Source organism: Solanum stenotomum, chromosome 8 (genome assembly GCF_019186545.1).
Source record: "Solanum stenotomum isolate F172 chromosome 8, ASM1918654v1, whole genome shotgun sequence".
Lineage (NCBI taxonomy): Eukaryota > Viridiplantae > Streptophyta > Magnoliopsida > Solanales > Solanaceae > Solanum > Solanum stenotomum.
In genome coordinates this window covers 55,153,072-55,214,019 of record NC_064289.1, presented here as the reverse complement: position 1 = coordinate 55,214,019, position 60,948 = coordinate 55,153,072, and the positions used below count along the sequence as shown (strand labels likewise).

Here is a 60,948-nt window from a genome sequence, read left to right as displayed (position 1 = left end):
AATATCATATTTACTAGGGAAAATACATAAAAACCCATGAACTTGGCACGAAAACTTACTTTAGTACTTAAACTACACGTGTGTTTAAATACCCCCTCCCCCAAATATCTTTGAAGTGATTAAAACACCCCCTAAGGGATGATGTGGCAGAGAGAGTGAGTGCACTCTCCTGAAAGTGCGTGAAAACAGAGAAAAAAAAGTTGAATTTTTAAAGCCCTACACATGACCTTTTTTTATTTGCCTATATATAACAAATTATTTAAATAGTTTTTTATATGTATTAAATCTTTAAAATATGTAAATTTTCTTAATAAGAGGTAAATGAAATTAGTGGGTCCCCTTTTAATTTCTTTAATTTTTTTTTCTTTTCATTTTGTTGTCTTTCTCAATACACATCTTTCTCCATTGAAACATCTCCTCCTCCATCTTCATTCTCACCTCTATCCACTATTTTCATTTCACTAGTCTTTTACTAATTCGTAAAATTTAATATCAATGTCATTTTATTGACGTCGATTTCACTCTATATTATTGGTGTCGATTTGGCAAATGTAAACTTTCTTAAATTTTGAGTGACCCATTTTGATTTCTAGATCCATTCAAACATTTCTCATAAAATTTATATTTTTTTGGACTAACTTTCTTGTGCAATCTTCATTTCTTATTTGAGTTGTGAAGAAAATATTGGCTTTCAAAAAAATTCATTCTCCAAGTGGGTAAATTCGTTGGGAGGGTTCAAAGAAGATAATATGAATATTAGTGAATTTTCTACTTGAAAGTGGCTTAAAAAATTGTTGAATAGTGAAGAAGAAGAAAAGAAAGTATGGAAGGTTGGAATAATGATGAACAACAAGGAAGAAGAAAGAGAGGGGTGGGGTATGCATTTATAAATTAATCAATTGATATAATTAATTTTCAAAAGTGTTTAAGAAAAAATAGTGAATAAGTAAAAAATAAATAAAAATTAATGACATGGTGCCTACATGATTATGATGTGGCGCTTACGTGACTATGATGTGGTGGGTGAGAGTGGTGTTATAGTCTCAGGGTGGAAAAAAAAATCACTTCAAAGATACTAATGGGGTATTTAAACGCCCGTATAGTTTAAGTATTAAAGTAAGTTATTCGACCAAATTCAGTTTTTTTTTTAAATGTATTTTCCCTATTTACTAACTAAAATCAAATAAATATCATATTTATTACTTCGTCCACTTTTGAAAAGTCAATTTGATTAATTTTCAAAGTTAAATTAAATTATTAATTTGATATTATATACAAAATAATTGGGAAAATGCATAAGTACCCCCCAGCTTATGCCCGAAATCCCAGAGACACACCTAACCTTTACTAGGGTCCTATTACCCCCGAACTTAATTTATCTATAATATTCTACCCCTTTTCGTCCTACGTAGCACTATCCTCGAAAAAAATGTCAACATGCGTTAGGCCCACCAGATAGTGCTACGTAGGCCAAAAAGGGGTAGAATATTATAGATAAATTAAGTTCAGGGGGTAATAGGACCTTAGTAAAGGTTAGGTGTGTCTCTGAGATTTCGGGTATAGGCTAGGGGTACTTATGCATTTTCCCAAAATATTGAGATATTCAAAAATTATACGAAAAGGGGCATACATACGGCTTTGACTAAACGACTAACTAAGGCTAACATAATTACAGAATCGGAAGCAGACGTAATCGAAAGAAAGCTTGGGCCGAATGGAAGGGGCTTGCAACGATGGAAGGCTTATGGGATAGGGGCATGCTCATATAAAAAATTTCCTAACAAAATCAATTGGGGTGATAGACAAATTACTATAAATTGTAATTTTTTTACGAAAACTGTGACAATTAAAAGTGGACGGAATTGGTATATATTAGGTCATTTTTCTAATATCCTTCGCCCACACACCCACATAGGCCACTGAAGAAGATGAGGAGAATTTCTCTGCGAAATGGCAATGGCAATGGTATTCCCTTTATCTCTTTCTTTGCTGATTCAGTTATTACTGTAAGAACTTGTTCTTCATGCCATTACAGTAATAAATCTATTACAGTAAAGGATAAAATTGGTGGAAATAGTAGCAATTTAGATGATGCTGTTACTCTCTTCCATCAAATGGTTACAATGAAGCCTCTTCCTTCAGTTGTCGATTTCTCTAAATTGTTTAAGATTATGATAAAGATGAAACATTACTCTGCTGCCCTTTCTCTTTTTCGACAAATGCTGAAATTGGGCATCCCAATTAGTGATTTCATCTTAAATATCATGATTAATAGTTATTGCCTGATGTATCGGGTTGATTGTGCATTTTCGGTGTTACCCATTTACTTGAAGAAAGGCATTCCATTTGATGTTGTCACCTTTAACACCTTATTAAGGGGACTCTTTAGTGAAAATAAGGTCAAAGATGCTGTTGAATTGTTCAAAAAATTGGTGAGAGACAAGATTTGTGAACCTGATGTAGTCATGTATGCAACTGTAATGAATGGGCTCAGCAAAAGGGGTCATACTCAGAAGACTTTAAGTTTGCTCCGGTTAATGGAACAAGGTAATCGTGAGCCCACTATATGTATCTACAACATTGTTATAGATGCTCTTTGCAAAGATGGAAACTTAGATGCTGCTATCAACATTCTGAACGAGATGAAGCAGAAAGACATTCATCCAGACATATTAACGTATAGTTCATTCATTAATGGTTTGTGTAAGCTCGGTCAGTGGGAAAAGGTTAAAACTTGGTTCTCTGAGATGGTGAACCTTAATATTTATCCAGATGTGCGCATCTTCAATATACTAATAGATGGACTATGCAAAGAAGGGAAAGTTGAAGATGCCGAGGAAGTAATGAAACACATGGTCAGAAAAGCTGTAGAGCCTAATATATTCACATACAATGCGATAATGGATGGATATTGTTTGCGTGGTCAAGTCAATAGAGCGAGGAGAATTTTTGATATCATGATTGATAAGGGCATGGAGCCTAACATTATTAGCTATAACATACTAATAAATGGATACTGTATGAAAAAGGAAGTGAATGATGCTATGCAATTGTTTTGTGAAATTTCTCAAAAGGGATCAAAACCTGATGTCGTTACCTACAGTACTATCTTGCAAGGTCTTTTTAAAGTTGGAAGAATAGGCCATGCAAAAAAATTCTTTGCTGAGATGCTATCTGCAGGGTTCATACCTGATTTTTACACTCATGGCATTGTGCTCAATGGTTATTTTAAGTATGGTCTTGTTGAAGAAGCTTTGTCGCTCTTTAATAAGTTGGAAGGAAAGAGAGAAAATACTGATATTGAACTTTACAATATTGTCATCAATGGATTGTGCAATAATGGTAAACTCGATGAAGCTCGTGCTATTTTCGAGAAGCTTCCTTTAATTGGATTGCCTCCAAATGGGAGAACATACAATAAGATGATACATGGATTTTGTCTTGAAGGGTTGTTAGATGAAGCTAATGATATGCTAAGAAAAATGGAGGAGAATGGTTATCTGCCAAATGTATTCACCTACAATGTCCTTGTGCGGGGATTTCTCAGGTGTAGCAAAATTACTGAAATGACAACTTTTATGAAGGAAATGACGGGTAGGGGTTTCTCATTTGATGCAACTACAACTGAGTTATTGGTAAACCTTCTAAGGGAGAGTCCGTCCGTCCTTGACATGATACTAGAGCTTCACTCAAAAATTATGAAGTGAATATTTCTTTCGCCTGATTTATTCGGCTACACTGTCATTGTGATACAATTTCCTTTTAGCACTGCAGAAGAAATGCTTTCTAATGCAGTTGTGGAAGCAGAAAAGCCAATTAGAACCTATGTTGCTCGGACTCTTCAAAAATACCCACGGGTGCGTGTCGGATTCGCCAAAAGTAGTGTATTTTTGGTGAATCCAAAACGGGTGCGGCATCAAAAGTGAAGAGTCCGCGCAACTAAGATTAGAACATTGCTTGGGCTTTGCAAAGGTAAACCACTTCCTATATTTTTATTGGGTCAAACAATGGGTTATAACCCAACTCACCCAACATAACCCAGCCTCTCCCCTTTTTTTAAACAAATCACAGTTTTGGCAATTAACGTAATACATTGATTAATATTTGCTGTAGAAAGCAAGACAGCTTCTCATTACCTTATTTCACTATTTTTATTTTTATAATTGATATTTCAGGAAAGTATTCAAATATTAAATTGCATAAGTATTGATTGTAATACTTGTTTTTGGTAACTTCATTAAGTCGAAAGTATCATTCCACTATGGGGAGATTAGAAATCTGTCTATTCTAGAGGCTTGCAGAGAGTCTTCACCCCTGAACCAAGAGAAGTTTCCCCTTAGTAAAGGTAAATCAATAATTCCCAGATTAAGAATGAATTCCTTGAAGTTGTTCATTGCGCTGGATCTTCTACTACCGTTGTTTTTTTCACTCTTGTGTCTGCAAACATTAAAGTCATCTCCAACTACCCACCAATCATTCCATAAATCCCTTACTGCTGCAAGTTCATAGCACAATAGCTCTCTTTCTGGATTGTTGTGACTTGTGAGGTCCGTAGACAACACCTGTGAAACCCCATCTGTATTCCTCTTGTACTCTCCATCAAACATGAAATGGTGCAACTGCCCGTATGAATTTCTCTGACCGTCCATTGTCTTTTTTGCCAAAGTATTAGAATGCCGCCACTTCTGCCATTGGATTTCAACTCAACCCATTCAACCCATCTGTTGCCCCATAGTTGATAAATCCAGCTTGGTGACCATTTCTCAACCTTATTTTCTTGTAGTAGACTTAAGTTTGGATAGAATTTCAATCCAAATAGAAAATCATAAGTATTTTTCAGATTTGGGTTGGATTACCTAATTTATCCTGGGATTATTATTCACCCCATGGAGGGATAACTTGCCAAAATTTCTAAATTTACTCTTTCCAAAAATAGTTTCTTTCTAATTCTAGTTCTTTCTAAGGCGGGATGTTATAGTGATACATCTAGTGACCTTAACACTTAAGAAATTTTTAAATTCCTCAGCAAAATTCTACTCACAACGAAGGATGGTTCGAGTCTTAGCTCAAAAAAATTCTGGGGTGTTACAATCCTGGATAAGTTATCCCACCCTTTGCAACCAAACAACAGATTAATGACCACTTAAAAATTATCCCTGAATTAAATCCTCTTATCCATCACACCAAACAACTCTTTAGTTCCTAATTTACCCTTACCATTAATCATAGTCATTTCCTTATCACATTTTTCAAGACATTGTATTTATTATATTCAAAGGGTGACATAATAAAATAGTCTTGAAGGGTTTTTGGATGAAGCTAAAGATATTCTAAGGAAGATGGAAGACAATGGTTGTTTTCCCAACAATGTCACTTACAATGTTGTTGTGCGAGGATTTCTCAGGTGCAATGAAATTAGTGTAATGGCATCTTTCATGAAGGAAATAGCTGGAAGGGGCTTCTCATTTGATGCAACTACAACTGGGTTTTTGATAAACGTTATAAGGGAGAATCCTTCCATCCTTAAATGCAACATTCATTGCTCTAATCCCTAAAAAGGCTGGAGCTTCAGAATTAAAAGATTATAGGCCAATCAGTCTAATAGGAGGGGTCTACAAAATCATAGCTAAGTTACTGGCAGAAAGACTTAAGAGGGTGGTGAGCAAATTGGTCAATAAAAATCAGATGGCTTTCATAAAAGGGAGACAGATCATGGATGCTGCATTGATAGCAAGCGAGTGCATAGATTCAAGGATGAAAGGTGGAGTTGCGGGTGCATTATGCAAGTTAGACATCCAGAAAGCATATGACCATGTAAATTGGGCATTCTTACTGAATGTTTTGAGACAAATGGGCTTTGGCAGTAAGTGGCTAAAATGGATAGAAGTGTGCATTAAAACAGTCAGGTTCTCAATACTAGTAAATGGTGAACCTGTTGGCTTCTTTGCATCAGAAAGGGGGCTGCGACAAGGTGATCCACTGTCACCTTTTCTCTTTATTCTAGCAATGAAAGGTTTTGCCAGTATGATGAGAATAGCTACACAGAACAGGTGGATTAAGGGCTTCCAAATAGGAGACAGAATAGGGAGTGGAAAGGAGATCAGCCATTTGCTATATGCAGATGATACTATCATCCTTTGTGAGCCAGAAGCCGAACAGCTGAACTACATCAGATTGATTCTGATCTTATTTGAAGCAGTATCAGGGCTAAGGGTCAATTGGGGGAAAAGCAGCTTGATTGCAGTCAAGGAGGTGCCTCAGATTCAAGGATTGGCAAGCATTCTAGGCTGTAAAGTAGAGAAATTGCCGACAACCTACTTGGGAATGCCACTAGGGAGCAAACATAAAGTGTTGGGGATATGGGATGGAATTCTGGAAAAAGCAGAAAAAAAATTATCAAGATGGAAGGCTCAATATCTATCCTTGGGGGGTAGAGTGATCTTGATAAACTCTGTTTTAGATTCACTGCCTACTTATATTATGGCATTATTTCCAATTCCTCCAATAGTTATCAAAAAGCTGGACAGACTGAGAAGAAACTTCCTCTAGAAAAAAGGCAAAGAGGGAGAGGGCAAGGGTTACTATTTAGTAAAATGGAATATTGTGATGCTAAGCAAAGAAAGAGGGGGACTGGGTATTAAAAATTTGAGAATCCAAAACAAGAGCCTTTTGATGAAGTGGTTGTGGAGATATACTAGTGAGGAAGGAACCCTATGGAAGGAGGTGATAGTGGCAAAGTATGGGGAATTGAACCCATGGTGTACAGAGATAGTGTCAGAACCCTATGGATGGGGAGTATGGAGGTCAATCAGAGCTTTATGGAACTCTATGGAAGAAAATGTGTTTCTCAAAATTGGAAATGGCAACAAGATCAAGTTTTGGAGAGATGGATGGATTGATCAAATTCCTCTAAGTGAGTCATTCCCAGATCTTTTCTCAATCTGCAACAATCCTGAAGCCAGAGTATGTGAATGCTGGACAACTCAAGGCTGGGACCTATCCTTCAGAAGGCTATTGAATGACTGGGAAGTAGATAGAGTGGCTTCTTTCCTGGGAAAATTGGGGGGAACCAATCTAGTAACAAATGCACCAGATAGAGTTATTTGGAAGCACAACAAGGATGGCAAATTCACAGTAAACAGTGCTTACAAGAAAGGCATACAAGTTGGGGTTAGAGGCTACCATCATCACTGGAAGAGTATTTGGAGAGGATTGATCCCACCAAAGTGAAATGCTTCACTTGGTTAGTCATCAAAAGAGCCTGCTTAACTCAAGAAGTGCTTCAGAAGAAAGGAAAGCACCTAGTCCCTAGGTGTTTCCTATGCAATTTGACTGGGGAAACAAACAATCACCTATTTTTACATTGCAAATTCACTGCGCAGATCTGGGAGCTGTTTCTCAACATCACATGTTGTAGCTGGTCTATGCCAGAACACACCTCTGATCTTTTTAAATGTTGGATCAGAAGAGGGGGTAGCAAGACTCAAAAGAAGTGGTGGAAGCTAATACCATCATGCATATGGTGGTCAGTGTGGAAGGAAAGAAATGGGAGATGTTTTGAAGATAGATCTAATTCCATTCACAAAGTAAAATGGAATTGTTTGGTATCTTTACTTTTTTGGTGTAAACAACTCTGCATAGAAGATGTAGATCAAATTATAGAATTAATAGGGAGCTTGTAATTTCGCTTAGGGCTGTAAATTTTGAAGGTGGCCAGCATGTCCTTAATGCTGAAGAATACAACTTTACCAATGTTCAAAAAAAAAAAAAAAGAATCCTTCCGTCCTTGACATCATACCAGAGCTTCACTTAAAAATTGGAGATAAAAGTTTTAATTCTCCATTTTCTATTGTCTAGTTTTGCAAGGTGATTTACTAGATGCCGACACAAATAGTCGGTCTTATGTAATTTATTTCAACCAAATGCTCTTTGTACTTTCTTTTTTCTCCTACTCTCTCTCATTAACTCTCTTGAACCAGATTACGTCAGGAAAGTCATAGAACTGGGAAGATTATCCAAGCAACAGAAGTTGGGAACTTTATGACAGAAGAGGTAAATTTGATGGCTCTTCTCATATAAAAGAAAAGTGCAGTATTGAAATGTGTTTCCTGCCAAAAGCTATTCTAGTAGTTAGATCTGTAGTTAAATTGCAAGACATTCCTTTACGATGATGTCAAATTTGTTTGTGTGGGTTGTAGAACAAGCTCATCATGGTCGCATGAGAAACTGAAGTACAAAAGTGATGCAATTGGTGACAGGTGTTAGGTTTTGCTTCATTTCTCAGACCTCTAGCCCTTTTTAGTGAAGATAAGCTTAAATACTTTGCAACATAGTCTATCAGCTTCCTGGCTCATTCCTCCCTTTCACAGTCACTACACCTTCTTTCCAAAGGTCATGTTCTATCCTTGTTGAGACTCATACACTTCTACTGTTGCAAAGCTGAAAATCCTGGGAAATTGCTCCTGAATGGCCTGTTCCATATCCATTCGTCTTACCCGAATAACAATTTTCTACCACTTCCTAGTTTAATTTGAATGTGCTTTAGGAGTTTGCTCCATAAGTTTCTGACAAATTATATATGGTCTTTACCTGTTTGTTTGTGCTACATTGTACTGTAAACAGACACTACTGCCTTTTCTTCATCGCATATCTTTGGTTTTGAGTTGGTCTGAATCCTCATAACTTGACAACATGATTTATAAATATTATAGAATGACAAGATTATTTTTCCTTTTACTGCTTGGATGAGGGATGCCTCATATTTGGTTTTGCTGCTTCTACAAGTTTGAGTTTCATGCGCCTAGGTTCAGTTGGTTTGATATTGAACATGTTCTCCTCAAGAGGCGGGGCCAGGATTTGAAATTTATGGGTTTTGAATTTGTCACCGAACCCACTAGTTTGTCTTAGTTATTGGCTTTGCACTTAAATATTCATACATATTCAATGAAATTCCTAGCACAAGTACAGGGTGACTGGGTTTGTCCGAACCCATACCTAATACTCTCCCTCCGCCTCTATTCTCCAAAAAATTAATTGACCTATTTGTTATGTTGCAAGCTCATGTATTTGTTTATTGGTATTGGAGCAGTTAATGTAATAGTATCTTGCTGTGGTTGCATTGGAGCGGCAACAAGGAATGGTTGTTGTATTTGCATGAGTGGTTTACCTTCATGATTAGTTATGTATTTGTGGAAAACCTAAAATATTTTTTGAAGAAATTTATTTCAATGAGTTTTGACTTTTGCCCCGGAAGATTTGTCCATGGAGCAAGCGGGCGGGAGCCAAAAGTTCCAACACCACGTAGGTGTAAGTTCCTGCATGTCAGGGGGTGATAGATTGGATTACATTTCCTGTATCACTTGCCTTTTCAACTTCTCCTCTCTTGCCCTTGTTGGTATTTTACAAATATTTCTTCATTTTTGATCTTGTAGAGTGTTGTTGGTATTTTACAACCATAAAAATGAATCTATCATATATTCACCTTTTCTTTTATCTTTTTATTAACTTCCAATTTGGGATGTTGAACAGAACCAAAGGAAGATGTCAAAATTTCTAGTCAATTTATGTTGGTAAATTAAATGTGAAGATTCATTCTAATAACTTACAAGGTGGAGGGAAGGGATTTTTTTTGAAGATGTAGGGATTTGTTTGTATTATTCTCTACTGTGATAGATTGTTTCTTTCTCTTAAATTATGGATATTAACTTTTAAGTATATATTCTCTATATATATAAGCGGCTTGACAAGCACCTTTCGGGTGGCTTGCCAGCTTGCCGACCAATGGACATTTTGGTCATTTCACGTAAAAATTTGCAATACGTGTCAAACCCTTACAATAGCTGCTGTTCGTGTAACTCTAAACAGAGTTTTAAGATGAGAACAGAAAATTCCAATTCCTATCTATTTCACCGTTATCTTCATCATGGCCTCTGTTTCTTCTATCATTCAGCTTCTTCTTGGTGAGTGTTGTTGTCACTTTTCAGCTTCTTCTTGGTGAGTGTTGAATTTGTTGTCACTTTTGTGTTAATTTGAAGTTGTTACTGTCATGATGTTTGGAATTAGTTCTTTTTTTTTTATAAGATAAGTGGTATTAATAACAGCATCAGGAAGATGCTAGATTTACAAGATATGGCATTTGAGCTTACAAAAAAATCTCTGGCTAACTATACAAACTATCTAAGCTAGAGCTAATGAGTTAGTAAAATCCTGAAGTTGTTCTGCATTAGCAGCAGGATACAAGTTGGTCCAACTAAACAAATTTTCAGTGCACCTAGTCTTCAAAATGCCTAAAAGCAGTTGACTCTCCATCAAAACATCTCTTGTTCCTCTCTAACCAAATACACCAAAAAATACAAGCAGGTATCATAATCCAGATCTTCTTGATAGCTTTGTCAACTTTCCATAGACTCCAACTCTCATATGCATCCTTAACAGTGAGGGTGTGGTCCAATTGATGCCAGAGAGACAAAAAAACATGCTCCATAATTCTGACGCCACCTCACAATGAAGAAGAAGGTGTCTGGGGGTTTCAGCCTTTTTTTCGCACATATAGCATCTGTTTGGGAATTGGATTTTTCTTTTCTTTATGTTGTCTTGGGTGAGACATGCCTCATATAGAGCTATCCAGGTAAAAAAAACTACCTTAGGTGGTAGCTTGGTCCTCCAGATGAGTTTCCAGGGCCAGTTAGCTATCACGGGGTTTCTAGAGCACAACTGTTGATACCCTTCCTTGACTGTATAAACTCCTTTCTGGTGTCCTCATTTGAGCTTATCAGCTGCCTGGAGATTTATGTGACAATGTTGTAGTCTAGCAAAAAGGTCTACTAGATCATTCACTTCCCAATCGTGCATATTCCTTCTAAATCTCAGATCCCAATTGATCCCTTCTCTATTAGCAGCAATAACAGAATTGGGATCTTGAGCAATTCTAAACAAATCTGGGAAATCCTCCCGAAGAGTGGTATTTCCATGCCATTTGTCTGTCCAAAATTTTAGGAGTAAAACCATTGCCCAATTCAAAGTAAGCGTTCTGATCAAATGTATCCTACAACATCCTAATACTCTTCCACAGTCCCACTCCGTAAGGAATTGTAGTAATATTTGAGCACCATTGATTCAGCCTTCCATGCTTAGCTATGATGACCTCTTTCCAGAGCCCTGCGTCTTCCAACTTGTATCTCCAAAGCCACTTCATCATCATACTTCTGTTGTGGGCTGCAAGGTTCTTAATGCCAAGACCTCCTTGGTATTTTGGTTGTGTGACCTTCTCCCATTCGATGAGATGAAATTTGTGTTTCTCCCTGTTGCCTTTCCAGAGGAAGTCCCTTCGTATCTTGTCAATCTGTTCTATAACCTCACTTGGCATTGGGAGCAAGGCCATGTAATAAGTAGGTAAGCTGTCTAGAACACTATTGATAAGTGTTACTCTACCACCAAAGGAGAGATATTGCATTTGCCATGTTGCCAACCTCTTCTCAAACTTTTCAATAACCCCTATCCAAATTTCAGTGGATTTATGCTGAGCACCCAAAGGAAGACCCAAATAAGTGGAAGGAAATGAGCCAATGTTGCAGCCCATGATATCAGCCAGCTCCTCCAGATTTAAAACTTCATTAACTGGGTAGATAGTGCTCTTTTGCATATTCATGTGTAAACCTGAAATAGCTTCAAAAATAAACAAAGTTAGATTAAGCTGTATCACTTGTGATCTTTCAGCACCACAGGAAATCAATGTATCATCTGCATAGAGCAGATGCGATACATTAGCTTGAGATGTCGGATCTCTTCCTATCTTAAATGGCTCAATCCAATGCAAAGAACTTGCTTTCTGAATCATTTTGCTGAGGCCTTCCATTGCCAAGATGAATAAGAATGGTGAAATAGGATCACCCTGTCTAATCCCTCTTTGGGGAGGGAAGAAACCCACAGGTGATCTATTCACCAAGATAGAATACTTGACTGTTGTGATACTGAATTTCATCCATCTTACCCATCTTCACCAAACCTCATTTGCCTCAGGATCGTAAGTAAGTATGACCAGCTTACTTTGTCAAAAGCTTTCTCAATGTCTAGCTTCACTAGCAACCCTGGTTCTCAACTCTTTATTTTCCAATCTAGAGCTTCATTAGCAATGAGGGCTGCATCTGATATTTGCCAATTTGTTCTTAAGACAAAGCTAATCTCTTTTCAAATCTTTGGATTATATTCTTTACCAATTTGTTTCTTGCTCAAAGAGCTTTAATTTATTTGAGGTTCTACTTATGTTATTCCTCGAATTTTACAGAGGCCTCGTTCCTTTTTTTAATCAACGCTTGTGTTTTTTTTTTAGCATTAAAGTATCAATTTTATGTGTTAGTGAATTTAGATCTAATTATTTTCATTTTTGCTCTATGATTGAAGGCTTTGGTTCCTTTTTAAGAGTATGTGTTAGGGAGTAAATACAAGTTGTGTGAAGATTCAATGGGGAAGAGCACGAGCAGACAAAAATTGGAATCACTAAGTTGTTCTTCTCCTTAGGTTTTCCAAGATAAATCCTAAATAACACATCGAAGTGTAGTTGTTGTAGATTTCATTGAGCGCAGAACATGTTTGATAACAAGTAGACATAACAAATACAAAAGTTCTATATATTGTGCTCACTTGTATAGTAATTGTATTGTAACAGAAGTTTAGAATAACATATTCTCTTCTAAGTTGTTAATCCTTGTGTCATTGTTACAAATTAAGGAAGCGTGATTACTCAACCGAAAGAGCTGCTAAAATCAAGCTTAGGAGACATGATCTGCATACTCAATTGTCACTTGAGAAAAAGGAGATGCAAGATCGTTTTCCTGACATCTTTACATTGGCTCAACACCAACAGAAGACTGTCGCTGAAATGTGGACACAACAAGGCTGGGATCTGATCCTCAGAAGAAATCTGAATGACTGGGAAATTCCCAGAATACTTGAATTGTTTAAGGTTCTGGAGAATTTTCAAGGTATACAAACAGGCGAGGATTATTTATGGTGGCAAGGGCACAATAAAGGTAGTTACAAAGTGAAAGAAGGATACAAACAGATAAGTCCTGGTGGCATTCAAGACTTCAAATGGCCTTGGAAGCAAATCTGGAGGACCAAAGTGCCACACAAAGTGGCATGCTTTACATGGCTACTAGCCAATAAAGCAGTTTTGACATTGGATAATGTGGCCAAGAGAGGAATCTCTCTATGTAACAGATGTTCCTTATGTGGTAAGGCTAATGAGACAGTGAGACATCTCTTCCTACATTGCAACTTCACTGAGCAGCTGTGGCAACTTCACTGAGCAGCTGTGGCAGATTTTCCTTAATCTCAGAGGCATATCTTGGTGTATGCCTAGCAAGATTGATGAGACTCTATTCAGTTGGGAGATGGCTGGAGTTGGGGCTACAAACAGAGAAAGATGGAGGATGATCCCTGCTAGTATTTGGTGGACTATATGGAGGGAGAGAAACGAGAGATGTTTTGAGAATAGGAACAACAACTTGCAGGAAGTAAAGCTTAAGTGTGTTTTGTTGTTCTGCTTTTGGTGTACAAATGTCTACTCCAATGAAACTGAGTCAATCATAGATGGTTTAGGATCCATTTAGGTCTGGTTTAGTTTTTGGATAGATTATACTTCCTTTTTGCTTTTGTAAATATGGTTTTTCAGGACTACCTAAGTACTAAATGAAATACAAATGTTACCAGTTTCAAAAAAAAAAGAGGAGATGCTTTATCACGACGACGAGTGAAAAATGTCAAATTGGTAGGCTGCTGTCTCTTGACTGAGCATGCCAAAGAAGCATTATGTTCTGGAGTTGGTGTTGGACTGCCTACACAGAAAGCTCTAACGAAAAAAAAGTCTTCCGTTACCAAAAAAGGTCAGATACAAAAAAAAACTACTTAAAATGTATTGTATTTGTCATTTTACTTATATATGCATTGGTAATGTTAATTAGCTTTCCATCCTGCAGTAGATGATACATCCCACATCAACAACCCACCGACGACCTCCGATAAAGGAAATAATATACATGGACACTTCTCTGTATTCGAAATTGGTTCGTGTCATTACAATTTTATTTCAATTTTGCTTTGCCAAAAACTGCTTCATATATTAATTGGAGTGATTGCTTATTAGGTTCAACATCAACGGTCGCCACTGAACCGCATGATCCAACATCACCTAATTGGACTGATTACCTATTAGGTTCAACATCAATGGCTGCCACTGACTCGCATGATCCAACAGCATCACCTAACGTCAAAGAAGGTGTGTTTGACTCAAATACGTTATTGCAACTGTTATATGCAGGTTATACATTATTATTGGGTTGTTGAGGTGTACCTGCCCAGTAATGTGAACAACCAATCTTTACTAGTTAGAATGTACCTTCTCTATGATTTTACTTGCATGTGCAATTTTCATGCTTAATGAGATTTCTTTTCTGCAGTGGTCGATATATTTAGCACTAACAACCCAATCGCAACCTCTGGTAAAAGAAAGACTATACCTGGATACTACTCTGTATTCGAAATTGGTTAGTTATTATTAAAATTTGATTTTGATTTCACTTTCCCAAAAATATTTCATATTAATTGGACTGACTGCTTATTAGGTTCAATATCAGCTACCGCCACTGACTCACATAATCCAACAACATCACTTGTCGTCAAAAAAGGTTTGTCTAACTCTATTACTTCAACAATTCTTGCAAATGTTCTGTCGACAGAAATGTCATACATTATTGCAACATAGGAGTAGTTGATATCCTTAATCTACCAATGAATTTATGGATAGTACCAATTCACACGGTTGTTGTCCTGGAAACATGGTATTCAATATGGAAGTTATAAGTCAGTCTTCTAGGATATATTGTTGTCAGAAGTCTAGACTATTCCTTTACTTTTGGGGAGTCTTTTAGTCATGATTGAGATTTATATACCAGTACAAAATATAGACATATTCTTCAAGTTTTTACTGATGTTCTAATTTTTGTATAATATTAGCCTGAAATAATCTAAAACGGAGCTATATGCTAAGTCAGGATTCATATGAACGATCCCAGCTTGAGTTTTGGATTGAAACATAGTTGTTCTTATTATATGCATTTCGAGCTTTATGGTGTCACCTAATGAAATTTATTTATCGCTTGATTGGCTTCATCTTCAATCAGCTGACAGCAAATGTTAACCAAGGAAAATTGGTTTCAAAAACTCAATTCATGTCATATAAAGATAGACGAGCAAAGATTTGAGGTTGGAGTTACTTCAGCGCTGTTTCACTTGACCCTCCTAGGCAGCACATTGGCTCAAAAGCGGGCATCAAGCATCATTCCTTCTCACTTCCATTTCTCGAAATGCAGGTAACGTAGAGAATAAGAGAAATACGACTAAACTTATACCATTGTAACACTCTGTCCACCTCTACCTCACTTGAGGTCACCTATAACAAAGATCTACCCAATAGAAACCATCATATATACACATTGTAGTACACCTTGTGCCTTCCAAACCAAACTAATTTTTGCTTCATATTTTGATTTCAGGTACTTTTATACTCTAGAAAACAGTCGGAGAACATGCTATAATTGTGATGAAGACGGTTGCGCGGCATTTCAACTAAACGTAATTAGAGAAGAAAATGCTCTCAACCCCATCTACAAAATCAACCTAAGAATAACATATTGTATCTCCTTTTACAAATTTACGATAACTAGGTAAACTACCCGTGCTTCGCACGGGATTGAACTATTTCATTAAGCTTACATATGATCTTTCGATAATATTCATATTTTCGATACATACACAAAATTGTCAAGAACATTTTAGGTTAAGGCAAAGCGTTCCTCCGAAATCTTAAATGCTATATTTTTTAATTTTTTGTTATAAAAAATTATGAGTCATAGAGAGATTTTAAGTATAAAAAAGAAGTTTAAGAAAATCTCCATAGAAATAGTTTATCAGAAGTAGTGAAATTTGCTAAATTCCAAAAAGTTATAACGAACAACATCAGACGTTAAGGAAGAAACAAAAAAGCCTCGGACAACAACAGTCCCAAGTAAAGTGGAACATCACGTCCATGCAAGAACATAATTAACTAAACTCAAATGGAAGACCTTTAGCTCCTTTCTTATGAACCTCTATCAATCAGTTTTTATTATAGTATGATGTATCATATATATGTTAAAAATGACCCTAAAATTGTTAGTATCATAAAAGTTTTTCCTCATTGTCTCGGAATAGTCATTACTATTGCTTAGGTTTCATATCACCGGCCCCAACTTATTTGGTTTGAATGGAACTGTTCACAACTGGATATTCTAAGCCAAAATTTTGACACATAACATATTAAAATCTCACAGCATAATTTTGTGAGCACTTGAACTTACAAATATCCACAAATAATAATAAAGACAACCTTACTTTCCTCGCAATCAAGAAGAAAAAGGCATATTGCTTAACATATTTTTCAAAAAGATAGTGTATTGAGTTGTATCCAAGTTTACAATTCACAAATTTAATTGAAATAATCCAAAAGAAAGAGTTCTTACTTCTTTATTAAAAAAAAGGGAAAATGCACAAGTACCCCCCAGCTTATGCCCAAAGTCCCTGAGACACACCTAACCTTTACTAAGATCCTATTACCCCCTGAACTTATTTTATATATAATTTTCTACCACTTTTCGGCCTACGTGGCACTATATTGTGGGCCCAATGCGTGTTGACAATTTTTTCAAGGATAGTGCCACGTAGACCGAAAATGGGTAGAAAATTATATAAAAACAAGTTCGGGGGGGGGGGGGGGGNGGGGGGGGGTAATAAGACCTTAGTAAAAGTTAGGTGTGTCTCAGGGATTTTGGGCATAGGCTGGGGGGTACTTATGCATTTTCCCAAAAAAAAAAACAAAAAAGTTTATCAAAACAAAGAGTCATCACTACAGTAAAAATGATCTTTAATTGTCGCTAAATATGTATTTTCAGAGGCAATTGGTACTCTCTATAAATGTCCCTAAAGTTTATAGCAACATTGAATCTAATAACAATTAATTAATGTCGGTAAAGCCTCTAGCACTTTTCGTTAATGTTCATATTTATTGCCGATAAAAAATATTTTTGTTATAGTGTATTCTGGACATTTATTTGTTTCAAGAAAACTTGATCTCTTATTATGCCCAAAAAGAAGAGACGAAAAAATATGACAAATTACTTAATTTGTGACAAAAGAAGTGGACTAATTGTGCCTATACTAATATTCTAAGAAGAGTGCAATGACATAAACATTGTTTGTATCTAAGAAAAAACAATCAAAATAATATATTAACTGTGGCAAGCAAGAGAGCAATATGTTTTGTAACTTCATCATTGGTTCCGTATTAGTTATCACATATTTATTGTTGTGTGCTATCAAATATAGCACAACCCACAAGAAATTTTCCGAAAAAGTATATGAAAAAACCTATAGAGAGAGACAAAAGAGAAGATAAATTTTCAATCATCCTCACTGAAATTTTTAACTGGGTTCAGAAAAAGTCACCAAAATAGCAAATAGAAATTGCAATAGATACATAAATCACTATGACTTACAGTAAAAGATTTAGCTTCATGAAATATGAGGAAGAAAACTTTGAATGAAACACACTCCATAAGAAGTTTAATTAATGTAGGGAAAATGCATAAGTATCCCCCAGCCTATGCCCAAAATCCCCGAGACACACCTAACCTTTACTAAGGTCCTATTACCCCTCAAACTTATTTTTTAATTAATTTTTTACCACTTTTCGGCCTACGTGGCTGAGTCCGTGACTTCACCTATGTTTGGCGCGTGGGTGCAGTTTTTAGACAGCACTGACCAATAAAAATTGGCCACGTGTTAAAATAAACTTGAAAAAAATAAATATTAAATCAATTGTCTTCTTCTTTATCATCGTTCTTCATCTTTGCAAAAGAAAACCTCCATTATCATTCAACTCCTTGCTTCGAAAAGGTAAAGTAAATTTTTAATAAATTCTTTAAATTTACACCTTTTTATGTCGATTATTAGTTCTGATTTTAAATTTCTTTCACAATTTTTATGTATAAATGTTAGGGTTATGACAAAATCCGAGTTGAATAAGTTGTGTATGGATGAGAATGATTCAATGATCAATGCGGAAGTGCGATGCAAGCATGGAATCTTATTGCAAATGCAGACGTCTTGGTCAGATCGCAATCCCGGAAGACAATTTTGGTCTTGTCCTCACTATGAGGCCACAAACTGTAACTTTTTTAGATGGAGAGACAAGGAGAGAGTCGATGAAAGATCTCTGAAATCGAACACTAAGTACCAAAATCCAACATAAAAAATCAATTATGAGTCTGAAAATCGAATTTCTGAAATCAATTTTTTGAAGATAATGTTCTTTCCCTTGTTCCTTTTTCTTTGTTTTTGGTAAAGTTAACTTGAAAATGTAAAGTGATAACTTTTTGAAATTTTGGGAAGTGTAAAAGCTATTTTTGAACTGATAGCTCACTTTTTAGAAAGTTGAAAAAGTGGGGCCCATTGCGTGTTGAACAAAGCTTTCAACCTATCTTGTTTATATTTGACCTTAGTAAAAGTTAGGTGTGTCTCAGAGATTTTGGGCATAGGCTGGAGGGTACTTATGCATTTTCCCATGAATATAATTGAATTCGACTCCCTTATAGCAAAAAAAAACCTACAAATAATAGTGGCAGAAATTAAAGGTTTGTTTACTAAAGTACCAAATGTAATGAATTTAACCCTTTCAAAACGTTTTGAGTTGTTGAATGAGAGGTGCAAGAGTAGTAATGTCGCATTGCAATGCAATCAAAATCATTATTCTTTGTTTATTCGAAGAAACATGTAGAAAGGGACAAAAGAGAAGCATCTTTGCTGAAATTTTTAATAGAGTTAAAAAAAAAAGTCACCTAAATAACAAAAACAAATGGTCATAATTACATGAATCACTAAGCTCCATGAACTAGGAGGAAGAAAACTTTGACGAATGAAACAAACTTCATAAGAAGGTTAATTAATGTATTTGAATTTGACTACCCTACAGCGAAAAAACACCTACAAATAATTGTGGCAGGAAGTCCCTCTACTTATAGACAACAAAGAATAGTGTGAACAAATATTTTTTGTGCCTTATAGGAATGGTCACAACTCTTTGTCGCACCCTATTTCAAACCAGGCCGAAACAGTTCACAACATAATATGGTTGTCACTTTGATTTTTTTTAAAAAAATTGTTTTGTTTTGTTTTAGAGTCGCCACCTAAATTTTAAGGAAAATATTAGGAAAACTATTTTTTAAATATGTAAATGTAAACTATGTTTTGATTTGCGAAACCAATGAGATTTTAAGTAAGGGTTTTGGTTACTCGAGGGGAAGGTGTTAAGCATCCCTTAGAGTCTATCCGAAGTTAGTCCTTAAACTCAATTTAAGAAAATATAATTACGAAAACTTGTTTATTTATTTGCTTTAAAAATCAATGATAAGTTAATTGTTTAGTTTAAGAAAAGAGTAAAATACAAGGTACGACATATATATATCTTATAAAATAGATTTAATAGTAGTATTTTTATCATATTGTAAAATAAATAAATGTACTTAAAGGTATGTTAATTTTTATGTATTGGAAATATAGATGTATCATAGTAAAGTTATCCTAAAAAATATATAGATGTTGAATTTATGAAAATATGTCGTTTTATTATGACGTGAAAAATAATAAGATAAGAAAGTAGTCGAGTGTAAATATGTAGTAATATGTGATGTAATTTGGATGAAAATACATAAAAATAGAATTTCCTAAAAAATTAAAATAAATGAATAATAATGATACTAAATGTCAAAATACTAGATAGAGTTTGTGATCTAAAATTATGTTTATTATAAAATATAGTATATACATGTAAGTTGTTTAAAACATATGAATACTTATTATTTATTTACGTGTATAGACAAATTGACGATAGATTATATGTAGTAAAGTGATATGTATATTTAAGTGTATGCAATTTATAAATTATAAAATAAAATAAATAACACTAGTAAAAGAGATGGTAGATAATAATAGGTTATGTAGAGAAAATATAATATATATATATATATATATAAAACTTGTAAGTAAAGGTTAGCCAATATATCCAAACAATATAATTAAGACTCGAAAAGAGGAAGACTAAGAAATATTGGACTCCTAATTTGCAAGACTCCAAGCGTTGCAATAATCCTAATTGCTATTGGCCTAATATTTTAGGCCAATAACGAGTTTCAAAGTAGAACTCCAGCCCTCCGATTGCACATGAAAAATATGAGAAAGAAAAAAAAGATTAGAATCATGCGTCAAACAATAGTAGGACTATATGCAATTTTTATAGTTAGGCAGCAAAAACTTCAATGGATTTCCATTAATTTTTCATATGTTGAACAAGAGGCATAAACCTCACATATGTTTTCGAGGCCTTAGGAGATACATGACATATTAATAAAGCACACCAATTAGAGAATTTAGTTTTAAAATATAGGCCAAAACATTCACTTTCTTACTAATTGCTCATGCTAATAAAATAAAAATACAAAAATAAACATTCAAACTCTATGAAAATTTCTTACACATACAACAACGCACAACAACCGTTCATATTCTTTGATAGAATTAAGATTAAACAAAGCAAGAAATTACCATTTATAGTTGCTATCTCTAAAATGAACAAATAGTCAATTTTCGACACATGAAACATGGATTTTTTTTTTTATATATATATACAACAAGAAAACAACAATGGTACAATGAGAAACAACAATGGCACTTTGGGCAGAAAACTAAAGAGAATACTAACACAAAACTAAGGAAACTTTGAATATCAATCACATATTCAATTAATTGAGTTCGTAGTTGATTTTCTAACACTAATAGCTTCTTTTAACATGCTATAAACTGATTTTTTAACTAAAATATAATGAGACAGATTTCAGTACTCATTTAACTCAGAGGATTAAACAAAAGATAAATGTTCAATATTACAATTGCAACAACAAACAAACAGTCGGCAAAGGATTGCCATACATTCAAACAGTAAGAGTGTAGAGAACTATGAAAAATATCCAGAAGAGTACAAAACGATGGAAGAAAAACAAAATTTCATACAAGACGATAAAAAATAATAATCTAAAGAGCGAGGCAATGTACCTTTTCGCGGGTAGCAAACAAGGGCTTTGACGTCAAGATTCCAACTTCAAACTTCCTCGAACTCGAGTTCAAAACCGAAAATAGAGAGTTGAAAGAAGATTGAAATTTTCTGAAAACCTAATGCTTGAAATGTGCTTATGTCCCTCTTTTCCATCGTTCTTGGATTGATTCGAATGAGAACCAAAGGGCTGATTTTATAGTCGAACTTGGGGGAGGCTTCCACTCTTAAACCCATTAGATTGAGGGCATAGCAAACCAAAATCCAACGGTTCTTTGCTTCCCTCACCTTTTCAGGCTAGCACTGGCGGTTCCTAGGCCTGCTTTGGGTCAGAAAATTAGTTGAAAAAGATGTAAAGTTAACATGAGGAGGATATGATTGATGGACGGCGGAGGAGATGGTCGAAAACCTCCGGATATTGCCATTTTTCGGCGGTCCGAAGTTGATGGGAGAGGAGCGTGTTGAAGTGGCCATGGCAGGAGAACGTTGGGAAGGAGGAGAAGTTGTACGGGAAAGCCGTTTGGGGATATGATGTTCTGAAAAAGGGGCAACGTCTTAGGGAAAAGAAAAGCCTGAAATGGCTTGTACTATTTTTGGGATGAATGAAAGCTTTGGGATTTAATTTGGGCCATCCGATCATTTGATCGGACAGTTAACAAAATAAAGGGTTTTTAAAAAATAAATAAAATAATTATATATATATATATGTGTGTGTATATATATATATATATATATATATATATATATAATAGTAAAAGATGGATTAATTAAAGCCCCCCTTGGATTAAAATAGAGGGTTGGGATAAAAAGTTAAGAAACACAATCCATGTGCTCGCCTACGTGGCACACACGGATTGGCCGGTTTAAGGGGACTTGGATTGCCAAAATTAAAACCATTTAAATTATAACTACTTTCTTTATTAAATAGTCATAATTTATTAAATGAAAAATAATTATTTTACAAGATTAGCTTATTTGATAAAATTAGTCATTCTTAAAATTAATATAAATTAGTAACTCATTAATTAATTAAGCTTTCTAATTTTAATAAATGTACGAAAAACATATGTTGCGACAAAAGAAATCATATTTGAACAAAAAATAGATTCAATTCTTAAGAATGACATTTATTTAAAAAAATGAGAAAGTAAGTAGCAAAATATATATATATATATAATATTTAAATTTTTTATAAGAAATAACATTTATGAAATAAATTTATCAAGTAAAAATAAATAATTAAAATCTTTTCGTAGTCCTATAAAAATTTCATAACATATATATTTTATTATTATTATAGTTAAATCTGGAGAGCCAAAATTGGGTGTCAACACTCTTTGGAAAGTTGCAACCCTTTGGAAAGGCCACAATCTTTCATAAAAGTCACAGTTTTTCATAAAAGTCGCAACTCTTCATAAAAGTCACCACTTTTCATAAAAATTACAACTTTTGATACAAAAATCACAACTCTTCCTAAAAGTCACAAGTTTTCATAAAAGTTACAATTTTTTATAAAAGTCACAACTTTTCATAAAAAGGGAAGGCTAGTATTGGAAATAAATAAATTAAAAGGAAATTCTGGTTTGTGGTTGCGCCACATAGGCGGGCCTAGGGTTCTCTTTTATATATATATATATATATATATATGATACGTTGCTCATGTTGGGCCGCCCGGGCCTATCTTTCTATGGCTGAAAACATCTATAGGGCCATAAACTTGCCCTCATTTTTCATTTTCGCACCTTCACCTTAGCTTTGTTCCATTTTAACCCTTCAATTCTATTTTTTATGTACCATTTAAACACAAAGTACTAATTTTATGATTTCTTTATTTTTTTTATCTTTTTCAACTGCAGTTATGCATTATAAATATTTATGTTTGTCCATTAGTTTTCGTAAAATAATAATAAAATTAAAGGATGAATATTGTTTTTTTTTTTAAAAAAGAATAATTTCTTTTTGAGAGTTTTTCTGTATTTTTGTGTAAAAATAACTGATGAAATTTCGTTGATTTTCTTAATTAAAAAAAATCATTGACAGCCTGACGAAGTCTGTCAGGTATTAGTATTTTTATTTTTGTAATGTAGCGATGAACTAAAGTCCTTTTTTTATTCATATTGAAGATGATTATTTTTTTTATTCTTATTGAGTTAAATTAAAAATTAGAAAATGAGTATTTACATAAATTCAGATAGCATGGATGATATGAAAAAAATAAAATACGTAATATTATTTAATCTAATTGCATTTTTGCAAAAGAAAATCAAAGCACTTTAGTCGGTTATTTTTCATGCAAAATATCTCTATGTATGTATGAACTTTGCTGATATATGGCCATTCCAGTCGAACCTTCAACTTGTTAGGCAAGTGTTATATTTGTGTAAAGAATCAATGGAACATCTATTTTGTCCATAGTCAATAATTCAGGCATTGCTGGGATCTCTTCCTAATTATTCATGAGGTAAAAATTAATGGGACAATCTATTTGTTAGTCATTCTACCAAGGCCATTCATGTGTAAATTCATGATTTTTTTTGGAATATATTTGATCGAGAAACAAGAACTCGCTATATGTGTGTTTTCATGAATTTTACGGAGTATGTCTGACCGAGTTTGTTTGAAGTCTACTACCATTCGAGTGCTCTTATCACTTGCCCTTGCTCGCGGCTGGCCAGTTAAAAACTTGATGTTAATAATGCTTTCTTAAATGGCGATCTTCAAGAGGTTGTTTACATGTCTCAGCCCCATGGCTTTATCGATACACAATATCCTAATCATGTCGCCTAAGAAAAGCACTCTATGGTTTGAAATCTTCTTGAGCTTGGTTTATGAAACTAATTATTTTTTGTGCAACACGGGTTTCTGAGTTGTAATACAAACTCCTTCCTATTTGTTTGCGATCGTGGCTCTACTCTTACCTACCTTCTCGTCTATGTGGATGATATCATTATTACGAGTAATGACTCTGATTTTATCTCCAACTTTACAACCACTTTGGACTTTATTTTCTCCCTTTAAGGACTTGGACAATTTGAGTTTCTTTATTGGGATTGAAGTACTGCATCACAATGGTTCTTTGGTATTGTCTCAATCTTCATACATCAAGGATCTCCTCCACCATAGCCATCTCCAAGAGGCCAAACCATTACGAACCCATGTGGACTCTACTGCCACACTCACACGTGATGGACTGCCTGCTCCAGATGCTACTTTATATCGTAGTATTGTTGATGTGTTACAATACGCCACCATTACTCGTCTAGACATCTCTTATGTTGTTAATCAGGTTTGCCAGTTTATGCACGATCCTCGACTATCTCATTGGTCTGCAGTTAGACACATTTTGTGCTCTCTTTAGATATGTCTCTTCAAGCTTATTATGATGTGGGATGGGCCGCCATTATCCTTGATCATCGCTCTCACCATGGCTATGCCATTTTTCTAGGAAGTAATCTTATGAGCTGGTCTTCTCGGAAGCAAATTGTTGTGGCTTGCTCTAGCACCGAGGCAGAGTATAAATCAGTTGCCTTTGCCACAACCGAAGTGGCCTGGCTAAAAAATCTACTATTTGAACTTGGTGTCACTTGCAGCAAGCCACTTATTCTTGTATGTGATAATCTAAGTGCACCTTACATGTGTACCAATCATGTTTTTTCACAATCGATCAAAGCATATCGAGATTGATTATCATTTTGTTCATGAGAAAGTTGAGCAAGGCTTATTAACTGTTCGCTATGTTCCCACCCAAGATCAATATGCAAATATCTTCACAAAGGCACTAGACTCGTCTCTTTTTATTCATTTCCGTGACAAGCTCAATGTTCGTACGCTACCATTGAGCTTGACAAGGGATAATAAGGATAGACAAGTGTAGTCTTATCACTATAGTCTTGAATTATCCTTTGGATGATAGTTAGCTTGTATTTAGGAGTTTTGATCTTATGTAAATTCTATCTCATGTATTTCAAATTAAACCTGATATAAATACTATATATATGTGAATGGAATATACTCTTCATTATCAAATTATCCTTCTTTAACTAGGACTAGTAAATTACACAGTATGTCTGACCGAGTTTGTTTGACATCAACTTTTGTTAATCCATTCATGAGGACCTAGTAAATGACACTCATTGTTTCTCAAGGATGAATCTCCTTTTTTTTTTTGGAGTTTGTGGGTCGCGAAACAAGAATTCTTGATTATCTAAGTTTTTCATGTGTATTAATTCATAATTATTTTGAAATATATCTGACCAGGTGTGGTTGATCCCAAATATGTGGGTCTATTCATGACAATGTAATAAATGATACTCATTGTTTCTAGAGGACAAACATTGTTTTAATGGAGTTTCTAGGTCACGAAATATGAATTCGATATTTTATATATTTATATTTTTTCATATAATATTAAAGGCAATAACTCCAACAATACAACAACAACTAAGCAATGAATTATAGGGGAGGGAAAAGATATATTTAGCAAATGTAAATAAGAGATTTTAGGGGAGGGAGAAAAAGTATATTTAAGAGATGCAACAACTCTTCACCTTCGTTGGCTCCTCCTCTTCCTCCTTTATCTCACTTTATGTCAGAAAATTAAACAACCATAGAAAATGTTGTTACAATTTCAACGATTGTTCGAGTATTGTGATAACTATACTGAAGTTGTTATAACAATTTAATCAATTGCTGAAATTTTTTACAAAATTTCTTTCAATGACTTGATTTTTTTTTAAAAAAAATTCTCACAATCAAAATAAATCAGTGTATAAAAATTAAAACAACAAAAAAGAACCTAATAATAAAAAAAATAAACACTACATTAATAATTACGAGAGAAAATGACATAAATGGTCTTTAAACTACTACAGTAGGTCTAAAATAGTCTCTTAACTATACACTTAACGGATATAGTCCTTTAACTATCTAAAATCTTGTCAAGTTTGGTCTGTATCTACTTTTTATGCACACTATTAACAAACGTCGTAATTTAGCTACTCTCTCTTGATTTTCTTTTTCCCTCTTCTTTTCTTCATTGTCGCCGCTACAGTAAAGAAAACCTTGTCAAGTTTGGTGTTGTTTTTGTGTAGTTTGGGGTAGCTGTTGCCAATCTGTGTTTAAAAAACAGTAATACTGATTACCAGAAACTTTTCACAAACACGAAGTTACCAAAGTTTCCAATGAACCAGTGAAGAACAGAAGAACAAAAATTAATTCACAAAAAATTAAAATCTGTAAAACATACCAAAATCTGGAAAAGACAGAACGGAAAAAGATCAAGCCCATTGAATGCATAGTGTCCCCTTAAAGAAATTATTCCCCTCTAGTATCCGAGGTTTGATTTGGAATATGTCTTCCCAGGATAGAATGATCTCAATCACCAGTGTATTGATACCCAAAACGGTGGTGTAGCGAGCCACTCAACGGCAGTAAAGTACACGAAAAATATTTGTGCAGAAGAAGAAGAAAAAATCAGAAATTTTCATCGGTAAAAAGTCTAAAGAATAACTGGTATTTATAGCCAAGAGGAACTGGTTCCAAAAGATTGCAACCTTTCAGAAACCACACGACCATTTCAGAAAGTTTGCAACCTTTCAAACGGTCATGGTTGTTCCTGAAAGTTGTAACCTTTCAGAACAGTCATCTCCAGCGGCGGGAAATTCAAATAAAATGGGAAAGTAATTTTATTTTATTTATTTAATTAAATAAATAAATAATTAAAATAAAACTTTGTCCAAAAAATAATCTCTCGATCGATCATTTTCCATAGCCAAAGCCGATGCCGAAGCAGAAGTCGAGCCGATCAAGCGACGACGACGACGGTGCGAGGGGGGTCCCTTTCCAACCCTTTTAATAATTATTAGAAGTGTTTCTCTATTTAAACTCTTCTATTTTTCTTTTCACCTCCGATAATGAAGAAATGCCTTTTTACTAAAGCATAAGAGGACTTTTCAAGTTCCCATCTTTTCATCTTCCCTCCATTTCTCATTAACTATTACTATATACCTAACAATCCCCCACATGAATGGGTAATGGTTATAACATAAGGAATGCACAGACGAGTGTGTACTATACAAGCAAGGATCAATTGCATCTGGATAAGTAGGTTTCCCATTGGACTTTCCGTAGTGAACATATGTCGGGTATACTCGATCAATTGGTAGATGCGATATCTTTGAACCGTCGAGCTTTGGTGTAACCTAGACAACCATATGTCACACAATTAACCCTTTACCGTTTATGGTTCTTACAGTTGTGTTCGTTTCAGCCATGAACACCTCTTGATTTCATGAGAATGGATTGAGTTGATTGACAATGTTGAACCGTCAGTCACAACTTTATTTTTCTCTTTGAATCTAGCTATTGGGATCTCCAGTCTGCTAGAAAGAGTTACCGCCATGCTGACTTGTCCTAAGCCGTAAACCCATTCCCTTAGATGATCTTTCAATTGCCTCTCTTACTAGGCCTTTCGTTAGTAGATCTGACACATTATCACTTGACTTCACATAGTCAAGTGTGATAATTCCACTGGAGGGTAGTTATCTTACGATGTTATGTCTCCGTCGTATATGAAGACACTTCCCGTTGTACATGACGCTCTCTGCCCTACCTATTGCTGCTTGATTATCACAATGTATGCAAATAGGTCCCACAGGTTTGGGCCAGAATGTAATATCTTCTAAGAAATTTCGAAGCCATTTAGCTTCTTCACCAGCCTTATCTAAAGCAATAAATTCAGATTCCGTTGTGGAGCGAGCGATACATGTCTGTTTGGACGATTTCCAAGAGACTGCTCCTCCACCAAGTGTAAACACATGACCACTTGTGGATTTTACTTCATTTGATCGGTGATCCAATTTGCATTATTATATCCTTCAATCAAAGCAGGATATTTATTATAATGCAAAGCATAGTGTTGTGTATGTTTCAGATACCTCAACACACGTTTCATTGCCATCCAGTGAGTTTGATTTGGATTACTAGTGAACCGACTCAGTTTGCTAATAGTACATATTATATCTGGTCGCGTACAATTCATAATATACATTAAACTTCCAACACTCTGGCATATTCCAATTGAGAGTCACTTTCACCTACATTATTTTGAAATGTAAAGCTTAAATCAATTGGAGTTTTGAAAACTTTGAAATTCAAGTACTTGAACTTATCCAATACTCTTTCAATATAATGAGATTGAGATAATGCTAGTCCCTGAAGAGTTTTGAGAATCATGATCCCTAAGATCAAATCAGCAGCTCCTAAGTCCTTCATATCGAACTTGCTGGATAACATGCGCTTAGTAGCATTTATATCGTTAATATCTTTACTCATTCTTAACATGTCATCAACCAACAGACAAACAATGACTTCATGATTAGGAACGTTTTTAATGTAAACACACTTATCACATTCGTTAATCTTGAATCCATTTGCCAAGATTGTTTGGTCAAATTTAGCATGCCATTGTTTGGATGCTTACTTGAGTCCATAAAACGACTTCACAAGTCTGCACACTTTCTCTTTTTTACCAGGAACCACAAATCCTTTAGGTTGTTCCAAGTAAATTTCTTCCTCCAACTCTCCATTTAAGAAGGCTGTCTTTACATCCATTTGGTGGATTTTAAGATCATGCATTGCCGCTAGTGCTATTAACATCCTAATTGATACTATCCTTGTTACTGGAGAGTATGTATCAAAGTAGTCCAAACCTTTCTTTTGTCTGTATCATTTGACTACAAGTCTACCCTTATATTTGTCAATAGTCCCATTGGCTTTCATTTTCTTTTTAAAGATCCACTTTGATCCTAAAGGTTTATTTCCTGGAGGAAGTCAACCAATTCCCAAGTATGGTTACTTAAAATTGATTCGATCTCACTATTGACTGCTTCTATCCAATAAATTGACTTAAACGAAGACATAGCTGCTTTAAATGTTTGAGGCTCATTTTCAAGCAAAGATGCCACAAAATCCGGTCCAAAAGAAGTGGATTTCCGTTGGCGATTACTATGCCTAGGAACCTCATTAGGGTGTGTATTTTCTATTGATTCTTTCCGTGGTCGTTTAGGTCTTTCACTTATCGATTCACATTCAGTTTTATACGGATAAATGTGTTCAAAGAACTCAGTGTTATCTGACTCAATTACCATGTTCACATGAATTTCAGGATTATTATATTTGTGAACCAAAAACTGACAGGCCTTATTGTTCACAACATATCCAATAAATACACAATCCACTATTTTTGGTCCAATTTTCACTCTCTTGGGTAAAGGAACCTCTATCTTGGCTAGACACCCCCACACTTTGAAATATTTCAAGTTGGGTTTCCTTCCTTTCCATAACTCATATGGAATCGATTGTGTTTTACTTTGGGGTACTTTGTTAGCCGTAAGGATGGCTTCCTCCCACAGGTTTCGCTGTGAACCGGAACTGATTATCAAGGCATTCATCATTTCCTTTAATATTTTATTCTTTCGTTCCGCCAAACCATTTGACTGCGGTGTATAGGGTGCAGTAGTTTGATGAATAATATCATATTCCAAACATATCTCTGCAAAAGGAGATTTGTATTCTCCACCCCTATCACTCCGAATCATTTTTATCTTTAGATTCAATTGATTCTCCACTTTATTTTTGTATTGCTTAAATGCATCAATTACTTCATCCTTACTATTAAGCAAATATACATAACAAAATCGAGTGCAATCGTCAATAAAAGTTATAAAATATTTTTCCCCACCACGAGATGGTGTCGACTTCATATTGCATATATCTATGTGAATTAAGTCTAAAGGTTTTGAATTTCGTTCAATGGACTTATAAGGATGTTTAACAAACTTACTTCTACACAAATTTCGCATTTTGATTTATCGCATTTGAAATAAGGCAATACTTCTAAAGTAACCAATTTTCGCAAGGCTTTGTAATTTACATGTCCCAAATGGGCATGCCATAAATCATTTGATTCCAATAAGTAAACAGAAGCAGAATTCTTATTAATACTTGTCAACAACCATTACATTCAGTTTGAAGAGGCCTTCATTAAGGTAGCCCTTTCCTAAGAACATCTCATTCTCACTTATTACAACTTTGTCACTAACTAGGACACACTTAAACCTGTTCATAATGAGCAATGCGGCAAAAACTTAATTCTTTCTAATAGTAGGAACATGCACAACGTTGTTCAAAGTAAACACCTTGCTAGATGTCATTTTCAACATTACTTTCCCAGTTCCTACAATCTTTGTTGTTGTTGTGTTCCCCATGAACAGATCTTTATCGAACTCAACAGGAGTGTACGTTGCAAAGGCTTATTTCGCAGAGCAAATATGTTGAATGGCACCTGAGTCGAGAAACCAATCCTTGGTATTTACAACTAAGTTGCACTCCGAGATCATTGCACAGAGGTCATCTACGTCTTTCATCTCTTCCACGATATTTGCTTGACTTTGGCCTTTGTCTTTGTCTTTGTCCTTTCTTGGAGCACGACAGTCAGAAGACTTATGACCAACCTTACCACAATTGTAACAGTTACCCTTGAATTTCTTCTTGGCCTGTTCTGACTTTTATCTGTTGGACTTCTTTCTCTTCTTGCCTTTGGTAGGAGCTTCTTCAACAATATTAACTCCAATTATTGTCGAACTCTTACAAGACTTTTTTCGACGGTCTCGTTATCTTCCTCAATCTTGAGCCGAATCACAAGATCTTCAAGCTTCATTTCCTTACGTTTGTGCTTTAGATAATTCTTGAAGTCGTTCCACAAAGGAGGTAACTTCTCGATCATTGCAGCCACTTGAAAAGCTTCATTTACTACCATATTGTGACGGACTTAGAGTCTCACTAATGTTCCGTGCAGCACTTGACAACTTACTCACGAATCTTTCACGATCTTGTAAGCTCAAGTAAGCCTTTTGAAGCTAGACTGCTAAGAGAATGCAAGAAAGACTTAGAAGGACTTACAGAATTTTGGAATAAGGCTTTTGTATTACTTGGAGAACGCTTTACAACTTGCTTCGTTGATTTACAAATGAGAGGCCCTTCTATTTATACTACTTCCTAAGGGCCTAATCGCAAATAAAAATTACTTTACAAGTCCCTCTAATAATTACATTTTAGTCCCTCTATAGAATTCTCTACTAATTCTAGGAAATTCTAAAGCTTTCCAAGATATCTTCTAAGTTATTCTAGAGACTACAAAGGAAAGATCTAGGGAATTCTAGAGTCTTCCACTATCCTCGTCACAACTCTAGATTATTCCCCCTTTTTTTGGTGCCAAATTTGAACTGTGAAGTGGCGGGACGTGACACTCTCCCCCACATATTGATGCGATGATCGCGTCACATCCCCGCTGCATAGGCATACGAGTCTTGTGCATCGCGATCAATAGTCCATTGACTCGATCAAGGCCCTCGTGCAACTTCTTTAGCTGCTTTCTGATCTCCTCTAGCTCGGCCTTATGATCTACCTACTTCCTAGGAGGCGCGCGCCTTGACGACTTCTTTGACATCATGACATTGTTCCTTTCTGGAACCTTCTTCATGCATGGTGGCGATGACTCTTTAGCACCATTGTCTTCTTTCGAACTTGCAATAGTGGCTATAAACGTCGACTCCTTCTTCTTAGGGCTTCTTAGGAGTTGCATGGCTATTAAACAGACTTGTTCTTCGGTCTTCGGCACTTTAACCTGGGGCACCATACATGATCCTTCTTGCTCCATGACTAGAAGTCGTTGGAGGTAAGGGTCGATCACCGCGTGGCACTCTTCGAAGAACTCCTGCCCTAGAATGATATCGAAGAGGTCTAAAGAAGCGATAATGAAATTGGTCTTACCTTGCCTCTGGCCCTGCGTGATGCTTACTCCATGCGCGACTCCACACATGGGAGTCGGTAGTGCATTGACCGTCCTGAGTTGGGGGTTACTTGGACTGTAACTCAGCCCTTATATTGTCGTTGCCGTCTTGGTCATGATATTGGCCTCTGCACCCGTGTCGACCATAGCACGAACGGGTCTTCCATTGATCGTGAGGTCAATATACTACGTGCTGTATCCTCTTGGCTTTTCTAGCTGCTTCGTGATGGCTCTGTATAATCCTATCAAGTCGAACTGTGTCGTCTTTGCGCCTTGTCCTTGCTCATGTGTATCTTTCTCCTTCCGCTCTAGCCACTAAGGCTCTTCAGTTCAGGGCACCTTGCATAGCCATGCGGCCCATCGCATATGTAGCAACCACTTCTTTTGGCAGTCTCTGCCTTTCTCTCCATGTCGTCATGACGTCCAAACTTCTTGCTATGGACTTTTATGTATCATGCTTCTTGGGATGTGGCTACTGCTCATCGACTTTGCCACGATCTCCCCTACCATGGTCATGACTACCTCTCATCTCCTCTCCTCCGGCTTTGTCAGGATTCTCATGCCTGAAGTCTGTTAAAGCTTTGGCCTGCGTGATGGCTTCATCTATAGTCCTGATCTGCCGACATTCTAACTCCGTCCTGGCCCAATTTTGCAGTCCATCCATGAAGTGGAACAACATATCATCATTCGTGAGGTTAGGAATTTGAAGCGTGAGGGTGGTGAACTCCTGCACATATACGCGTATGCTACCCGTTTGCTTCAGCTCCCTAAACTTGCGATTCGCCTCATAGATGACGTTGTTAGGGAAAAAGGCTTTCTTGAACTCTCCCCGAAATTGCTCCCAGGTGTTGATGGTGCACGTTCCCTTCCCTATCTCGGCCTCCTTGTGCCTCCACCATAACATGGCGTCTCCGAAAGATACAACACATCGGTGTTGATTTTACTTTCGTCGCTCTTCAGCCTGTTGCACTTGAAGTAATTCTCCAAATGCCATAAGAAGTTCTCCACCTCTTGCGCTTCACGGACGCCTTTGAACATAGGTGGCTTGGGAGCCTCGACCTTAGCCTCCATATCTTGGTCAAGTGACGATGATCCTCCAACTTTCATGCCTTTCTTAAGTGTTTTCATCTCGGCCGTCATGGTCTCAATCGTGCTCAACGCCTCCATGAGCCGACACTTCAAGAAAGTTATAGCCTCCTTCATCTTGAACTCGGCACGCTGATGTCCCTCCAACTCCTTACGGATGTTTTCGGTCTCCTCAAGGGTGAAGTCTTCAAGAGTTTTGAACTTGCTGTCGGCCACATTCATGCGCCGGACTAATATCTCACGGCCTGCCTCGCCATTTCAACCCTTGCAACCCATTCTTCTCCAGCGGTGACGTCAATTGCCTCCTCGCCAAGTTCATCGTCACTTGCTTCGGTGGTTAAAGGTGGATGAGATGTTAGCGTCTCGCTCGGTGTGGGGTCGAGCAACATTTCCTCATTACTCTTTTGATGCTTCTTTCCCTTGTGGTTCTTCTTTCCACCATCCAGCCTGGCATTGGTGGCGCTAATGGCATTTATGTCTCCTTCGTTAGCCATTCCCTTAGTATCCAACCTTGGCTTTGATACCACGTTTTCACGGACTTAGAGTCTCACTAATGTTCTGTGCAGCACTTGACAATTTACTCACGAATCTTTCACGATCTTGTAAGCTCAAGTAAGCCCTTTGAAGCTAGACCGCTAAGAGAATGCAAGAAAGACTTAGAGAATTTTGGAAGAAGGCTTTTGTATTACTTGGAGAATGCTTTACAACTTGCTTCGTTGATTTACAAATGAGAGACCCTTCTATTTATACTACTTCCTAAGGGCCTAATCGCAAATAAAAATTTCTTTACAAGTCCCTCTAATAATTACACTTTGGTCCCTCTCTAGAATTCTCTACTAATTCTAGGAAATTCTAAAGTTTTCTAAGATATCTTCTAAGTTATTCAAGAGACTTCTAAGGAAAGATCTAGGGAATTATAGAGTCTTCCACTATCCTCCCCACAACTCTAGATTATTCCCCTTTTTTCCGATGTCAAATTTGAACTGTGAAGTGGCGGGACGTGACTATATCCTCAGCAATCAGATCATGGAAAATAAGTTGAAGTTCCTGCATTTGTGATCTAACAGTTTTACTATCTGACATTTTATAGTCTAAAAACTTTGCGACCACAAAAATTTTCAAACATGCATCTTCTGTCTTATATTTCTTCTCAAGTGCATCCCACAATTCTTTCGAAGTTGTCATTGCACTATAGACATTATATAAGTCATCCTCTAAAGCACTCAAAATGTAACCCTTAAATAGGAAGTCTGCCTGTTTTCATGCTTCAATAATCATGAATTTTTCTATGTCAGGCATTTTAGCAGCAAGCACCGGAGTTACTTCATTGGTAAATTTCTCCAGACCAAGAGTGGTAAGCCAGAAAAATACTCGTTGCTGCCATTCTTTGAAATTCACACCAGAGAATTTTCTCTATTTCTCTGCTGGTGGTACAGCAGTTCGGGTTGGTGCAACAGCAACCACCGTAACATTATCATTTGCCATTTTAGAATCTGTAAAATACAGAATTTGATCCAAATGACTCAGTAATATAAGCAATAACTTAAATTGCAAACTTAATAGGAGTATAAAATCACGAAGGTTTTTGTCTCCACCAGAAACACAAATAAAAATAAAAATAGATAATTTCCTTAAGATTGTTGCCAATCTGTGTTTAAAAAATAGTAATACTGATGACCAGAAACTTTTCAGAAACACGAAATTACCAAAGTTTCCAATGAACCAGTGAAGAATAGAAGAACATAAATTAATTTACAAAAAATTAAAATCTGTAAAACATGCCAGAATCTGAAAAAGACAGAACGGAAAAAGATCAAGCCCATTGAATGCACAGTGTCCCCTTAAAGAAATTATTTCCCTCTAATATTCGAGGTTTGATTTGGAATATGTCCTCGCATGATAGAATGATCTCAATCACTAGTGTATTGATACCTAAAACGTTGGTGTCAGCGAGCCATTCAACGGCAGTAAAGTACACAAAAAATATTTGTGCAGAAGAAGAAGAAGAAATCAGAAATTTTCGTCAGTAAAAAGTTTGAAGAATAATTGGTATTTATAGCCAAGAGGAACTGGTTACGAAAGGTTGCAACCTTTTAGAAATCACACGACCATATCAGAAAGTTTGCAACCTTTCAAACGGTCATGGCTATTCCTGAAAGTTGCAACCTTTCAGAACAGTGAAACGTTTTGGCCATTTAATTAATTAAATAAATAATCAAAACAAAACTTTGTTCAAAAAATAATCTCTCGATCGATTTAGCCAAAGCCAAAGCCGAAGCCGAAACCGAGTCAACCGACGACGATAGCGTGAGGGGGGTCCCTCTTTCCAACCCTTTTAATAATTAATAGAAGTGTTTCTCTATTTAAATTCTTCTATTTTTCTTTCCACCACCGATGAGGGAGAAATGCCTTTTTACTAAAGCATCAGAGGACTTTTCAAGTTCCTCTCTTTTCATCTTCCTCCATTTTCCATTAACTCTTGCTATATACTCAACAGTAGCTTGGTGATGTCTTTTGGTGCAGCTTTTCTGTAGTTTGGTGCAGTTTCTGTGTTGTTTTTTGTTCAGTTTGGTGCCGATTTTTGGTGCTTGGGTGCTGCTGTCTGTGCAACAGTTTGGTGCTGATTTTCAGTAGTTTGATGTGACAGGTTTGTGCTGATTTTTTGGTGGTTTGATGTTGTTGTCTAGTGTTGTGTTATGTACAGTTTAATGCCGATTTTTGGGTGTTTTGGTGCTGCAATTTGATCAAAGTTTGATAGCTGCTATTTTATTTTATTTTTGCTACTTTAAGCTATTTTCTGTACAAAAATTGTTGAAAACAAGGCATAATAGTTGAGTTTAATTGCTACTTTTAAAATTTTTTCTGCAATTCTTTGCAGTTTCATTGATGTAATGACTAATTATTCATATGAAAATAGAATCATATTTTTTGCTCATAATATTTGCTCAATTGTGTTCATTACTTTGCATTTCGCTTTAACTCAACTAAAATAATGACCGACACACAATTGCAATAAGACAATGGAGAAGAATTGGACAAAAGAAAGTGAGGAAACAGTGAGATAATGGAGAAAAGAAATGGAAATAAAAAGTGAGGAGACAGATATTAAATTAGAATGTTAGTTAACAGTTTTTCTTTTTATATAAAGTAGATATAGATCAAACTTAACAAGATTATAGATAGTTAAAGCACTATATTCGTAAGAGGACTATTTTAGACCTATTATAATAGTTTAGGGACCATTTATATCATTTTCTAATAATTATGATTATGAATTGGTTTTAACTAAAATATAGACTTATAAATTAAACTTTACATGAAATTATGATTTGAAAATACAAATCACAGTTAATTTGAAATCACGAGTAGGTGTTTCAAAATTAGGGCACCGGTTCTCTCTCTTTCAGCTGAAGATGAAAAGAATCTCTTTCGTGGGTGCTTGTCATTCTGCTTGGGTCAGAGTTTATACTAATAAATCCATTTGTAAACGCACCAATTTTGAGAAAGAGGTCAAGTGCTTAGATGATGCTGTTACTCTCTTCCATCAAATGGTTAGAATGAAGCCTCTTCCTTCAGTTGTCGATTTCTCTAAATTGTTTAAGATTATGATAAAGATGAAACATTACTCTGCTGTCCTTTCTCTTTTTCGACAAATGCGGAAATTAGGCATTCCAATTAGTGATTTCATCTTAACTATCATGATTAATAGTTATTGCCTGATGTATCGTGTTGATTGTGCATTTTCGGTGTTACCCATTTACTTGAAGAAAGGCATTCCATTTGATGTTGTCACCTTTAACACCTTACTAAGGGGACTCTTTAGTGAAAATAAGGTCAAAGATGCTGTTGAATTGTTCAAAAAATTGGTGAGAGAGGATATCTGTGAACCCAATGACTTCATGTATGCAACTGTAATGAATGGGCTCAGCAAAAGGGGTCATACTCAAAAAACATTAGGTTTGCTCCGGTTAATGGAACAAGGTAACACTCAGCCCGACATATACATCTACAACATTGTTATAGATGCTCTTTGCAAAGATGGAAACTTAGATGCTGCTATCAACATTCTGAACGAGATGAAGCAGAAAGACATTCATCCAGACATATTAACGTATAATTCATTCATTAATGGTTTGTGTAAGCTCAGTCAGTGGGAAAAGGTTAAAACTTGGTTCTCTGAGATGGTGAACCTTAATATTTATCCAGATGTGCGCATCTTCAATATACTCATAGATGGACTATGCAAAGAAGGGAAAGTTGAAGATGCCGAGGAAGTAATGAAACACATGGTCAGAAAAGGTGTAGAGCCTGATATAATCACATACAATGCAATAATGGATGGATATTGTTTGCGTGGTCAAGTCGATAGAGCGAGGAGAATTTTCGATGTCATGATTGATAAGGGCATTGATCCTAACATTATTAGCTATAACATACTAATAAATGGATACTGTAAGAAAAAGGAAGTGAATGATGCTATGCAATTGTTTTGTGAAATTTCTCAAAAGGGATCAAAACCTGATGTCGTTACCTACAGTACTATCTTGCAAGGTCTTTTTAAAGTTGGAAGAATAGGCCATGCAAAAAAATTCTTTGCTGAGATGCTATCTGCAGGGTGCATACCTGATTTATACACTCATGGCATTGTGCTCAATGGTTATTTTAAGTATGGACTTGTTGAAGAAGCTTTGTCGCTCTTTAATAAGTTGGAAGGAAAGAGAGAAGATACTGATATTATTTTATACAATATTGTCATTGGTGGCTTGTGCAAAAATGGTAAACTCGATGAAGCTCGTACCATTTTTGAGAAGCTTTCTTTAATTGGATTGCTTCCGAATGCGAGAACATACAATAAGATGATACATGGATTTTGTCTTGAAGGGTTGTTAGATGAAGCTAATGATATGCTAAGAAAAATGGAGGAGAATGGCTATCAGCCAAATGTCTTCACTTACAATGTCCTTGTGCGGGGATTTCTCAGGTGTAGCAAAATTACTGAAATGACAACTTTTATGAAGGAAATGACGGGTAGGGGTTTCTCATTTGATGCAACTACAACTGGGTTATTGGTAAACGTTCTAAGGGAGAGTCCGTCCGTCCTTGACATGATACTAGAGCTTCACTCAAAAATTATGAAGTGAATATTTCTTTCGCCTGATTTATTCGGCTACACTATCATTGTGATACAATTTCCTTTTAGCACTGCAAAAGAAATGCTTTCTAATGCAGTTGTGGAAGCAGAAAAGCCAATTAGAACGTCGCTTGGGCTTTGCAGGCAGGCTTATTGAAAAGGTAAACCACTTCCTATATTTTTACTGGGTTATAACCCAACTCACCCAACATAACCCAACTTCTCCCCCCTTTTTAAACAAATCACAGTTTTGGTAATTAACGTAATACATTGATTAATATTTGCTGTAGAAAGCAGGACAACTTCTCATTACCTTATTTCACTATTTTTATTTTTATAATTGATATTTCAGGAAAGTATTCAAATATTAAAATGCATAAGTATTGAATGTAATACTTGTTTTTGGTAACTTCACTAAGTCGAAAGTATCATTCCACTCCGGGGAGATTAGAAACCTGTCTATTCAAGAAGCTTGCCGAGAGTCTTCACCCCTGAACCAAGAGAAGTTTCCCATTAGTAAAGGTAAATCAATAATTCCTAGATTAAGAATGAATTCACTGAAGTTGTTCATTGCGCTGGATCTTCTACTACCGTTGTATTTTTCACTCTTGTATCTGCAAACATTAAAGTCGTCTCCAACTACCCACCAATCATTCCATAAGTCCCTTACTGCTGCAAGTTCATACCACAATAGCTCTCTTTCTGGATTGTTGTGAGGTCCGCAGACACCTATGAAACCCCATCTGAACTCCTCTTGTACTCTATATCAAACATGAAATGGTGTAACTGCCCCTATGAATTTCTCTGACTGTCCATTGTTTTTTTCCCCAAAGTATTAGAATGCCACCACTTCTGCCATTGGATTTCAGCTCAGCCCATGCAACCCATCTGTTGCCTCATAATTGATAAATCCAGCTTGGTGACCATTCCTCAACCTTATTTTCTTGTAATATACTTGAGTTTGGATAGAATTTCTATCCAAATAGGAAATCATAAAAAAAAAATAGATTTTTTTTTCTTAATATCCCTTGCTTGTTTGGGTTGGATTACATTTTTACCCACCGCGGGTTACATGATCTGGCCTGATTGTTTGATGGATCATTTTGGGTTCAACCCGCTGAGTCAACTCAACAAATAGGTCATGACCCAACTCGTAGCTACTAGAAACATCGGGTGGGTTGGGTTGATTTTACCACCCCCAGGCTAATAAAGTGAGTAAGCACAACGCGTTAAAGGTGTTTCTTAGGGAGAAAATTTAGCCTGTAAGCTATTATTGAGCATAGAGTAACGGAACAGCATGATGTCAGAATTATAAAGAAGGTTGCTGGACTGAGATGGTGTAATAACTCTGGTAATAGAGGAAGAATATGTATCATCTGGGGTAGGGATGGAACCGGGACGGGGCGGGTTTTGCCTTATGTGGAGCGGGGAGGGTTTGGCTTTATGAGGGTGTGGGGCGGGGAGGGTTTGGCTTTATGAGGGTGTGGGGTGGACTATATGGTTCCTCTGTTCAGGGTGAAGAAGGCCTTTTAAATTCATTAACAGTTTGGCTGAATACAAGGAGTTCTTGAAGATAGTTGAACCTACCTAGAGTATACTTGTACAATGCAGAGGCGTGTCCAGAATTTCAAGAGGATGTGTGCACTATTATGAAATGGTGGATCTATGGTATAAATTTGACCAGTTTGATGTTTAAGTATTTTTTTAAAAAATATAACACTACTGTATATGATCTGCGGAGGGGAGCATGGGTTCACGTGAACCCAGGAACCTCCCTAGATACACCCCCGTGTACAAGGTTACTCTATGCACATGACCTGGTGGAAGGTTAGGAATATCAAAGAATGAATTGAAGAAGCTAAATTCAGGAGTTTTCTGATGTTGATAGGAAAATCATTGTTGTCAGGAAGAAGCTATTGGGATCTGCTGCTAATGCGCTACCTGATATTGATCCAAGGGTGATGTCAGAAAGATTTACTCTTAATAGAAGTCAACAACTAGCTCTAATTACTCCAATCACTAGAGAGGAAGTGCACTTGGCTATGAAAGGCATTAACATTACCAGTTTAAAAGAAAAAATCATGGCTATCAAAGGCATAGATGATAACAAGTGTGATGGGCTGAATGCATTTTTTTCCTCAAATCGTTGATGCATTCTTATTGCTAATTAAATGATTCCTTTTCCATTTTTATAGACATCAATTCAAACTGTGTTACTGAGATGTAGTTGATTGAAAATGAAAGCTACAACTTCCATATATTTCTAAATTTGATATTCTTTATAGAATATTAGTGTTCTGTAGTACTTTCCCCTTCTTTTATCCATTAAATACACTTTTATATGTTAAAGAATTACTTTCAATACTTGTGTAATAAAAAAAAGTAATTTTAGAGTTGGGAAAAGATACAGACTTGGAAAACTGATTCTAAGTAGAGCTGTAAAAGGAGAATATCTGAAATGTGGATGGAAGCAGAGAAGCTAGAAGAAGTATCCTTACAACACATTCCCGCTGAAGTTCAAATTGGCAAGTGCCACAGTCCAAATAAATAAATAAATTTAAAATCCAAAGATCATGTGTGGAAAGTGTTAATCTTGTGAAAGAAGCTATCTATTCATCGGGGATACTTGAGCTTTCTTGAAATTTGTCTTTCTATATATTATCTGTCAACACAAACGCGTCTAATATTGTTGGGCCTGTTTTGAACTTTCTAGTCCTACTAGTTATTAGAATAAATGGTTGTTTGCTTTAACAATAAGGTGTGGTTGGGGGTTGTAGGGTTTGAGTTTAAATTTAGAGTTGAGTCTGATGTATTCTTTGGTAATTTATTTACCTTTCCCTTTTTCATCCCATGAACAAAAGCAAATTACCAGCTTACCCTTTTTTTTTGTTCTGGATATTTTCAGTTCTCTCTATATGCTTTTGAGTGAAGGTCTAAAGGAATTACTCCTGTTGTTTCAATTTGTTTGTTTGGTTAAGAAGATTTTTTAATCTTGTGGTCTTAAACTAAAGATATTTTGTATGTACCAAAATGCCCTTTAATCTTGTGGTCTTAAACATGCCCGATAGAAGGTTAGAATTAAAGAGTTGCTAATAAGCGAAAGAAACGTTTTTTTTTTTTTTTGATGACAAGGGAAACCCGCAGTCGCTACCCTTTGGGTGCGCACAGGGTAAAACCCTCGCTCCTATGCAATAGCTCGCAAACCACATAGGAGAGGTAACCCGCACTAGGCAAGCCCGGTGCGACGAGCTCGACCCAGAAGGCAAACCCCTTGCTTTCGCTGGCAAGGGGTTTCGAACTTGAGACCTCCAACATGGAAGTCCCAAGCCCAAACCACTGGGCCACCCCGAAGGGTAGCGAGAGAAACATTTTTGAAATTGATTAAATAGGAAAGTAAGGCAAACAAATTGAAACAAAGGTAGTATATAATATTCACTCTGTTGTGGGATATTTTCCACTATTTATGCCGCGCCAATATAGTAGTACTTCTTTCTGCATATGATTCTCTGTATCTATAGTTTGATCTTTATTTCTTGAAAAATATCAACTCCCTTCTTCCCAGGCAAGTGCTGGAAGTTGTTGCAGGCACTAAAGGTATCACTGAAATTGACCAACTGAGAAATACAATGTACTACAATACGTGCAGGTGATTATAACGTCTCCTCTTTTTCACATCTCTATTCTTGTACTATGAGAAAGTAGATGGTTTTCTTATACAGAAGGACATGCTAAACAATTGGAAAATGAGGGTTAATTTTCAATTCCTAAGACGAAACTTGGATGCTTTTCAAGGAATTCCCATTCTTCTTACTTTTGGGGCCAAGTAATGATTTCCTGAAGTAGGATTTGAAAATTTTGGTTCTTTTTAGCCAAGAGATTATCTCAATAACCCAAACCTTAGAAATCTCATAAATTATTGATTCATGGGGAGAGAGCCTGGCAGTTTTCTGCTTGCAGTTCCATATCTAAGCAATTTCTTTTACATAATGTTCTTGAGTCAAAAAGGTATTGGGGTGAGGTGAAATGGAAACAGTATTTTCCTTTATCTCTTCTAATTCTGCTCAGGCAATTACAGTAAGAAGTTTTCCTTCATGCCATTACAGTAATCAATTCATTTCAGTAATTGGTGTTGTAAATAGTAGCAATTTAGATGATGCTGTTACTCTCTTCCATCAAATGGTTAGAATGAAGCCTCTTCCTTCTGTTATCGACTTCTCTAAATTATTTAAGATTATGATAAGTATGAAACATTACTCTCCTTTCTCTTTTTCAAGAAATGCAGAAATTGGGTATCCCAATTGATGGGTTCATTTTGACTATCATTCTGGTGATTTATCTATCTTTTTTTTGTTTCCATGAACCAACTTAATTGCCAATGATTTTTGTTACCTTTGCTAAATAGGCTGCTCAACCTCTAGAAATTACTCCTTCCTTGAAAGTGACTTATCCATTTGCTTCATCATATCTTGAAGAAACTTTTCTGCTTTCTCCAAATCAGTATGCATCTGATATTTCTTCAACGACAATGATATTTCACACTTCAAATCTATTTTTCTAACACATGCATGTCACTTGCTAGATAAACGCGTCAGGCACATTCCAATAATTGATCAGGCCGAGATGGTTATGGTGCTCATCGGAGATGTTATATATGATGTTGCAAGTCAGAGCATAGGGATGAGCTGAACGTTTGAATGCTTATGCACAAGGAGGTTACTTGGTATTTGCATACTTACTTCTTCTTGAAAGAGTTGGACAACTTGGGAGATGAAGTCTTATTCGTGTGTGGCCAATTTTGTATACCATATTATATAAACCAAAATTTATGATAGTATTTACATGATGGATCTCATACAACTTCAAGACTTAAGTTTATGATTATGACATCATGCAACCAATGCTATAACTAATTTCTACCCCATAATTCCGCGTGTCTTAATTTTACTGGATATGAAGTTTAAGATCATAGAAATTTTATTTTAATTTTGTAAACATAAAAATGTGTAATGTGTCAAAATATTCTTTTGAGTTTTGTAGTTTTAAATATGACGTATGCGATGTTGAATTATTATATTGACAAATGTCATAAATGAGAGAAAAATTGGCAAGTAAATGATAGAAACTCAAGTACAAAAAAAAAGTGATACAGGAGATATCATAAATGTGAGGAGTTTTTGGCTAAAAACATCCCTCAAATATACTCTAAATTTAAATGGCATCCCTCTACTACCATAGTGACCAAAAAACATCCCTTAACTATCCTAAAAATGGTTAGATTCAGCCTTTCATTTTTTTTTCTTGATAGAAACTAACGGTTAAATTCATTTCCTTTTATGTAAATGAAGCAAGAATTAACTATCGATAAACATGTGACTTTTTCACATATTAAAGTTGCAATTCTTCTCATGAATATGATAAAATACATAGTAAAATATTTATAAAAACTTCACATAATTAGAATCTTAAGAAGCAAAAAGCATCACATAAATTGGAACAAAAAAAGTATTTTTTTTATGTAATATCTAAATATATTACATTTATATTTTTTAAAATACAGCTACTAGTGTTTGTCAAATTTACACAAAAATAAAATAAAATAGACTACCTTCATACTTCAAATTTCCTCATTTGTCTAGGAAATAAAGAGAAAATTATACATTTTTTTTCTTATAATATTATGTTGCTTATCTGATAAGTAACTATATAGGACAAAAGATAGTTTATTCGAAATATTTTACTCATTTTTTACGGGAACATCGTGGCTGTTACTGTGAAGTTGAGGATAAAAACCTCTCTTCCTAGCTCATTCAGTTTAGTTAGGATTGTCTATTACTAATTATAAGCTAAGAGAAGAATGGGAGCAAACAAAACGGGTTGATCAATCATTAGTTTTTTAACAAAAACTAATTGAAGGATGAATCTTGTCATTTTTAAGATAATTGAAGGATGTTTTTGTTCATTGTGATAGTGCAAAGATGTGGTTTAAACATAGAGTATAGTTAAGGAATGCTTTTTGGCCAAAACTCTAAATGTGAGTATTTTGATACAATAGCTGAGCAAAATAGTTGACTAGGGAAGAATATGAGCTAAAACTCTACGAAGTTAGCTTAAGCTTGAATTTAGAATTTTGGATTTCTAAAATTAGAATTTATTTTAAATGGATTTTGTTGGAATAGATTGGGTGTCACGCTCCAAGTCTACATCTTGGATGTGTGGCACTCGAAATTACGGTTGGTCCCAAGCGAATTCTTAATTTGGCATTTTCTAAGACTTGCTACTATAATAATGTGGAAGTTGTGAATATTAGAAATGGAATGACTATGTCTAATGAAACCTCTTAAACAACTGAATAAGTTTATTGAGACAATATCTTGAGATGCTTGAACTAAAATATTTGAATTGAACTTAAGTTTGATGAATCATAACTGAAGTACTCTGAATGCAAAAAGAACTCATTTTTGTGAATTTTGATTCCAAATCCATCTAAATTATCTCTATTATTTTTTAAATTTCGTATGTTACCTCATCTATATTCCAAATTTCCAATCATGCCCATTTTTAGAAAAATGTCTCTTTTTTTTCTCTAGGTTCTTTGTAAATACGAAAAATAACGTGACGAAAAAATTTCAAAATAGAGAAAAAGTGACATGAGTCTTAATTATTGACTCCAAAAACAGTGACTGGCAAAATTAGGGCATATCGCTGGTAATGGGGGGAATCGTTGCGGTGTGCAATTCTCTCTCATTCAGGTGAAGATGAGAAGAATTTATGGTAGTGCTAATAAATCCATTTGTAAACATGGGGTAAGCATCAATTTTGATAATGCTGTTACTCTTTTTCATCAAATGGTTAGAATGAAGCCTCTTCCTTCTCTTGTCGACTTCTCTAAATTGTTTAACAATATGATAAGTATGAAGCATTACTCGACTGTTGTTTCTCTTTTTCGCGAAATGCAGATATTGGGTATTCCAATTGATGGGTTCATCTTGACTAGTGTGATTAATAGTTATTGCCTGATGCATCATGCTCATTTTGGATTTTCGGTGTTACCTATTTACTTGAAGAATGGCATTCCATTTAATACTGTTACCTTTAACACCCTATTAAGAGGAATCTTTGCTGAAAATAAGGTTAAAGATGCTGTTGAATTGTTCAAAAAATTGGTCAGAAACAAGATTTGTGAGCCTAACGAAGTCATGTATGCAATCGTCATGAATGGGCTAAGCAAAAGGGGTCATACTCAGAAGACTTAAGTTTGCTCCGGTTAATGGAACAAGGTAACACTGAGCCCAACATATATATCTACAACATCGTTATAGATTCCCTTTGCAAAGATAGAAACTTAGATGGTGCTATCAACCTTTTGAATGAGATGAAGCAGAAAGGCATTCCTCCGGACATAGTCACATATGGTTCATTAATTGATGGTTTGTGTAAGCTTGGTCTGTGGGAAAAGGTTAAGACTTTGTTCTCTGAGATGGTGAACTTTAACATTTATCCAGATGTGTGCACCTTCACCATAATGATCGATGGACTATGCAAAGAAGGGAAAGTCAAAGATGCCGAGGAAGTAATGAAACACATGGTCGAAAAAGGTGTAGAGCCTAATACAATCACATACAGTGCGATAATAGATGGATATTGTTTGCGTGGTCAAGTGGATAGAGCTAGGAGAATTTTCGATATCATGATTGATAAGGGCATTGAGCCTAACATTTTTAGCTATAACATACTAATAAACGGATACTGTAAGAAAAAGAAAGTGGATGAGGCCATGCAGTTGTTTTGTGAAATTTCTGAAAAGGGATCAGAACCAAATATTGTTACCTACAATACTATCTTGCAAGGTCTGTTTGAAGTTGGAAGAGTAGGCGATGCAAAAAAATTCTTTGCTGAGATGCTATCTGCAGGGCCCATACCTGACTTTTACACTCATGGCATTGTGCTCAATGGTTATTTTAAGTATGGACTTGTTGAAGAAGCTTTGTTGCTCTTTAGTAAGTTGGAACGAAAGAGAGAAAATACTGATATTATATTTTACAATATTGTCATTGGTGGCTTGTGCAAAAATGGTAAACTCGACAAAGCTCGTGCCATTTTTGAGAATCTTCCTTTAATTGGAGTGCTACCAGATGTGAGAACATTCACTATAATGATAAAAGGATTATGTCTTGAGGGGTTTTTGGATGAAGCTAACGATATTCTACGAAATATGGAAGACAATGGTTGTTTTCCCAACAATGTCACTTACAATGTTGTTGTGCAAGGATATCTCAGGTGCAACAAAATTAGTGAAATGGCAACATTTATGAAGAAAATAGCGGGAAGGGGCTTCTCACTTGATGCAACTACAACTGAGTTATTGATAAACGTCATAAGGGAGAATCCTTCCGTCCTTGACATCATACCAGAGCTTCACTTAAGAAACAAGAAGTGATCGCTTGATTTATTCAGCTAGGCTATGGCTGTAATACAATTTCCTTTTTATCCCTGCAAAACAAGTGGCATCCAATGCATTGCAGAAGCTGATGGCAATTAGAATGTTGCTTGAGTTTTCTAGGCAGACCTATTGAGGAGGTACTTCAATTTTGATATGTTGAGTTATTTATCAGCTCTTCTTTTTCGTAGAAATCAAATGTGCTTGCACACTTAATATGAGAACTCTGGTGACCATACCAATTTCAAAAATAATAATAATATAATGGTGAGTGTCTTTAAGTGTACACATGTTATGTCTAGTAATATCAATATTTTTAGTACTACTTAGTTAACTTCAGGTATTTTTTTGATAGAAGCACAAAGAAGAGACAAAAATCCCGTCGTTTCAATTTGTTTGTCCTACTTTCCTTCTTAGTCCGTTTAAAAAAGAATGCCTCTTTTCTACTTAGCAATTCTTTAATTCCAACTTTCCAGAATATTAAAGAGCATTTGGTACATTTGACATACCTTTAATTTTAGACCACAAGATTCAAAAGTCTTCTTTACTTTCTAACTTCGTGCCAAGTCAGAATAGGACAAACAATTATAAATAGAGGGAGTAATTGTTATCTATTTCGATTGAGAGGAATGATAGATGTCTCAATGACAAGATAAACAACATAGAGCAGATTAAATATATCTGTACCTATGGTGCAGGAAGAATCTTTTCCAGGCTAGTTAAACTAGTTGATTCTCTTTGGCCAGCCGGCTTGTTGCAACCTGTTATAAATTGGGTATAAAACTGTTTTTTTCTCAATGGTAACTATATAAATGCTTTCTTTTGTGTATAGGAATTAAAGAAATGGGTTTTCATTGTTGAGAGTGAGCACTTTTCTTCCTTTACTACACTTTGGAACTGTTTCTCTACATATCCAAGGATGTTAGCTAGGCTTGATTTCTGAAGAATGAAAATGTTTACTGATAGTGTGGAATAGGCTTGAATTATAATAATTGTTGGTGTAGTATTTGATTGTTAAAAGAAAATAAAGAACACGGAGTGAGATCCATGGGTTTCATGAATGAACTACCACTATGGAAGATTCTTTAAGGCTCCCTATGGCCTTTTTATTTTCTCATGGTTTCTACAAAAGGAGGAGATTAAAAAAAGGAAAATTTCTACAAAACCAAATACTTTAAAGATGGAAGACAAGTATTCTTGAGTTGATCACATCATTCAGAAGGAGACCATTTTTACAAAAAAGATTTCTCTATAAGATAATAGTTCCTTTTTCATTATTGGATTGAAGTAGATCTTTCGAGGGATATATCTTTGGAATTTGGTAGATCTTTTGTGCGATACTTGAAATAAAGGTTCTTTATGTTGTTGAGATCCTTTTAAAATGTAAGTCCATCTACGACTATTGATTTCCGTGATCTAAGCTCCTATTGGATTGATGACAAATTGATTATGCGGTATATGTACCTTTAGTCTTTAAAGCAAGACCTTAGCTGTTGTAGCCAAATTCGAACTGTAATCTTTGTAAATCCAAAATATGGTGTTCATAGGCAAAGTGCAAAGGGAAATCCAAGCAATCATTTTCATTGAAATGTACTCAAGAATGTCGTTGTACAACCTGTCTGCTTAGTGAATCCAGTAATGCAGCCACTTATGTTTTCTGCTCATATGGAAGAACATGGTTTTGAAAGCACTACAATATTTGACATTTTGAGAGACAAGGGTAAAGGCACTAATGATTCTTGGCTCTGGTACACTACACATGATACTCTGTATGATGTTGTGCAATCAGCTAGTATCTTCATGTTTTGTCTAAACTGACTTTGCATCTCACCGTTGACATTGCACACTTAGTAAGTTCACATATAGACAATATTAAAAGTAACCACATTTGGCAGGAAGTGCAAGTTAGCACACAATTATGAGAAAATGGTTTGGTCATGTCTTGCATAGTCACCTCTAGATACACCAGTCAATAGGTGTATAATCATGGTGAGTGAATGTGTTGAAAAGGTGACTAGATAGACTTAATATCACATGGAAGGAAGTTTCTTTGATAGACCTACAATCTCTTAGAATCCACAGTAGAACTAGAGAAAAATAAGGCATGATGGAGAAATATATCTATAGTCTATGCCAAATTGTTTTTTTCCCTATTTGAATAGTCTATGGAGAAAAATATATCTATATAGTCTATTCTAATAGAAAAATAAGGCATGATGGAAGTCACTCATCTCCAATATGCAGATGACACTCTCATCTTCTGTGATGCAGAAGAAAGCCAACTTAAGATCCTGAGAGTGATACTCAATTCTTTTTGAAGCAACTTCAGGTCTCCATATCAACTGGAGAAAAAGTCTTATTTTCCCAATTAATAAGGTGAACAGAATGCAACATCTGACAGAGATCTTGGGAGGAGAAATAGGTAAACTACCAACAGTATATTTAGGGATGCCTTTGGGAGCCAAAAGCAAATCCAATGAAATCTGGAATAGGGTGCTGGAGAGATGTGAAAGAAGACTATCTAGATGGAAAACACAGTATTTGTCTAGAGGTGGAAGATTGACCCTGATCAACTCAGTCTTAGAAGCTTTGCCAACATATTTGATGTCAGTTTTTCCTCTCCCTCCTACGGTGGAGGAAAGAATTGATGCATTAAGGAGGATTTTTTTGTGGAATGGAGAGAAAGAATACAAAGGATTTCATTTGGTCAAATGGAAGACTGTAATTCTTTCAAAGAAACAAGGTGGTTTAGGCATTAGAAACTTGAAGAAACAGAACAAAAGCCTTATGATGAAGTGGTTGTGGAGATTTCCTAACGAGGAGCAGGCCCTTTGGGTTAGAGTGATTCAGGCAAAGTATGAGAAGATAGATCATTGGAAAACTAAGGAAGTGACTTCTACCTATGGTATTAGCCTATGGAGATCAATCAGAAATTTGTGGCATTGTTTCTTTCAAAAAACTAGATTCAATGTAAACAATGGAAGAAAGATTTTGTTTTAGGATGATAATTGGTTAGGAAATGGTTGCCTCAAACAGCTCTTTCCAGACATCTATCTGTTGAATCAACAACATGAGGCCACGGTGCAAGAAGTTTGGTCCATCCATGAATGGAACTTAACACATAGAAGGAGGATACAAGACTGGGAGGTGGATAAACTAGCTGAATTTTATGACACCCTGGACCATTTTGGAGGATTGAAAGAGGGAGAAGACACTCTTAGGTGGATTCATCACATCAAAGGTATCTTCATAGTTAGCTCTGCCTACAAGAACTTGAATCAAATGGGGACTCAACTCAGATTTTTTCCTTGGAAGCTTATCTGGAAAGTCAAAATTCCATTTAAGGTGACAGTCTTTACTTGGTTGGTAGTTAAAGAGGCGGTACTAACACAGCAGAATCTAATGAAGAGGGGAATACATATGTGTCCTAGATTTTTTTTTGTGACCAACAGGCAGAGACAATCAATCATCTGTTTCTTCATTGCAAGGTGGTTAGACAACTGTGGCACTTATTTACCAGCTTCAGGGGCACAAACTGGACCATGCCACAAAGGGTAAGTCAGGCTATAGAAAGTTGGAACAATGAAGGCAGTGGCAGTACAGACCAAAGCAGATGGAGGATTGTCCCAGCAGTGATTTGGTGGACCATATGGAAGGAGAGAAATATGAGATGCTTTGAGAGTATTAGTAGTCCTTTACACAGGATTAAAATGAACTGCATAATCACTTTTTGTTATTGGTGCAGTTTGGAGTATATAGATGATCCTATAGCGGTTAGAGATATCCTAGGTCCTTTGTAAGATGAAGTAGGATCTAGTTTAGTTTTGTTTTAAGTACACGCAACTGTATGTAGCTCCATGATGTAAATTTGGGATCCCAGCCTTTAGTGCTAAAGATTAATACACAAAATTGTTACCTTTGTAAAAAAAAAAAGAGTTACCGGGTAACTCTGACTACCAAATATGTTTAGTTGTCTTTTAACGCATTAAGTTTTCTATGGAACATTGAATCCTATGGACACTATAAGATAGGAGTAATATATATCTTATTTCTTTTGAATTATGGTTTATCGGTGTGATCTTGATCTGTCACAAATCACACCCAAGGGTGTGACCTAGTGGTCAATGAAGTGGTTGAGAATCCCGAGGTCTCCGGTTCAAAACTCATCCAAGACAAAAAAACACTAGGTGATTCTTCCCATCTTTCCTAGCCTTGGTGGACGGAATTACTTGGTACCTGTTGGTGGCAAGTATCCCATGGAATTAGTCGAGGTGTGCGAAAATTGGCCCGGACACCACGATCATAAAAGAAAATGATCTATCACAAATCTAACCTTGCTTCTTGAATCATTTGAATGTCAACTGTGATTTTTCTTGCTTCTCCTTCACTAACGTAATAAAGTACATTTGAGTCGAGGGTCGTTTTCGGAAACAATCTCTCTACCTTCATGAGGTAGTGGTAAGATCTCCGTACATTCTACCCTCTCCAGACCTCAGTTGTGGATTTCACTACGTATGTTATTGTTTTTGTGTTATAGTGCTGGTAACTTTAGTTAGAGTGATGACGAGTAGAGCTTTTCATGGTCATGTCTCCACGTGTAGCTTCATCCTAGTTGTCGTTAAGATTTTTAGTTGTCTATGGAATATTGAATCATGTGGACACTATTAGATAAGAGTAATATATATTACTAATACAAACATAATTAATACAAGCATTACTAATGCAAGCATTGGTAATACACTCTATAAAGCATTATTTTTATACACTCTACTAGGGGTGTACATGGCCGGGTTGGTTCGGATTTTTCTAATATCAAACCTAATCATTTGTGTCGGATTTTTAAATCTATAAACCAAACCAATTAAACTCGAGTTTTTCAACCTCGGGTTTTTTTGGGTTTTTGGGATTTTCGGGTTTTTTCAGGTTTTTCCGGTAAAGTATTCATACAAACATATAGTTTACTTGTACTCCAAATATTTATTTAGTCCTACCAAAATACAACTATCTAAGGTGTTTCTTAAGAAAATTATACAAAATATGATATGAGTAATGACACTAAAATATCCAACAAAAAAATAATAATAATGAAATCGCGTAAAACAAATATTGCAAATTAACAAGTCATCATGAAAATGATCATAATTTAAAAGTACTAAATCATGCTAAAATAAACTTAATAAGTATTAGTTACATGACTAAATATTAAAAGAAATTAAAATTAGATTATGCATTTGAATTGTCTAAACCAATGTAAAACCAAAGAACAAATATTCAATATTATTGTCATTCTTAGTGTTGAATTGATTTTCTTTTTGCATTAGTATTAATTTGATTTTGATTTAAGCTTTATTATAATTACCAACATCTGTAGACTATAATCTTTATTGAACCATTTAGAACTCTAAGTTTCAAACTTGAAATAATATATTAAAAGATAAAAACTATGAAAAAGTATAAGAAATATTTAAAAATTATATCAAAGTAAATATTTTTATGTATAAAATAAAATTTTAAAATTATATATATAATATCGGGTTGGTTTGGTCTTGGGTTGTTTTTTTTTAGTTAAAACCAAACCAATCCAAATATAGTCAGGTTTTTTTTTCAATACCAAACCAAGTCAAACCAACCACTAGTTGGATTTTTTTTTCTCAACTCAATTTGCGATTTGGTTCGATTTTCGATTCGATTTTGTACACCCCTACACTCTACCAAACGATCTTACTGTATTTTTTATGAAGTGTTAATGTATTTCTTTAACTCCGTTTAAGGCATGCTTAAAAGGTAGGGCACAAAAGATTACATTTAACCATCAGTCCTCTCAATTTGAGTAAAAAACATCCACACCCTACCTCTTCCATGATTTGTCAAATTAATCTGATAAAAGATGGTTTATCCCAACTAAATTAACTCTCTGTCCAGCTACACTAGTAATTGTAGGCATAGGCGGACCCATCCCTATAGATAGGGTATACGTGTATCCATTAATTTCAGAAAAAATCATGTATATTTCTATTTTAAAAAACTGATAAAAATTAGAATATAATTAGTCGTATACTCATAAAAAGCACAGTGTCATTATGTTACTGATAAAAGGTAGAGGAAACCACCCTCGGAGTGTAGGTGGTGTAAGGGGTGGACCCACATGTATAGGTGGGGGTGCACGTGCACCCGTTAACTTAGGGAAAATTATGTATATATACATATCTATCTCAAGAAACTGATAGAAATATGAAGGAAATGCATAAATTCACCCCCAAACTTGTCTCAAAAAATCAGTTACACGCTTAAACTAATATAGTGACCTATTACACACCTCTGCTACTAAATAGTGAATTTTTATATCCCCTAAGTCGTGTAGCACCACTCTCATAATGAGAGGTGTATCACACTTGCGCCACACCAATGTCATGTCAAATTTTGATTAAAATTCTCCATATCATTCAATTGTTTTTTCTTCAATGAACACCACCATGAAACCACTACCATTGCCGCCATATTACTACCAAATTTATACATTTCACCATGAAAACCAAAATAGTCACCATAAATTTCACCACCTACGAACAAATCCACCATCGAAATCATACTATCACCATTATTCCCACAAAAAATAAAAAGATCCACAACAAAATTTGACACTCATAAACAAACTCATCACCAAAATTATATCATCACCATCAAAAGGTACAAACCCACCACCAAATATCACTACCACCATTGTCAATATCGATTTTTTGTTCTCCACCACCTTCAATTCCCTCTTCTTTGTCACCCTATGCAAACAAATCCATCATTATATTTTATTTTTAAACTTAATCATTAATTTTATCAACCACCAATAAAGTCGAAGAGAAAAATCAAATATAATGAAAATAGTGAAATCGAATAAGCATTAAAATAGGATATGATGGGGGNTTTTCAAGAAGTGTAAACAAGGGTATAATAGGAAAAAATTTGTTGTCCTTTCTTGATTTGTCAAAATTGACAACTAAATAGGGACAACTAAAAAAGGAAATATGGACAACTAAATAGGGACGGAGGGAGTATGACATTTCCATTAATCGTCATTAAAAAATCTGCTATTATCCATTAATCGTCATTAAAATATTTGCTATTATCCATTAATCGTCATTGAAGAATTCACTAATACTAATCAAATACGACATTATCCATTAATCGTCACTAAAAAAATTGCTATTGTCCATTAATCGTCATTAAAAAAGACATTATCCATTAATCGTCATTAAAAAATTCGCTATTATTCGTTAATCGTCATTGAAAAATTCACTAATGCTTAAATTAAGATACTATTGATTCACCCAAACTCTTTCAATCTTGAGTTCGCCTCTGGGTGGTGTTACATTATTACCTAATTCTATTTCATCATCATTATCACTATATCATAATCTTCTTGCATTTGTACATAATATTCATAATATTATCAGGTGACATTTCTGAATCGTGTGTTAAAAAAAAGGCGTATGATTGTATTGAAACGGGTTTGAGAACTAAGCTCCTGTGTAGTGTTTATTATCTTGTCAAATGCAAACAATTGAAAACCATTTAATCGGATGTGTATTCAGAATCAGACATTTAAATATTACAACATACATATATATATATATATATATTCAGATTCATGACGTCTTAGGATAGAAAAATATTTTCATATTTTTTCTGTTCGATTGGTAAAAAATTTACAAAATATTTTTTAAAAAATAAATAAATATCTACTATAATAAAAAAAAGTTAAATTCTTCATAGTATCTGTGTTCTTTATCTAGTCCATGCTAAGATAGTCAACAAAAAAATGTTTATAGGCCTCGACCCAATGTCCCAATCTAAGGAAGCTTTGAATAAATTTTCCACTTTTAACCCAATACAGACTTTGCCTATGGATTTGGTGAGGGGTTTACAAGCCATAGCTAGTGGAAACTAGATTGAGCTTTACTTAAAACATGCAAGAAAAGGTGGAGCATACATATATATAGTCACCCCCAAAATAAGGGCTAAATAAGTAGTGGTTCATATATAGAATCTAACCTATCTGAATTGTGATAGGATCGATGATTATATTCCTTCAAATCACATGTATGATTTTTTTTGTTGTCAGAAATGAATCTACAATACTCAAATTCTAATTTAGTCAGATTCTAATGTAAATATTCGATAGTGGACTAGCTAGAAACTTTTAAAAAATAAAGATCATATGTGTAAACTTAATTAATAGTATATCTGTCTTCTCTACCACATATTCACGTGGGATCTATGAAGCTAATAATAAGTTATACTACACTCCCAACTTTTTAGATCATTGGATCTATATCAACCTACTATAGATATTTATAGATATGGATGTAATTGAATTTTAGTATGATTTGGTTGAAATTTGTTATAAATAAAAAGGATTTGAAGTGAAGTAAAAGGTATTTAGAGGTTGAAATTGTGTTCAAACATGAAAATACAATTCATTGAAATTTTGATAGTAAAACTTTATAAAATTGTTTCTAAAATTTCAAATTCTATATTTCAAGTTATGCGTTGCTATGAGGCAACGGAATAAACTTGTCGAGCCTTGCAATGCACTCATTTTATTTAGTCAGTTATAACAATAAAAAATCACACTTTAATTTAACTCGAAACTTATGCAAGATTTTGTACAACCCACTCTAATAGTAATTAATAGTACGACCATGTACACTTAAATATTCATCCACAACATATAATTAACTACTATACTTCAAAATTCATTTTTACTTTTGTTGCATTTTCAAACTTACAAACAAGCAAATTAATAAAAGATGTTCTTGGGATACATGTGACATATTGGGATCTTCTATTGGCACTAAAATAAATAATTAAATAGTACTACAAAATAAACTATATATAGTATATATATAATCATTCCCACAGTGCACTGCCGTTCCCTTCACGAGACCTTTATTTCTGGCCCCCTTTTTACTGTGCTTTCAACACTTTCTCATGCATCTATTTCTAAGTTCCTTGAACCAAGGTATTCTCCTTTGACTTGTGAATGAAATAAATAATTTTAAGTTGTTTTAATTTAAGCGTTTTAGTTTATTAGATATGATTTTTTTAACAAAAATAAAATAAAGATTTTTGAAGTTTATGTTTTAAACAAAAGATATATTTTATTAATTGTACCAAAATATTTATGAATTTTCTGAGTTGTGATCTTAAAAAAAAGACAACGTAAAAAATGATGATAATAGAGAATTACTACTAAATATAGAAAGATATATTCTTTTAGAAACAGATTTTAAAAAAGTGAATATTTGTTGGGTGTGTTCGGTCGAAGGTAAATATTTTTTAGAAAAATAAGTGAGTCGTTTCTTACTTATTTACTTGTGTTCAATATGTAAAAAAAGATATTATATCCTAAATTCATTTATATATAACTAAACAAATACGTACTATGGACGATGGTGGTTATGATAGTGGCTATGAGGTTTGAAAATGAAGTGTGTTAGAAGATGGCAAAAACACAATCAATGTAAAATGATACTTATAGAACTTGTGTTTTCCTGCTTCCATTAGGAAAGTCATTTACCTCATTTTTAAGAAACTTGTTTTCCTAAAGAAATATTTTCAATTTTTTTTATCAACCGTACATAAAAAAAAAATCAGCTCCAGACTGAACACACATATTATAACTTATACGTACTTTTAATTTAAACGACAAAATGAAAATCTTTTTTATATTCTTAAACTTTATGTCCGATTAAGTTAAAGACACATAAAACAAACCATATAGAATATTATTAAATCCACATGTTTATTCATAAATCTTTACCGTATTCTAGCATCTCTATTTTTTTAAGCCTATACATATTAAAACCCTCTTTGGTTTCACTTCTCTCATCACCCCATTTCACTTAACCAAAATGTTCACTTCTTCTTCTTCTTCTCCTCCTCCTCCATTTCCACAAATTACTTTTAACTCACTAAAGAACATCATCCATAATATCCTATCTTATAATAGCAACATTATGCTAGCAGCAATAATATCACTTCTTTTAGTAATTCTCTTTATTTTACTTCTACACATTTATGCCAAATGGTTCTTGGTTCAAACTCGACGAAGGAGTACTCGAAATTCACTCTCTTCCCCTTTTCATAATTTTCATTCCTTCAATATTGTTGATAATACTAACTTTGCTAGTAATTTGCCAACAAAGGGTCTCGAAAGATCGATGATTTCTTCGATTCCTTTGTTTGTATACAAAGAAGAAAGTAATGAGGAGTTGGAATGTATAATTTGTTTGAGTTTATTAGAAGATGAAGATGTTTGTAGAAAATTACCTAAGTGTAGCCATGCATTTCATGTGGAGTGTATTGATATGTGGTTGTATTCACATTCTACATGTCCGATTTGTCGATCTCCTATTGTGATTGACAAATGCGAATCCAAGATTTAAGGTAAATTAGTCGAATCAATATGAATCTGCTCTTGTTATATACTGTATGAAATTAAATACATACGGGAAGAACTTTAAATTATTTCATTACTAAATATATCTTAATTTTGTTCTTCATTATATATAATTTGGTCATTCATATTCTTAGTATTAGCAAATTGTCTTGTATATATTTGTCATAGTCTTTATCGGTTCCAACATCATCGATCTTGAGTTGAGTGATTTTACGTTTCAAATTATTTTGTGTTATATAGAGAGTATATTGTTTACCTTGAATCCTCAGGTCAAGAACTAGCTTGTGAATTCAACTATACTAAATAATTTTTTTATATTTAAGATATTTCAAAGAGCTACCTACGATGGAAATGAGTGAATTGAACTTATTATTATTATTATTATTATTATTATTATTATTATTATTATTGTTTGAATAAAAGATCGAAAAGAATGTTGCAAAGTTTTTTGGGTGTATTTTTTTTTAATAAAAAAAAAAAGACGTAGAATTAACAATAAATTTATAAGGACTATTGTTGTATACTTGGCAGATTAAGAGTCCGTTTGAATTATATTAAAAATAATAATTTTTAACTCAAAAAATAAAAGGTCAAATCTTAAATGATTTTTAAGTCAAAAAAATAAAAAGTAAGAGGAGTCCTTTTTAATTTTTAACTTTATTTTTAAAATCATTTAAAACTTATTTTAAGTTATTTCTAACTTTGTCAAACACTCTCAAAAACTAAAAATGATTTAAAAAGTAGATTTGACCAGCTTTTAAGTCAGTCCAAACAGACTCTAAGTACAAATTCGTAGACCTAAGATGCCAATAAGGAAGGCTTCTGAACAATAAAATTCGTGTCTAATTTTTTTTTGGAAAAATGACTGAAATACACGTTTTATGTTTTTCTTATCTCCAATATCCCCTTCTATTTCTAAAAACCTCTAAAATTTCTTATTTCTTTAATGTATCCGAGCCAGTATTTAATGTATCCGAGCTAATTTTTAATGTATCCGAGCTACATATTATGTATACTATTTGTGTTACTTTTTTAAGGGATTAATGTAATTACAAACTAATGAGGGATATATTGTAATTTCATATTAAAACTATAGAGTTATTTAAGTTATACTTTTTTGGTCTGCCAACGAATTAACGACATATTATTCAAAAAAATTATTAGCTACAAGTACTTTAACGAAATATTGACAACAAAGTTGGCAGCTACTTACAGTCAACTTCAATTCAACAAAAAATCTGTTAGCTACTAAAGAACATTATGCATAAATTATTTTTTCTTTTATGCAAAATTATTTTATTAGTTTTCAATATCTCAAACCAAACGAAAAATCTTTGTGTTGGCCCATTTGGTATTTTGAGTTCAATAAATAAGATGTTCTCTGAATATTATTTTCGAAAAGAAAAAGAAACAAGGAAAATTTGCAAGGATTTTTCAATAAGAGGAACTTCTCTTTTCCCAAAGCTTTAGTTTCAACTAAGAAATTTCAATTATTTTATAGTATTATTCTGAAATTCAAAATTCATAAGCATAATTTTAGTATCGAGATTATTTTTCAAATACAAGATGAAGAAGTGACCAATAGGGCCTATTTCTACCTCATTGACCCACCCTTAGTTAATCATAAAGGGCCTACATACTTTAATATGTACTGTGTGGCAAAATTTGAGAGGCACCCCTAGAAAATTCACTAATTTAATCAAAAATAGTATCTACATTATTTGTTTTATGTTTTTTTTGTCCTCCTTTATTGATATTGATAGTGAGATTTCGATTAATTTGAATTTACTTTGCAAAGCTCATTTAAAAAGAAAACACTTATTCTCTATAAAAAGAATTTCATACTCAGAATTTGAATTCGAAATCTTTAATTAAGGATACTTGAAGTTTCTTTTAAATAAAGAAAAAAAGAAAACGTATTAATACATAAATAAATACTTATAACTTGCAGATCTCAACTAATAAGTAAACACTCTAACGGTGAGTATACACACCTAGACATTTCTACTCATGATTTCACTCTGTATCAGTTGAATATTCCAGCTTACAAAATAATCATCTATGTGTAGGTGGATACACTGAACACCAACTCAATTTTAATGTAGAAAGGGATAAGCACAACAACACCTGTGAACTCGGATAACCTTGTGGCATACCTCCAAAATTTATGTGTGTGTCAACATAGAATGTCTACTAGATGTATTGAAGATGAGTCAAAAGTATTTAATTGTTAGTTGAGATCAAATAAAAATGTATAAATATGCACTTTCAAAATTGAATTGCTTACTTATCGAGGCTAAATTTGAGTATATGTTTATTTATTCTATGTTAACATAGTCAGTTGACAAGTCACCTTCCAGTAGTCCCCATCAAAGTGAGTACAAAGGCCTTTTTTTCATTTTCCAAGTCTCATTCATTTATGGTCTTCACTCAATTCACCACCAAACTTTAATATCTCAATCAATTTCTCACCTTTTTAATAATTTCTCATTTTACTTTTTTTTTTTTGTGGAAAAAACATGAGAAAAAAATCATCAACTTCTTCAAAAAGTAAGAATGAGGTAATAAAAGATGAGAATTATAAATTCACTGAGTTTGAAGAGGAAAAAAAGAGTTGCATTATTGATTGGGAAGTTAGGCCTGGAGGTTTATTAGTTCAGAAAAGAGTTGGAATTTCTGCTGAGGAAAATTATGTTGCTGGTCCTATGATCAAGATCAAAGTCTCTTATAATTCTTGTTACCATGATGTTGTTGTTCCTGCTGAATCAACATTTGGTAAACCACTAATTTTTTGTACTTTTGATATTGTTGATCATAGTTAAAAGACAACTTTGGCGTAACTAGTAAAGTTATTGTCATGTTATCAATAGGTCATGAGTTTCGAGCCATGAAAATAGTCTCTTGCAGAAATGCAAGGTAAGACTAGACATAGACCCTTGTGGACTGTGGTCCGATCCTTTCTCTGACTCCGTGGATAGTAGAAGCTTATTGCACTAGACTGCTTTTCTTTTTAATCATTGCTTGGAGCAATGTTAAAGTTATCCGCGTATGACCTTTAGGTCACGGGTTCGAATTGTAGAATTAGCTATTGATGTTTGCGTCAGGATAGACTGCCTACAATACTACATCACACACCCTTGGATGTGTTCCTTTTTTGGATCTTGCATAAATACGAATCATAATGTTTTCTGCATCAAACTGCTCTTTTATAACTAAGAGCTCCCCCTATGTGAATTTGCTAATATTGCCGGTTTCAACTATGGATAAAGGAGTGTTATGGTAGGTCAATGACTAGCATAAAACTAGTTGATTTATGATGACTATTCAAAGTTCAGTTTTTTTTTGTATAATACATAAATATGACCTTTAACTTGACTTCAGCGTACAATTATGCCCTCCAACTTTGAGTGTGGCATAAGTAGACACTTAAACCTGTATAAAATTGAACAAGTAGACACACGTGTCTTACATGACATAATACACGTAGGACACAAAATTGTCATGTAGGGTGTCATGTAGGACAAATGTGTCTATTTGTTCAATTTTATACAAGTTTAAGTGCCTACTTATGTACACCCAAAATTAAAAGTCATAGTTACCAACTTACGCCAATTTAAGGGTCATGTTTATTTATTATGTTTTTTTTTGTTAGATAGTAGATTCCTACAAAAGGACCAACAGCCACCAACATAGTCATTTTAAGTAAAACACCAATTACACTTGAGCATAGAAGGCACATTTACAGCCATATTCATAAAAATTCATGTACTAACACATGAAAATTAATGAGCTA

At 34.7% G+C, this 60,948-nt stretch overlaps 2 protein-coding genes across 2 annotated transcripts in view; both read left to right on the top strand.

The window, feature by feature from the left end:
* Nucleotides 1-1,916: 1,916 nt before the first annotated feature.
* On the top strand, nt 1,917-46,865 carry LOC125873963 (pentatricopeptide repeat-containing protein At5g55840-like). Its single transcript, XM_049554780.1, has 9 exons — nt 1,917-2,547; nt 37,113-38,269; nt 38,361-38,423; nt 39,559-39,695; nt 40,169-40,220; nt 42,328-42,441; nt 42,665-42,759; nt 45,116-45,441; nt 45,540-46,865. The coding sequence occupies exons 1-9, from the start codon at nt 1,929-1,931 to the stop codon at nt 46,697-46,699; spliced, it is 3,723 nt and encodes a 1,240-aa protein (XP_049410737.1). The 5' UTR covers nt 1,917-1,928; the 3' UTR covers nt 46,700-46,865.
* Nucleotides 46,866-59,599: 12,734 nt separating this feature from the next.
* LOC125873084 (BAG family molecular chaperone regulator 4-like) overlaps nt 59,600-60,948 on the top strand; it is a 3,111-nt gene continuing 1,762 nt past the window's right edge. Inside the window, exon 1 of the mRNA XM_049553946.1 lies at nt 59,600-59,930. Within this exon, the coding sequence (XP_049409903.1) occupies nt 59,675-59,930 (256 nt within the window). The 5' untranslated portion in view covers nt 59,600-59,674. The remainder of the gene's footprint in view (nt 59,931-60,948) is intronic.

Excerpts from the sequence above, each read along its gene's own strand:
- LOC125873963 (XM_049554780.1), top strand. The coding sequence starts at position 1,929 with ATGAGGAGAATTTCTCTGCGAAATGGCAATGGCAATGGTATTCCCTTT. Across the intron at positions 38,270-38,360 it reads TTCACTCAAAAATTATGAAG|TTGTGGAAGCAGAAAAGCCA; the intron begins TGAATATTTCTT and ends TTTCTAATGCAG. Across the intron at positions 40,221-42,327 it reads TACCTGATATTGATCCAAGG|GCAATTACAGTAAGAAGTTT; the intron begins GTGATGTCAGAA and ends AATTCTGCTCAG.